Source organism: Hyperoodon ampullatus (genome assembly GCF_949752795.1).
Source record: "Hyperoodon ampullatus genome assembly, chromosome: 10".
Classification (NCBI taxonomy): domain Eukaryota; kingdom Metazoa; phylum Chordata; class Mammalia; order Artiodactyla; family Ziphiidae; genus Hyperoodon; species Hyperoodon ampullatus.
The window spans coordinates 73431706-73503591 of NC_136923.1; the positions used below are offsets into that span (position 1 = coordinate 73431706).

The following is a 71886-nucleotide window of genomic DNA, read 5'->3' on the forward strand; positions in this document are numbered from 1 at the left end:
GGAATTCAGAATTGACTTTAGGTAAAGTCAAAAGAGGTTTTATTTACACACACACACACACACACGGATAAGCATACCTGGAAGACTAGAGAGATAATTAACAAATAGTTGCTGAGCACCTGTTGTAAATTGCTGTGAATATGTGGGTGATGGTGAGATGGTTCAGTAATAAAGCATGACCTTTGCTCTTCCCAGTGATGGAACTGGATCTGTTCCCAGGCCCCTATATGTTTTTTCTAAGTATTAAATTCCTTGGCAGGCAGGCAGGAATGATGTCACAGTCATCTTTAGCTACTCAACTGCCCCGTGTATAATACAGCGTGGAATAGTGCCTGGTACATGAGTAATGAATGAGACTAAAACAGCAGGATAAAGCCTTCAGATTGGACACCTGAGCCCCTGGAAGAAGAATTTAAATTTCCAACGCTGGCTAAATGCAGTGTTTGTAAAGAAAGAGCTATCTTCTTTGGCACATGACTAACAATGCCCAAATTAAAAGTATAAAACTCCAAAAGAACGAAGATCAAGGTCTTGAACAGGTATGCCCTACTTAAATCAAATTCTGTATGAAATCCAGAATTTCAGATTTCTCCTGAACTTTGCTGTTGACCATTAAAAAGTAAACACACTTTGTAGAATTTGGAAATCCAGATTAGCAATGCCTATAAACCAGGGTGGACTGGATTTTGTTGCTGGTTCCCTGTGAGATAACCCGTGTGTAATACTGAGCTCCCCCAAACTGCACTGTGAGTAGTACAAGTTAGAGGCCATCAACCCTTCAAGGGGCTCATCCACAGCTTGAGAAGCAGAAATATTCATCTTGGCCTCCAGGGTAGGGGTGGGGGCATTATATGAGCATTAAATCTGATCAGCATGGGCTTCCCTGGTGGCGCACTGGTTAAGAATCTGCCTGCCAGTTCAGGGGACACAGGTTCGAGCCCTGGACTGGGAAGATCCCACATGCCACTGAACAACTAAGCCTGTGTGCCACAACTACTGAGCCTGCGCTCTAGAGCCCGTGCACCACAACTACTGAAGCCCGCGCACCTAGAGCCTGTGCTCTGCAGCAAGAGAAGCCGCCGCAATGAGAAGCCCGTGCAACGCAACGAAGAGTAGCCCCCTCCTCGCCGCAACTAGAGAAAGCCCGCGCACAGCAATGAAGACCCAATGCAGCCAAAAATAAACAAATAAAATAAATAAATTTATATATATATAAAAATCTAATCAGCAGCCCTCTAAACCGGTCTCCAGAAACAAACTAACAGTAAATTAGCATTGAGAAGTCATTTCAGCAGCTAGAAAGAAGGAATGTTTAAGCCAAGTGAAACTCAAAAAGATAACATTTTATTTTCAGAGCAGCTGATGCAATATTGAATCAGGTTTTCACAAATTAATATGACAGTGTCTACTTGGTTACATCTCTGTTTGATGAATGCCTATCTGTAAGAACTGTAATAAATTTCTGAGGAAGCTAATGACCGGAACCTTTTAAGTAAAATTCTCCTGGCTTGCTTTCTGAAAAAAAAGTATTGCAGCAATTAAAATAAAATGCTCATCGCTCAGGGGGAAAACCAACCTAGAATGCCCCAGTTGTTTTTGTTTTTAAGGAATGCACCTTTTGAGGACAAGTCTATAAAACATCTTTATTTATTTGTTACATATGATGTTTAAATATAACTTTGCTTTCAAGCTTCAAACTTTTTTTTTTAACCCCTGGGAAAATAAGACTTTTGGTTCACCTTAACAAAAACTGACCTAGGAAGAAACACTTTTAGCAAAATGTATTATAAAATTCACTAGAAAATACTGTCCTCTTTTTGCCAAAATGTTACATAAAATCCTTATTAAAAATACACACGTTACAAAAGAAAAAAGTATGAATATGCTATACATAGTGCTTTTGATATGGACCAAGGGACCTGCATTCTGGGGAAAATACAGTGAAGCACATTAGATATTATGATGTCAACTTAAAATAGTGCAAACCAGAATAAATTACATCCTAAAATGGGAAGGCATGCAAGTCATTTCCTATGAATAGAACACAATGAAGCCAGAACAGGAAGCAATCACAACCACTATTTTAAAAGGTTTTCCTTTTTATTACATTAATTTTTTTCAAAAATACTTTTCTTTACAATAGAACTCCTAGAAAATATTTACAACCTTCCTCTAATAAAATAGAACAGCAGTTAAATATATTTGAAAATAAGATGGGTTTTTCCATAAAATATATCTTTTAACTTTTTATATACAAGCTTTCTCAAAGAGGTCTAAATTCACTAATGAAAAACTATCTGAGAGTAAACAGTAACTGTGTTGAAGACAAACCATTGGGAAGAAAAGTTCTTTAGGGTGGGGAGAGATGGGGGGTTGAGGAGCTAAAACACAACACATACATGCAGGCAGAATCACTTCAGGAAAAAAATAAGTGCAATATTTTACTATGAAGTCAATTCTTTAAGTTGATATTGTGAAGAAAAATACTAATTCAGGAAAGTGAACTGTCCCATCAAGGAGGAGTTCTTTGGTTATTTCAAGTCAAAAATGCAAATGCTATACTGCATGGAAAATCAAAATTAAATTGTGCATTATATTTTTGCCTTGGCAACTCAGTTTATTTTAATGTTTTCAACTGGAACAGTTGGGCAAGTCTCCAAACAGAATGAGTACATTTGCTTTATAAACATTTTTCCGGGTGTTTGCTCCTTTGCTAGATAAGGTTTCATAGACCCAATAGCAGAACCATTCCAGAATCCCTCTCAGACACCCACAAATGGAGGGAAGTAGTCACTGGGACAGATGGGATCAGCCGATATTACAGTTGGAATGGTTCTGGAATAGTTCTGCCACAAAGCTGATGCCCTCTCCTGGCAGTTCTGAACTCAGAACATAGAATAATTTGTCAGAAATGGCAGCAAATGAAACACTTTTTTTTCCCCTAAAAAAAGATATAGGAAATCTTCAAGACCTCTTTTTCTGAAAACCGAATGGTGGCAATGAAAAGAACCTTTGTACTGATCTTCTGTCCATGGCTTTCCTGAGATTCAGAGGACACTGCCTGCGTGGGGCTGCTGTGGGTCTTCAGTGTGTCCTAGAAGCTTTTGCTGAGACAACTTAAAGATGCTCCAGTCCTATCCTCATGCTTCCGCTGACATCTTCTTTAACATCAAACTATTACTGTGCCAGCAAAGTGCCCTGGTAGGATTGCCACACCTGCAGGAGCTGGGGCATCAGAAGCGTCAGCTCTGTGCTGGGGCCGCATCCCAGCCTGAAGGCGCGCGCACTCATTTGCCCTGACGGAGGCCATGGAGGAGTCTGACTCAGCTCAAAAGCCTGAGCTCGATGCCATTTTTGAAGGATTACAGGTTTATTACCTTCAAGTACAAACAGCAACCCTGCCGGCAGGGACAGGAGGAGACAGAGCAGGGGTATGTAGCTTGGAGAATTCTAGAAGGGCTTTGGTAAATGACTTTAATGAATACATTCATTGTTTGAATGCAAACACTGTAGCTGAAGTGGTATCTGAAACCATTTTTGTTGGCCTTTAATGCTATTTCCCTTGTATTTGTCATCAGATTTGTTAGACAACCCTTTTCCTCAGAGTTTGCGTCAAGGTAAACTTTGGTCCAGCACAGGCGAATGACAGCAGAATCCTAGTGAATGAGGTTTCACAGTACTTCCACGTGGCACAGAGTAATTTCAGAACTCCACTGACCATTAACAGTGTGGCAAAAAAGAATCAGCTCTTCTGATCTAGTTTTTGGGCCTCTTGGCATTCCAGGGAATTTAATCTGTGCTCCTCCACCATCCTCCCTGAAAACAGGCCTGGCAACTTAATAGTTGGGGTTATTTTCCTCCAGACGGATTTCTAGTCGGCTCAGGCCAACTGGAAAAGAAGCATGTGAAATTTAGAAGATCTGAGTTCTTGGAAATCCAAGGGATCCTGCTAACCCATGAATTGGAGTCAACCGGTCTTCACGGAACTGGGAAGAGGACGCACTTGCTCCATGAATCACCTTCTTAGTAAAGCACGGCCAGGGAGGAAAAGCCTGAAATGACACAGCACTCAGTTTTCAGAAACAGGCCGAGTGACAGGCAGGGCAGGGAGAAAAATGACTTTCACATTTGGTCAACTCTTCAAATGACGTGTGTGCTAGAAGAAAGCTGTGGAACACAGGGCGGCCTTTGCTCACTGGAAAGCTACTTCCTAGCATGGTCTCCCGGCAAAGACGCCAAGTTCACTGCAAACTGCGGAATGAGGTCAGCACAAAAATGACTCTTGGTGGGAAAGGATGGCCCAAGACCCCAGCACAAAGAAAGTAGCCTGCTTTACACACACACACACACACACACACACACACACACACACACTCTCACTCACACACTCATGCAAGCTTTGGGATAAAAGGCAACCAGGATGGTTGGCATCTGAAAGCAAAAGAACATGAACGTGACGTTCATTCCCAACCAGGAATGAGTTCATGGGAATGTAGCCCAGATGAAACACATCTTAAAGTAGGATTGTGCCAATTATTTATTCCCCCCCAACCTCCCACAAAACAATTGTTTTTAAATAAAAGGAAAAAACCCCGATTTTTTCTAAACCTGAAAAAAATGACCACTTTTTAAACAGGTAGTTTAAAATGGTTACAAAACAAGCACGCAGTCCAGCTTTCCTGATGAATGATGATGGAGAGAGTGGGTTTTCGCCGTCTCCAAGCGACACACAGGGCTTTAGAGTTCCGTGTCACCCTGAAGCAAAACTGAATCTTGATCATCTAAGAGGAGACCGGTGTCCACGACCTCGGCCTCTTCCATGACGCCTCCTAACTGCTGGACGACGTCGTCGTCGAGGATGTCCACGTCCTTGATGGGTTTGATCAGACTCAGCTGGTCCAGGGGCAGCAGCCCCGGCGGCCCCACCGGCCCCGTAGTCCTCTCAATCGTGGCTGCCATTTCGGCCGCAAAAGCCGCCTTCTGGGCTTTTTGCCTCTGCTGTTCCTCCTGCTGTCTGTGAGTTTTCATGTGTGCATTTCGGCTTTTAATCTTGAAGAAGACTCTATAAAAATGAAGAAAAAGAAGCATGTGAAATTTAGAAGATATGAGTTCTTGGAAATCCAAGGGATCCTATAGGTAATAGCAGGTGCATGGTCTGCTGTCTGGTTTGGGGTGGCTCTGACAGAGTTCCCATCTCCTTAGCTCCCAAGACCTCCTCCCCTGGTGACCTGTTAGCTCTCTTCTTTCCAAGCGTTCCAAGGAAAGGGGATGGGGACAGGAACATATTTATGGTGTGTTGGGCTTTCTCTCTGTGACGACGGAGGATGAATCCTCAAAGCTTTCCTGTCCATCTGTGGCCTGGGGCACAAGCGTTTTTTTTTTTTTTTTTTTTTTTTTTTTTTTTTTTTTTTGCGTTATGTGGGCCTCTCACTGTTGTGGCCTCTCCCGTTGCGGAGCACAGGCTCCGGACGCACAGGCCCAGCGGCCATGGCTCACGGGCCCAGCCGCTCCACGGCATGTGGGATCTTCCCAGACCGGGGCACGAACCCGTGTCCCCTGCATCGGCAGGCGGACTCTCAACCACTGCGCCACCAGGGAAGCCCCACAAGCGTTTTTTTCCTCCTTATCTGCCCCCTTTCTCTCTCCATCACTGACCAAGCCCTCTCGACCAACCTGAGAATCCCCAAATCATGCTGCCAAGCTCTGTTGGTTCCCAACATAAAACAACCCATCCTTTGCCTCTGGCCTCCTGTCCCTGTCATTCCCGTCAAAATTCTAGAGGGTCTGCCTGCACACACGTACAGTGCCTCTTTCCGCCACACTCTCCAACTGGACTGTCGTCCCCTCCACTTCAGTCCAAGTGCTTGAGATCGCTAGTGACCGTGTGACCAAATCCAACAGCCCCTCTTCTGTCTTCATTGTACTGGACTTCTGAGCTGCACTGACCATTCCTCTTCGCCCAAGATCCCGTCTCGTTTTGGCCATCATATATCATAGTTCCCTCCTGTTTGCTTTAGAATGAAATAGTGGTTCTCAGCTAGGGGGGATTCTGCCTCCACAGGGAATATCTGGCAACGTCTGGAGACATTTTTTTTTTTTTTTTTGCTATATAACAAATTCAATCAGTTATACATATACATATGTTCCCATATCCCCTCCCTTTTGCGTCTCCCTCCCACCCTCCCTATCCCACCCCTCCAGGCGGTCACAAAGCACCGAGCTGATCTCCCTGTGCTCTGCGGCTGCTTCCCACTAGCTATCTACCTTACGTTTGGTAGTGTATATGTGTCCATGCTGCTCTTTCACTTTGTCACAGCTTACCCTTCCCCCTCCAAATATCCTCAAGTCCATTCTCTAGTAGGTCTGTGTCTTTATTCCTGTCTTACCCCTATGTTCTTCATGACATTTTTTTTCTTAAATTCCATATATATGTGTCAGCATACAGTACTTGTCTTTCTCTTTCTGACTTACTTCACTCTGTATGACAGACTCTAGGTCCATCCACCTCATTACAAATAGCTCAATTTCATTTCTTTTTATGGCTGAGTAATATTCCATTGTATATATGTGCCACATCTTCTTTACCCATTCATCCGATGATGGACACTTAGGTTGTTTCCATCTCCGGGCTATTGTAAATAGGGCTGCTATGAACATTTTGGTACATGTCTCTTTTTGAATTATGGTTTTCTCAGGGTATATGCCCAGTAGTGGGATTGCTGGGTCATATGGTAGTTCTATTTGTAGTTTTTTAAGGAACCTCCATACCGTTCTCCATAGTGGCTGTACCAATTCACATTCCCACCAGCAGTGCAAGAGTGTTCCCTTTTTTCCACACCCTCTCCAGCATTTATTGTTTCTAGATTTTTTGATGATGGCCATTCTGACTGGTGTGAGATGATATCTCATTGTAGTTTTGATTTGCATTTCTCTAATGAGTAAAGATGTTGAGCATCCTTTCATGTGTTTGTTGGCAGTCTGTGTACCTTCTGTGGAGAAATGTCTATTTAGATCTTCTGCCCATTTTTGGATTGGGTTGATTTTTTGTTATTGAGCTGCATGAGCTGCTTGTAAATTTTGGAGATTAATCCTTTGTCAGTTGCTTCATTTGCAAATATTTTCTCCCATTCTGAGGGTTGTCTTTTGGTCTTGTTTATGGTTTCCTTTGCTGTGCAAAAGCTTTTAAGTTTCATTAGGTCCCATGTGTTTATTTTTGTCTTTATTTCCATTTCTCTAGGAGGTGGGTCAAAAAGGATCTTGCTGTGATTTATGTCATAGAGTGTTCTGCCTATGTTTTCCTCTAAGAGTTTGATAGTGTCTGGCCTTACATTTAGGTCTTTAATCCATTTTGAGCTTATTTTTGTGTATGGTGTTAGGGAGTGATCTAATCTCATACTTTTACATGTCCCTATCCAGTTTTCCCAGCACCACTTATTGAAGAGGCTGTCCTTTCTCCACTGTACATTCCTGCCTCCTTTATCAAAGATAAGGTGACCATATGTCCGTGGGTTTATCTCTGGGCTTTCTATCCTGTTCCATTGATCTATCTTTCTGTTTTTGTGCCAGTACCATACTGTCTTGATTACTGTAGCTTTGTAGTATAGTCTGAAGTCAGGGAGCCTGATTCCTCCAGCTCTGTTTTTCGTTCTCAAGATTGCTTTGGCTATTCAGGGTCTTTTGTGTTTCCATACAAATTGTGAAATTTTTTGTTCTAGTTCTGTGAAAAATGCCAGTGGTAGTTTGATAGGCATTGCATTGAATCTGTAGATTGCTTTGGGTAGTAGAGTCATTTTCACAATGTTGATTCTTCCAATCCAAGAACATGGTACATCTCTCCATCTATTTGTATCATCTTTAATTTCTTTCATCAGTGTCTTATAATTTTCTGCATACAGGTCTTTTGTCTCCTTAGGTAGGTTTATTCCTAGATATTTTATTCTTTTTGTTGCAATGGTAAATGGGAGTGTTTCCTTGATTTCACTTTCAGATTTTTCATCATTAGTATATAGGAATGCCAGAGATTTCTGTGCATTAATTTTGTATCCTGCAACTTTACCAAATTCATTGATTAGCTCTAGTAGTTTTCTGGTAGCATCTTTAGGATTCTCTATGTATAGTATCATGTCATCTGCAAACAGTGACAGCTTTACTTCTTCTTTTCCAATTTGGATTCCTTTTATTTCCTTTTCTTCTCTGATTGCTGTGGCTAAAACTTCCAAAACTATGTTGAATAAGAGTGGTGAGAGTGGGCAACCTTGTCTTATTCCTGATCTTAGTGGAAATGGTTTCAGTTTTTCACCATTGAGGACGATGCTGGCTGTGGGTTTGTCATATATGGCCTTTATTATGTTGAGGAAAGTTCCCTCTATGCCTACTTTCTGCAGGGTTTTTATCATAAATGGGTGTTGAATTTTGTCGAAAGCTTTCTCTGCATCTATTGAGATGATCATATGGTTTTTCTCCTTCAATTTGTTAATATGGTGTATCACGTTGATTGATTTGCGTATATTGAAGAATCCTTGCATTCCTGGAATAAACCCCACTTGATCATGGTGTATGATCCTTTTAATGTGCTGTTGGATTCTGTTTGCTAGTATTTTGTTGAAGATTTTTGCATCTATGTTCATCAGTGATATTGGCCTGTAGTTTTCTTTCTTTGTGACATCCTTGTCTGGTTTTGGTATCAAGGTGATGGTGGCCTCATAGAATGAGTTTGGGAGTGTTCCTCCCTCTGCTATACTTTGGAAGAGTTTGAGAAGGATAGGTGTTAGCTCTTCTCTAAATGCTTGATAGAATTCGCCTGTGAAGCCATCTGGTCCTGGGTTTTTGTTTGTTGGAAGATTTTTTATCATAGTTTCAATTTCAGTGCTTGTGATTGGTCTGTTCATATTTTCTATTTCTTCCTGATTCAGTCTTGGCAGGTTGTGCATTTCTAAGAATTTGTCCATTTCTTCCAGGTTGTCTATTTTATTGGCATAGAGTTGCTTATAGTAATCTCTCATGATCTTTTGTATTTCTGCAGTGTCAGTTGTTACTTCTCCTTTTTCATTTCTAATTCTATTGATTTGAGTCTTCTCCCTTTTTCTCTTGATGAGTCTGGCTAATGGCTTATCAATTTTGTTTATCTTCTCAAAGAACCAGCTTTTAGTTTTATTGATCTTTGCTATCGTTTCCTTCATTTCTTTTTCATTTATTTCTGATCTGATTTTTATGATTTCTTTCCTTCTGCTAACTTTGGGATGTTTTTGTTCTTCTTTCTCTAATTGCTTTAGGTGCAAGGTTAGGTTGTTTATTCGAGATGTTTCCTGTTTCTTAAGGTGGGATTGTATTGCTATAAACTTCCCTCTTAGAACTGCTTTTGCTGCATCCCATAGGTTTTGGGTCGTCGTGTCTCCATTGTCATTTGTTTCTAGGTATTTTTTAATTTCCTCTTTGATTTCTTCAGTGATCACTTCGTAATTAAGTAGTGTATTGTTTAGCCTCCATGTGTTTGTATTTTTTACAGCTCTTTTCCTGTAATTGATATCTAGTCTCATAGCATTGTGGTCGGAAAAGATACTTGATACAATTTCAATTTTCTTAAATTTACCAAGGCTTGATTTGTGACCGAATATATGATCTATCCTGGAGAATGTTCCATGAGCACTTGAGAAAAATGTGTATTCTGTTGTTTTTGGATGGAATGTCCTATAAATATCAATTAAGTCCATCTTGTTTAATGTATCATTTAAAGCTTGTGTTTCCTTATTTATTTTCATTTTGGATGATCTGTCCATTGGTGAAAGTGGGGTGTTAAAGTCCCCTACTATGATTGTGTTACTGTCGATTTCTCCTTTTATGGCTGTTAGTATTTGCCTTATGTATTGAGGTGCTCCTATGTTGGGTGCATAAATATTTACAATTGTTATATCTTCTTCTTGGATCGATCCCTTGATCATTATGTAGTGTCCTTCTTTGTCTCTTCTAGTAGTCTTTATTTTAAAGTCTATTTTGTCTGATAAGAGAATTGCTACTCCAGCTTTCTTTTGGTTTCCATTTGCATGGAATACCTTTTTCCATCCCCTTACTTTCAGTCTGTATGTGTCTCTAGGTCTGAAGTGGGTCTCTTGTAGACAGCATATATATGGGTCTTGTTTTTGTATCCATTCAGCCAATCTGTGTCTTTTGGTGGGAGCATTTAGTCCATTTACATTTAAGGTAATTATCGATATGTATGTTCCTATTCCCATTTTCTTAATTGTTTTGGGTTTGTTATTGTAGGTCTTTTCCTTCTGTTGTGTTTCTTGCCTAGAGAAGTTCCTTTAGCATTTGTTGTAAAGCTGGTTTGGTGGTGCTGAACTCTCTCGGCTTTTGCTTGTCTGTAAACGTTTTAATTTCTCCATCAAATCTGAATGAGATCCTTGCTGGGTAGAGTAATCTTGGTTGCAGGTTTTTCTCCTTCATCACTTTAATTATGTCCTGCCACTCCCTTCTGGCTTGTAGAGTTTCTGCTGAGAGATCAGCTGTTATCCTGATGGGGATTCCCTTGTGTGTTATTTGTTGTTTTTGCCTTGCTGCTTTTAATATGATTTCTTTGTGTTTAATTTTTGACAGTTTGATTAATATGTGTCTTGGCATATTTCTCCTTGGATTTATTCTGTATGGGACTCTCTGTGCCTCCTGGACTTGATTAACTATTTCCTTTCCCATATTAGGAAAGTTTTCAACTATAATCTCTTCAAATATTTTCTCAGTCCCTTTCTTTTTCTCTTCTTCTCCTGGAACCCCTATAATTCGAATGTTGGTGCGTTTAATGTTGTCCCAGAGGTCTCTGAGACCGTCCTCTGTTCTTTTCATTCTTTTTTCTTTATTTTGCTCTGCAGCAGTTATTTCCACTATTTTATCTTCCACCTCACTTATCCGTTCTTCTGCCTCAGTTATTCTGCTATTGATCCCATCTAGAGTATTTTTCATTTCATTTATTGTGTTTTTAATCGATGCTTGGATTCATCTTTAGTTCTTCTAGGTCCTTGTTAACTGTTTCTTGCATTTTGTCTATTCTATTTCCAAGATTTTGGATCTTGGAAATAGAATCTTGGATCATCTTTACCATCATTATTCTGAATTCTTTTTCAGGTAGACTGCCTATTTCCTCTTCATTTGTTAGGTCTGGTGGGTTTTTATCTTGCTCCTTCTCCTGCTGTGTGTTTTTCTGTCTTCTCATTTTGCTTATGTTACTGTGTCTGGGGTCTCCTTTTTGCAGGCTGCAGGTTCGTAGTTCCCGTTGTTTTTGGTGTCTGTCCCCAGTGGCTAAGGTTGGTTTAGTGGGTTGTGTAGGCTTCCTGGTGGAGGGGACTAGTGCCTGTGTTCTGGTGGATGAGGCTGGATCTTGTCTTTCTGGTGGGCAGGTCCACGTCTGGTGGTGTGTTTTGGGGTGTCTGTGGACTTTTTATGATTTTAGGCCACCTCTCTGCTAATGGGTGGCGTTGTGTTCCTGTCTTGCTAGTTGTTTGGCATAGGGTGTCCAGCACTGTAGCTTGCTGGTCGTTGAGTGAAGCTGGGTGCTGGTGTTGAGATGGAGATCTCTGGAAGATTTTCGCCGTTTGATATTATGTGGAGCTGGGAGGTCTCTTGTGGACCAGTGTCCTGAAGTTGGCTCTCCCACCTCAGAGGCACAGCACTGACTCCTGGCTCCTCAATTTGGGATGATTTGTTGTCTATTCATGTATTCCACAGATGCAGGGTACATCAAGTTGATTGTGGAGCTTTAATCCGCTGCTTCTGAGGCTGCTGGGAGAGGTTTCCCTTTCTCTTCTTTGTTCTCACAGCTCCTGGGTCTCAGCTTTGGATTTGGCCCCACCTCTGCGTGTAGGTCGCCGGAGGGCGTCTGTTCTTCGCTCAGACAGGACAGGGTTAAAGGAGCAGCCTCTTCGGGGACTCTGGCTCACTCAGGCCGGGCGGGAGGGAGGGGCACGGAGTGCGGGGCGAGCCTGCAGCGGCAGAGGTCGGCGTGACGTTGCACCAGCCCGAGGCGCGCCGTGCGTTCTCCCAGGGAAGCCGCCCCTGGATCCCGGGACCCCGGCAGTGGCGGGCTGCACAGGCTCCCGGAAGGGCGGTGTGGACAGTGACCTGCGCTCGCACACAGGCTTCTTGGCGGCGGCAGCAGCAGCCCCAGCGTCCCACGCCCGTCACTGGGCTCCGCGCTTTCAGTCGCGACTCGCGCCCGTCTGTGGAGCCCCTTTAAGCAGCGCTCTTAATCCCCTCTCCTCGCGCACCAGGAAACCAAGAGGGAAGAAAAAGTCTCTTGCCTCTTCGGCAGCTCCAGAGTTTTCCCGGACTCCCTCCCGGCTAGCTGTGGCACATTAGCCCCCTTCAGGCTGAGTTCTCGCCGCCAGCCCCAGTCCTCTCCCTGTGCTCTGACCGAAGCCCGAGTCTCAGCTTCCAGCGCCACCCGCCCCGGCGGGCGAGCAGACAAGCCTCTCGGGCTGGTGAGTGCCGCTCGGCACCGATCCTCTGTGCGGGGATCTCCCCGCTTTGCCCTACCCAGGTATGTGGGGAGTTTCTTGCCTTTTGGGAGGTCTGGGGTCTTCTGCCAGCGTTCAGTAGGTGTTCTGTAGGAGTTGTTCCACGTGTAGCTGTATTTCTGGTGTATCCGTGGGGAGGAAGGTGATCTCCGCGTCTTACTCTTCCGCCATCTTACCCGGAAGTCCTCTGGAGACATTTTTGATGGTCACAGCTGGGTGGTGGTAGTGATACTTCTGGCATCGAGTGGGTAGATGCTAGGGATGCTGCTGAACACCCTACAATATAGAGGGCAGGCCCTCTTCCCCAAATAAGGAATCATCAGACCCAAAATATCAGTGCCAAGGCTGAGAAATCCTGGGAAAAGGGGTCTGCCAACTATGGTCAGTGGGCCAAATCCTGCCCACTGCCTGCTTTTGTAAATAAAGTTTTACCAGAACGCAGCCATGTTTATTTATGTATCGTCCATGGCTGCTTTTGCACTAACATGGCACAGCTGAGTAGTTGTGTCAGAGACAGAATGACCTGCAAAGCCTAAAATATTCCTTTTTTTTTAAAGTTGAGAATTATGTTTTTGTTGTTGTTGTTTTGGCTGCGTTGGGCCTTCGTTGCTGCACGTGGGCTTTCTCTAGTTGCGGCGAGCGGGGGCTATTCTTCAATGCGGTGCACGGGCTTCTCATTGCAATGGCTTCTCTTGTGGCTTGCGGGCTCTAGCGTGCAGGCTCAGTAGTTGTGGCGCACGGGCTTAGTTGCTCTGCGGCATGTGGGATCTTCCCGGACCAGGGATCGAACCTGTGTCCCCTGCATTGGCAGGCAGATTCTTAACCACTGTGCCGCCAGGGAAACCCAGCCTAAAATATTTCTATCTGGACCTTTTTCAGAGCAAGTTTGTCCAGATGTGAGACGGCCTGTTTTTAGAGAGGGAGGGTGGCATAAATATTTATTCCTGAGCTCATAAAGGGAAAAAAACCCCTGATTTCTAAGACCTGTGTCTTAGAACAGAGTTGATGAATCACCACTGGACATACTGAAAACTGTCTAATGTAATGAACATAATTTCAGCAGCTAAAAAAAGGATTCTGCAAACATGTGCCTGATGTTATTCCTCATCCGGAAAACACAGAAAATATTTGTTTTCCATAAAAATCTTAACTGGAGTTATGGTAGAAAAAGGTCCCAAGCAACATAAAAACAAGACAAGAAAAACATTTAATGGACGTCACTGAAAGACAACCAAACCAGAGCTTGAAATAATTTCTGGTTGTTAAAATGTCCTTTGTCGCCACCTAGTGGAATAAGGAGTTGTCGCCTGTTGGAGGGGAGTGAGTGGAGGCAAGATGCTGGTTCCTCTGAGAACAAACTGGTTGAGACCCTCCTTCCCTGCCTCTCCTACCCCAGGGCAAGCAGGGGGGAGTCCGACTGAGGAGGTTTCACTATTTCAAGTAAGTAAGCCCGATGATCAATCCAGGGGCTCACTTATTCCTTGCTGACATGAAGATGATATCATGTCCTGTCTCTGAAGGACATTAGAGCCCAGAGGAGGGGACCCACGCCTAAGTCTGTCTCCGCATCTCTGCAGGAAGAGAGTTGCTAGTTCCAACCCACTTGGGCAGGTGCCACTGACATACGGCTAAGAGCACCTACCTCATCGGGCTTAAGATTAAATTAATCAATACACATAAACATCCTTTAAAACAGTGCCAGGCAAATACTGAGTAACTGATAAATGACAGAATTATTAAGATGCCTGAAATACACCTGAAATATTCCATGAGGATGAATATTATAAATAGAGGTCCCAGCTGGCCTCATTCATACAACTAGGGATGTTCCCTTGGTAGAGTTTCAGCAGCTACCTCGTGGGTATCTCTCCAGGTAACACTGCACGTTTGAGACATTGGAGGTTACAGGAAGAGAAACTCGGCAAGGCTCCTAAAAGAAGTCACTTATGACAACCCTTCTTGGAGGCAGACTCACTGAGAAGTAAACTGGAATTCTATACTAGATGCTGTGGGAGGGAACTGTGTGCATCTCACCATCAGTGATAAATAGATAAGCAAACAAAGCAAACCACTAGGCTGGAACAGTGGTCAGAAGCCCAGGCTCTGTATTTGAACACATAGGGGTTCAAATCTCAGTTCTGCACTTACTGGGGGTGTGACCTGGGGCAAGTAAATTTACCTAATGTTCAGTCCTTATTTGTAAAAACAAGGATAAAACAGTATCTGCGCCACATGGAGTTTCTGTGTGGGGATTAAATGATCTCATGCACATGAAGTACGTAACAAAACTAAGTGCTTAGTAAACATTATTTAATGCTGTTATTACCACCTACTGTCAGTTCCCCCTTTTCATTGTTTTAAATTACACTTAAAACGGCAGAGATGACAAATAGACTCTACCTCATGAGTCAACTCTGATCAGTTGGTTGTGCCAGCTTGAAGCATTAAGATTTAAAGGATTTGAAAGGATTTGAGTCTTATCTTAATGTGGTAGCAAAAAGTATAGCAACTGATTAGTGATGTCTGCCCTGGGTGCAGGAATGAGCAGTACTGGTAGGAAAGCCATCTCTGCCACAGAGAGTTCCTGATTAGATGTTTTAGAGCCATTCTCAAATCACTCGGCAGGGATGCAAAGAGAGCAGTCAGTACTAGTGAATATGGTTTGGGTGTGAAGGGAGAGGTGGGAATCAGAGTTCCATCCGTCATTTCTGGAAAAGAGTGAAGTTTTGTCACTAGAGATTTGCTCTCTGATGATGTCCGTCCTTATTAGGCTTTACGCCATCAGAATGACCGTATTCTGAGTCAGAGACAAGGTCCACTCGCCATGAGGCACCATGTAGACCCCAAGGATGAAATGAAGAAAAACTGGAGAGTCTGGGTTCTTTTTCTACCTGGAGACACCTCAGACCACCTTGGCCCAGCCCCTACAGAGGCATTATTCATCACACACTTAGATTCAGTCCCTGGCCCAATTCTACCTACTTGCCACACTCCTTGCAGGGGAAGATGGTGGTGGGGTCTGTCTCGCCGCTGGTGGTGCTGTGAGAGGGTGAGCTCTTCACTGAGCAGTACCCGCTCTGGGCACTGCCAGGCTTCTGCTTTCCAGAGGGAACAGCACCCCGAGCTTTGGTCACCTGGTTGGTGCCACCGTGGATGCGGGCGTGGCCGTTCAGTGCCTGTCGGGAGCTGAACACCTGGGGAAGAAAGGCAGTGACATGACATCTACAGTCCTGAAAAGGAAATTAGGGTTATTAGTTACTCATTGGTAGAACATGTGATACTCGAAACAGTGTCTAATGACAAGGCATAGGGGTTTTACATAAGCAAACTCTGGGCAAATGCCACAGAAAGTAGAGATCAAATACCACCACAACAAGCGCTGTGCCAGTAAAAAACCCATCACTGCTATAACCAAAGACGAGGGCTCAATCCAGTGCCTCCATCTCACAGGGAGGTCATTGGGCCATTTCCCCTCTGAACACCTTATTTTTTCCATCTGTAAAATGAGAGGGTTTGGACCAGCTTTCAAACTTTTTAACAGCCAGAAGCTACCTTCCACCCCTTTTTTCTTTTCTTTCTTTCTTCCTTTCCTTTCCTTTCTTTACTTAAAAAAATCAGGTCTTATTCAAAAGCTCAAAGCAGAGGTACTCTGGCTGAGACAGACAGCCCCCCAAAATTGAATCTATTTGCTCAGCTCTATCTCCCCCCTAGGAAGTCCTCGAACCCCAAGAGACACAGCATGGAAGACATTGACTAGCTGCTCTGATATATTCTATATGTTATTTCTAAGCCCCAGTCAGTAGCCCAGTGTTGAAGCAACGTTTCAGACCCCGACATTGTACTGCAGGATGAAAAAAAGGGGAACGACCTGGTCTTTTGAAGCTTGCCATAATGCACGGTTTCCCAACCTCAGTATTACTGACATTTGGGACTGGATGATTCTTTGCTGTGGGGCTGTCCTGGGCATCACAGGATCTTCAGCAGCAACCCTGGCCTCTCTACCCACCAGATGCCAGGAGCACCTCCCCAGATGTGATAAAAATGTCTCCGGACGTTGCCAAATGTTCACGGGGAACAAAATCATTCCCGGCAGAGATCCACTGCTGTAAAGGGATGTAATCCACACCCCTGAATTCCAAGAGCCCTAACTTCCAGATTGCTAAATGCATCAGCTAATGGGAGTACCCACTGAACTGTCCAGCCACAGATGGTCACTCTGTGTTAAGTTCATGAGTTCTGTTTATAGTCTTGCAGGAAAAAAAAAATCTTTCGCTGATTTAGCAACCAGAACCTCCATGGTTAGGCACCGAATAAAACCAACATGCTTTTTTCCCGGTTGTTTTTTAAAGTCATGAAAAAATATTCACCTTGCTGAGCATTTTTGATTGGGTAAAGTAAAAGATGATTTCCCTCTCAGGAAAGAATTTACTGTACACCCAAACTATGAATTGAGGAAGCATCCAATTTCTAAAGAAATTCACCAAGGATACTGTCATTTAAAGTCACATCTTATAGCTAGTGGGAAGCAGCCACATAACACAGGGAGATCAGCTCGGTGCTTTGTGACCACCTAGAGGGGTGGGATAGGGAGGGTGGGAGGGAGATGCAAGAGGGAGGAGATATGGGGATATATGTATATGTATAGCTGATTCACTTTGTTATAAAGCAGAAACTAGCACACCATTGTAAAGCACTCCAATAAAGATGTGTAAAAAATAAATAAATAAAGTCACATCTTAATCATCCCCCAACGGAAGTGCTCTATACAATAAGGCAAGGATGGAGTGAAGCGTCCAGCTCATTAAACATCAAAGATAGAAACAAGCTAGCAATTTCTTATGTTCTCTTCAAAGCTAATGCAAAATGTATGTGTCATTTAAAAGAAGTTTTTCATTTTATCTTAAATGTAAATCAAGTGAATTTCTGCTTTAGGATCTAAATATTTTAAAGACTGTTGCTTTCTTCATCTAAGTGACAGACTCAATAAGCAGCATTCAATGCACTCTGGAAAACAGTATTATCCTATATAACACACAAGCAAGGATAAACACTAACTTGGGGAAAACAGGGCTTCATATGAAAGGAGCAACATTCTAATTTTTTCCATAATACCTCTAGAGCTTGCCTGCACAGGTGTGCCCAGCTTTAAGAAACTTGATTTGGGAAAAGCTCGACAATTCAGATGAGTGGGGTACCGGGGGGACTGAGAGTCCAAAGTTAACAATTAAAAAAATATATCCATTAAAATACACAGGGAGCCTTAGATCAGGCCAGTACAGATTCTGTAAGGCCATCCTTTAGTGATCAAATGGTGAACTGGTTTTATTTTAGCTAAATGATGCTTCTAATGTACTTGAAAAGTACTAGGTTAGGTAATTACACAGACACCTTTTTAGCCTGTTTACATGAATAATTTGCTTAGTAAATCTTGTTTGCTTCCCCCAAAGAGTACAGAGATAAACTTTAGCTAAATCTTTGTAATTATGCCATAAAAGGACACTCCTTCTCTGTGGGCTCTCCCACTGCATTTAAATGCATGTCTCCAGGACATGACCTGTGTGACACAGCCCAGGAGGAGTGGGGAGGCACCAAGTAACGAGGAGTGTAAGTTATGGAGGCCAAGGTCCAGTGCAGAGCCTGAATCATATGCTCCCTGAGGGCAGGGATGGACCTGTGTCCTCCAAGCGCGTGGCACAGTGCTTAACAGAGAACACACACTCCAGAAACATCTACGGGCTGAAAGAATAAGTAAATGGATGAAAGACAGAAAAGCATGGCCACATGGACTTCCCTCTGCCAAACTTTCACTGCTGAAAGTACACCTTTTGCAAAGTGCATCATCTCTTAAAGCCAGGCACAGCTGTATGTACAGCTCTCAGGAGTCCCAGATCCCTGGAGGGCGCAGAGACACTTACAGCTCCACAGTTGGGCATTTCACAGATGAAGGAGCCTGAGGGCTGGCCCAGGGCTTGCAGGGGCGGCCCCTCTGCGGAAGCCAGGACCGGGCCTGGTGGTGGCTCTGGAGACTTGGGCAATTCACTCTCCTCTTCTCTTGTGGATTTCCTGTCTTCTTCTGGGTCTTCGTCCTCCTCCTGTACCTCTTCATCTTCTTCACTCGTCTGGTGTTACGGCAATAAAAGCAAAAGGGGTTAAATCCCCAAATGGCAAGTTTAGTGATGAACAGAACCCAGGGGCTAGGAGAGGAGAGAGGGGCTGGACGCTGGGGCTGCATCGGCTTCTTTGTGCATAAGGAAGGGTTGGCAGAGGCCTCTGGGGAGGGATACGGTTTCTACAAGGTTGGTCATTGGACACTTGGAATTCTGAGGGCAAGGAAGTCCCCCCAGCCCACTTTGGGTTCCCTTATCACTTATAAAAAAATATCATAAGGCAGAGGAGAGATTTCTGTATGTAGAGTTTCTCCCCCTTGTTTGAGACCCACAGACCTTGACACTGACTAAAACCCAGGCCGGATACCCCACTTGCAGCAGCTCTGCCTCCCCAGAGCAGTGAGGAGGGTTTTCAAGCAGTAATGACACTGTGGAGCCCCTCTGGACAGAGACTAAAGACCTATCAGGATTTGTTTTTAAAGGTCTTCTAACACACTTCCTTGCAAGATGCCCGAGATATTGATTTGACCTGTGGAAGGCACATGGCCCATGGCATTCTGATGCACTTCTTCTCTGTTCTTGTCAGAAAATAGGATCAGAGGCTGAACCACAGTGACTCTGAAAAGGAGCAGAAATGGAAAGGGATATTCCCTTTTATTTATCATGTGCTATTTTTTTTTTTTTTTTTTTTTTTGTCTCTGATCACCGTCTCTGATCATGGGCACTCTATGAAAAAGAATAAGAAAAATATTTCTATGAATAATTATCCTCTTTGTGACTGTGTCCCCTCCCTCTGCTTCAGAACAGCAACGAGGTGCAGAATTAAGCCCAAGGTCCTGACCTTCCTCAAGGTTAACAAGACAGTTAATGGAATAGCCTGGAGGAGGTACCTGGGCTGGGTGGGGATGGGGGCCAGGGATCTAGGAGGCCCTTTTATTGAACTAACTACCTTACTCTGCAATCTCAGTCCTCACGGGGGTGGGGTGGGGGGAGGGTGTGTGTGTAAGGGATGCTTGCTCCTCCGGGCCTAGAAGGACTGAGGACCAGGGATGGGAATTCTGTGTTACATCAACCTCATTTTAGCTTCTATTTTACAGCACTTTGCGGTGTACAAAGTGTGTTTGCTATGTCACTGAACAGGCTGTAAACAGTCCTCCTATTTTACAAATGAAGAAACAAAAGGGATGTCCGGCTGCCTTCCACCCTGATGGGTCATTTGTCTCTGCTGGGCTCTCTGCACACCCACTGCTTAAAGCATGTGGGCTGGGGGACTTCCCTGGTGGCACAGTGGTTAAGAGTCTGGCTGCCAATGCAGGGGACACGGGTTCGATCCCTGGTCTGGGAAGATCCCACATGCTGCAGAGTGGCAAAGCCCGTGCGTCACAACTACTGAGCCTGCGCTCTAGAGCCCACGAGCCACAATTAGAGCCCGTGTGCCACAACTACTGAAGCCCGCGTGCCTAGAGCCCGTGCTCCGCAACGAGAGAAGCCACCGCCATGAGGGGCCCATGCACCATGGCGAGGGGTGGCCCCTGCTCACCACAACTAAAGAAAGCCTGCGCAGCAACGAAGATCCCACGCAGCCAAAAAAAAAAAAAAAGCACATGGGCTGCAGTTTGGTTTACCCCAGACAGCGATGTAACTCTGGGTAAGTCTACAATTCTTAGAACCTGGAAGCCAGAATTTCCAAGAAGAATAAAGATTTCTGAGAGTATCAGTACCCTGGGATCCAGAAACCACCAGCTTTCTCTCTCCAGTTTGGATTGGGGATGGGAGAGAAAGATAATCCCAGTAAATACGGGCATTTAGCACACTCCTCACTGTTTCAGTATTATCCTTATTTAATATGGTATATATGCATATTTGAGACCATGTATTAATAGGGTATACTTAAGAAATGGTCCCAGTTTCCAGAGGGTAAATTAGGATTAATCCATAATGATTACATTTGCTGAAAGACTTCAATGAATACAGATGTAGGCTTAATACATTTTACAGAGTGATTTATGATATAAACTTACAGATCTCTTACTAGTATAGAATATACAGGTTGATATCACTTAAATGGCCTTATTCTCATATGAATCAACCACCTTCCAATCTCAGAGAATTTCAGGTAAAATCATGTTACATCTAACTCCACGGGTTCGCTCCATTCCTTTACAGAACTGGAACTCTGTGGTCTCAGGTATCAGGCTATTAAGCAGATGGGGGGCCTACAGCTCACCATTTAAAGTAAATTACATGGTAACTTTCAGTGACAATGGCACTTATTTCACAGCAGTTGTTATACAATTTTCAAGTTGTTATGCAAATCTATACAACTTTCTCACCATGCTATTATTTGAAAGCTCTTAAAAGTTCCATAGAGCCATTAAATTACAGATTAAATCATACTGTCCTGTGATTATATATGTCTCATGAACGTAGACAGGTTTGCTTCAAACGGCAATCTACGCATGTTCACAAAATGATTTATCATCAAGCGAAAGCGCTCACCAATGTGACTAGAGATGCAAAGACAAAGGACAAAACCCTAACATGTAGCACTCTGTATCAACAAGTTGGCCATTTCATGATGCATCATGAAAGGAAACATTTGGTATTATTCCAAAATTGGCAGAAAAGTGGGCAAGTGCAGAGCAGGGAGATGGTTATGTATTAGACAAAGTGCTCAAAACCCTGAGTCCAGATAAGAGTTTCTTGAGGAGATTTTTATTTCTCAGGCCTGCAAATGGCATTTGTATTATGAGAAATTTATAAATTAAAACACAAATGCTCAACAACCCAAATTTCTTCAATGACACAAATTTGAGTGTTACAGTCGCTGATGAATGAGGATGGTGATGACAACATATTGAAGGCCTGCTGTGAATCAGGGACTACACACACACACACACACACACACACACTGCTAGTTCTCACAAAAACCCTGAACAATATTTTTTTTTCATTTAGAAAATTTTATTTATTTATTTATTTAGGCCACACCATGCAGCTTGCTGCATCTTAGTTCCCCGGCCAGGGATTGAACTTGGGCCCTCAGAACCTCAGCAGTGCAAGCATGGAGTCCTAACCACTGGACCACCAGGGAATTCCCTACAAATTTTTATTTTTTAAACAAATGAGAAATTGGCCAGAGAACTAATTTTCCCCAGAGCACATAGCTGGTAAAGAAGTTGAATTGAGATTTAAAACCTGCACCATCTGATTCTATAGCCTCAGCCTTCGCTCCTTGCCTGCCTGCACATGTCCACAGATGCACACCTGTCCATCTGGACATGGCTTAGGTTTTCAGCTCAAACACAGAGCTAAACCTCTCAAAACCAATGAGAACCAGCTGCCTTTCCGTGTCAGAGGGAAGGAGAATGTTCCCCAGGCCCCTTGTCAGTGGATCGCACTGCAGGCAACTCAGGCCTGGGACCATGGGGAAGCTGTGCCCTCGGAGCCCTGACCGCTGTCTTCCAAAGTCAGGTAACTGCCTCAGCTGGTTTCTTTTTTTTTTTTTTGCAGTACGCGGGCCTCTCACTGTTGTGGCCTCTCCCGTTGCGGAGCACAGGCTCCGGACGTGCAGGCCCAGCGGCCATGGCTCACGGGCCCAGCCGCTCCGTGGCATGTGGGATCCTCCCAGACCGGGGCACGAACCCGTGTTCCCCGCATCGGTAGGCGGACTCTCAACCACTGCGCCACCAGGGAAGCCCTCAGCTGGTTTCTAGAACTGTGCTGAATTTTGCTCACAGCCAGACCCACAGGTTTGCCTTGAGTGGAAGCAGGAGCCTGGGCAGGGAACAGGAAGCTGTGGCCAGCACTTCTCTCTCGCCTCCTCAGTAGAGCCCACCTTGGCCTCCTCTTTGGCCTGCAAGGGTGGAAGGGCCTGTGACGGTCTCAGGCCAGAAGTCAGGTCACCTGCTGGATGAGCTTGTGCTATGCTGACCTCCTGGCCCCTAAAGAGCAGTCACTCCTCACCCTCCTTCCTTCCCCCCACCTCCCTTGAAAAGTCCCTGAGCTACCTGACTGTGCTCCATCTGGGGGGAATATACTCCCTTTAATAAAATATTGAGGAGAGCTACCCAAGTGTCCCAGGCAGGCCCAGAGGACAAAGAGCAGGACCCCCTCCTAGGACTGTGCCTCCTGCACCTTCCCCGTCCTTGCATGGTCTCAGTTTTTCATTTCCACTTGGCAAACTATCCTCAGAAGGTTGACTGTGTCTTCACAGTGTCCTAAAGGGAGTTGTGAGCTACCACGCTGGCCTTGAATCAAGATTTTCTTGTTTTTTGGGGGGCCTGAGTCATCTCTGCACATTAAGCTCACAGGTCACAAGGTGTGGCTGCACCTGACCCAGCCTAATACTGGCTCCTGGCAAATAAGCCCAAGGAGGTGTGGTGCCTGGGGTGACGTCTTAACCTTTCCTCTTCAGTCTGAGGCTACACACTGGCTCGGGCCTTTCCACCCACCTGCAAGGCACTGCTGGCCCAAGATGGCGCCTGTGCCTAACGTGGTCACACCTTCCTTCCGTAGCAGCCCTCCTCTGCTCAGAATCTCCTGGTTCACCCCCTCTCCTCCCAGGGAGTTCATAGAGGGATTGTTGCCATGACCAGAGCGACTCCTACCTGGGAAAAACGTTCACTCATTCATTCAACAAACGTTTACTGAGTGCTGATATTGTGTCAGGCACTGTCCTAGACACTTGGTAACACCCAAGTTGAAGAGACATCAACTTGCTTTGGCAAACCATATCCTCTGATTTTGCTCTCTTCCAAAACATGACTCTGACAGAGCCCAGAACATTCCAGAATTGGAAGGGACTTTCCAAATCATCTAAACCATCGGCCCCCTTTTACTGGTCAGTAAGCTTAGGGGCCAGGTCCTAGGTCTCCCAGGCCAGGATTCTTTGCGCTTCCTCATTTACTGTCTATTCTGCTCATTCAGAAAGCAATGCTCTGTGTGACCTTGGGTAAGCCCTTTCCCCTCGCTGGGCCTCAACCTTCTGCCTGAGGACTGGTGGAGCTGGATGAGAGAGAGTCCCCAAAGGCCATATCTAAGACTTTCTGGACCTCATCTCATACTACTTTTAAAGATTCTTGGGGTTCACGGTAAACTTTTTCCTTGTGTATGCTACATCTTCCCACCTATAATATATGCTCCTGGGGCAGGGGGCAGAGGCCAGTTAACAGCCCCAGGTCACCCACAGCACTGCAGACATAGTGGGAACTCAATTGTTTTTAGTTGATTGAACCAGAAGAGGCCACGTTGCTTTTTTTTTTTTTTTTTCCATGTTGCTTTTTTAAACATTAGCCACAGGTGAGAAAAGGGCTATTCAGATATAAGACATCACTACTTAAGGCAGTCAAACAAAACTCATCATAGGAAACCCTGAATATAGAATACTGCCATCTCTGATCAAAAGAATGGCAATACCATTCTATTCTACAGATGTCTATTTTTTTTTTTTATATTTGGGTCCAAAAATAAATTTATATATGTGTATATATTTCTTAGCTACGATCAATTCTTAGTTAGGAACTTAGGCTTTGAAGCATTAATGAGTCCAAGTGTTTTTACATTTCTCTAAGAGGACTTGCATTTGCTTGCTCTTAAGTGTTACACCAGGGAATCAGGCTCAGACAACACACGCACCAGCCTTTTGACCATGGCTAAGTTACCTAGGCCCTGTGCCTCAGTTTCCTACCTCATAGAATTGGTATGAGGAGTAAAAAAGTCAATATGTGTAAAGTGCCTCCTAGTACAGTGCCTGGAATGTATGAAGCACTATGTAAACGTCTGTGAAAGAGATTAACCCACATATGTGCTAGTAACACTTACATGGGGGACACAATTGGGAATGAAAGTATAATTACAAATATTCACGATATTTATGAATTCCAAACACATTCCCTGATGGTTGCAGACGAGAGTTTAGTAATCTGTTGTAAGACGTAATTTTTACACACACATACGTGTTTTCCACAACATGTGAGAAGATTTCCCTTTGGCTGTGGATGCAGAGAAGAGAGTTAACCGCAAGGACAAAAGTGGTAGTAATTTCCAAAGCCACACGTAAGGCGTTCAGAGAAGATTTCGATCTAGTGATATCTTTTAAAAAAACTTTTTCTTTTTTTTTTTTTTAAATTAATTAACATTTATTTTTGGCTGCGTTGGGTCTTCGTTGCTGCGTGGGCTTTCTCTAGTTGCGGCGAGCGGGGGCTACTCTTCGTTGCAGTGCAGGGGCTTCTCATTGCAGTGGCTTCTCTTGTTGCAGAGCACAGGCTCTAAGTGTGCGGGCTTCAGTAGCTGTGGCACACGGGCTCAGTAGTTGTGGCTCGGGGGCTCTAGAGCGCAGGCTCAGTAGTTGTGGCGCATGGGCGTAGTTGCTCCGCAGCATATGGGATCTTCCTGGACCAGGGCTCAAACCCATGTCCCCTGCACTGGCAGGCAGATTCTTAACCACTGTGACACCAGGGAAGTCCCTAGTGATGTCTTTAGTAGGTTCTTCATCTTAATACGCAGACAACTTTGGATTGTCTGCTAATGAAGGAAATCAGTACCCAGGATAAATGGTGATGTGAGGATCAGAATAATCTACACACTGCTAACCAGTTCTCCAATAACTGAGAGTTCCTGGCGCCATCTAGAGGCCAACGTTGCTCCTTGGGCATGCTTCACAGAAGCTGTGTAAAATCCGAGTGCGCTTAGGTCTTTCTAAGGCATGTTAGTTCTCTAGTCAGGAGCATCTGTGACTGTGGAAGGATCAGGAAGTGCTATCCCAGAATGTCGGGGTGCCTCTTATAAATCACCCACATCAAGGCTGGAACCACCACGGTTTAACTCCTTCGGTGCCTACCTGTCCTGGAATGCAAGCCAGCCCTCATCTCCTTAACTGATCACTGGGCTGTGGGTCAAACCCAAAACTGCCTTCCCTCTGCCTAGTTATCCCAGGAAATCAAGGCCTTAATCTCACCTGGGAACTGGCCTGTCAGCCACCAGTGCCAGCCACTTAGGGACCTGGGCATGGGGCAGGAGCAGGGACCGAATAAGCAGCACCCGGGCAGCTTCACTCACCACACAATCGTCGATGATTTCCGAGAGCCGTGTCCGGTGTTTCCTCCCTAGCCTCATGATTTTCTTCCACGTGTAGTAGTACTCCACACACTGAGCCACCGTCTTGGACTTCACCTGCCGGGAAAGGCACCTCAAGATCAGCTCCAGCAGTGGGCAGGGTGCAAAGCAGCAAGCTTTTGTGCAATTTTAAGTTTGTAATAGGTATTAGGTTTATGCAGTTGAATAAAAACATACACATGGTGAAAAATCTCCTCCCCACACCTGTTCTCCATCCATCCATCCATCTGTTCCCCCCCTACCCCTGCAACACAGCTGGCCCCTCTTATTCATATCTTGGGTGTCATTCCAGAATTTCTTTACATATATACCAACAAACAGGAAAATATATTCCTCCCCACCATTCTGCCTCACTCTATGTACTGCTTTGCATCTTGACTTTTTTCGCAAGATAGCTTGGAGATTTTCTTCACATTCGTCCATAGAGAGCTCGTTCCCCACCCCCCCCTTTTTTTTTTTTGCGGTACGCGGGCCTCTCACTGTTGTGGCCTCTCTCGTTGCGCAGCACAGGCTCCGGATGCGCAGGCTCAGCGGCCATGGCTCACGGACCCAGCTGCTCTGCGGCATGTGGGATCCTCCCGGACCAGGGCATGAACCCGCGTCCCCTGCATCGGCAGGCAGACTCTCAACCACTGCGCCACCAGGGAAGCCCTCGTTCTGTTTTTTAACCCATAAAGCAGCATGCTTTTTCAAATGCTTGAATGTATTTGGCTCTCCAACTTGTTGACCTTCAAAATCTATTTATGAAAAATGTTCCTTGGTAATCGAACAGAAATATAAGACAAAAGTTATGATGACAAGAGCTTAGTGTTTGCAGAAAACAAGGCTTGCCCTGTTCTCCCCCAAAGGGGCAAAGATAAATGTGTTTTAAAGAGAAAAAAATTCCTTTGTTTAGTTCACAGTGCTCTAAGCTCAAAGTGGGGTTCAATAATGTGGGTTTTCTGGAGGTAGATAAAAAGGCTGGCTGTCCCCTTGGGGGCAGGAACATGGCCACCTGCGTAGTGAGAATGAAAAGAGTACCTTCAGAAGTCTGGTCTCCTCAAAGGGAGCCCCTTCACGTCCACCTGATATCATGAATTTCTACATTAGAATCACCCAGGGAGGGAGGATAGAGTCCCAGAGAAGCCTTGTTTTAAATCCTGCGTTGCCTGGCGAGCACGACACATGAATCCATCATCGGTCAACAAGGTGCGGGGCCTTTAAGGAATGAGGCTGAGGACAGACCAGTCCCGGGGGAAGGTGATCCAAGAGAGATGGGAGCCTGGGAGCTGCTGGGATGGAGGGCAGCAAAGAGTCCAGTGGCCTCCAGGGCAGAGTAAGGTGGGTGCGAATTCAGATCTGAAGATGGAGGCAAGTTGGAGAAAAAGTCCACCTATTCTGATTCTCATCCAGTCAAGGCCGAGGATTAAGGACAGGAGACATGAACCTGGGACAACACTGAGGCCCAGCCCAGAGCCAGTGGCAGCTGTCACCTGGGACCCTGTTCTCTGTGGACCTGAGCATCTTAATAACTCAGTATGGCTCCATCATTCATCAGTTTGCTGAAACACTCGGAATCATTGTAACTTTTAGCTTAAACCATCTCTCAGCCAATTAAGGCCTATTACGTTTATTATGTGCTGGATAAAGTGCTATTTCATCTTTGTTAAAGAGCTCTACTTTGCTGTGAAATGCTATATATGTAACATGTTATTGTTGTTATTATTATTTTTATGTGGCTGCACCACACAGCTTTCGGGATCTTAGTTCCCTGACCAGGGATCGAACCTGTGCCCCCTGCAGTGGAAGCTGGGAGTCTTAACCACTGGACTGCCAGGGAAGTCCCTGTAACATATTATTTTTATTAACACTGTCCTTATGATCAGGGGCCCAACACCAGAAACTCTGCTAGGGGGATGGCTCATATTCTCCCTTCTCCAATCCCCCCTCCCCAAATTCTGTCAGAAACACTATAGATCTGTCAAATACACATGAAATAATTTATATAAATTGTGAACCAGAAGGCTCAGGTCTATTTATTCTGACAGAATGCGTGAATTACACATTTTAATTAAGATAAGAATACCCCTCCCCCCCCACTGCCACATCCAAATAATCTATATTCTCCTCCCCCCACATCCCTAACACCAGGGCCAAGCCATCCATAACAAATACCATCCTTTACCAGCAAGAGATGGAAGACATTCTTTTGGTGAGAGTCTTAAGTCAGTAACCAAATAATTCTATATATCTTTAGGTGTACAACTTCCCAAATTTGGTTTCAAGTGAGCAATAGGACAAAGAATACTTACCATCTTCTGTACAAAAATAAAGTCTTTGTTGTAAGTGGCTAGTGCTTTATTAAACAGTTTTCTTTCTAGGGAGGTCCACTTGTCCGAACCTACAACAAAACACACATTTCATAAAAAAACAGCTCAGTTCTCCTCACTTGTGGTTGCTGGTTCACTTAGTTAAGTTACAAACTACAACTGTTCAGCATGTGATGGAATACATATCACACTCCTTTCTGAACAGGAAGTGCAGTGTAATGGTTAGGAGCCCTGACACCTGGGTTCAGATCTCAGCCGTGGCCTTGACCTTGGCAAGTTATTGAGCCTAAGACTCAATAACTTGTAGGTTTTATTACCTACAAATGGGAATAATTCTGATTGTCTCCACCTCTTAAGATTTCTGTGAAGGTTAAAGAAGGTAATGCCCAAAAAGTGTCTAGCTTAGTAACTGGAAAATCATGAATGCTTAATGGAGTTTAGCTACAGTTTTTATGTAATTAGGATGAGGGCAAGCATTCACGTAGCAAGTGATCCTCACATGTGCTGGATTCAGCAGTCTTCACCCTCAAGATATTCACAATCTAGTGGGGAGAAAACCAGGAGGCCCTGCATTCAAGGTGATGATTGCGAGGATGAAGGGAGGGGTCGGGTGCCGATGGGGCACAAAAGACGAACACCACACTCAGGTTAGGGCAGCCGGGAAGGCTTCCAGGTGGAGAGAACACCTGAGCGGGGTTTAAAAAGACACAGAAGCAAGTCAGGCAAGAAGGAGATGGAAGGGAGTTCTGGGGAGAGAAAGTGGCATGTGCAAAGTCAGAAGCAAGCAGTGAGAGGACATGTCATTCATTCATTCATCCATTCGGCAGATACTTATTAGGTGTTTACTACATGCAAGACACAAGGGGAAAAAAACCTAATACTTATAAGTGCTTACTATGTGCCAGGCTCTAAAGTACTTTACAGATAGTAGTCATTTGGTTCGACAGACAATCTGTAAGATTGGTATTACTGCTACCCATTTTACAGATGAGGAAATGGAGGTGTCCAAGAAATAAGCAGTAATCCAGTACGGCTCAACTACAGGGTTCCAGCAGAGGGAAAGCAGATGAGGCTGGGAGGTGAGAGGGACTGGTTCCTGACAAATCTGCAGACCAATGAAGAAGAGGCCCTGCAGTGCCGGGCTGGTCCATCTTGCCTTGCTGGCTGAACTTGACATTCATGTCAAAGCAGGATATGCAGATGTTTACAGAGAATGGTACTGGCCTCTTTCCAAGGCAAGTCCTACTTCTGGGGGCTCAATCACTGTGGCTGGTTTGCAGAAACTCAGCCTCATTCTAATTTTTTGAATTCCCTGTATCTCTGATTCTTTGAATGGTACATGGCTGGGCTTTTGATAAGCCTCTACTTTTCAGAGCTGTAATCCCCCAAACTATAGCATTTTTCCTTCCAACCAGAACAAGCCCAAGATTTCCATTCTGCTATGCTTGACGGAGGGGCTAAAGTAAGAAAACCTGAATTGCTTCTTCCCTCAAAAGGCTGAGCCCAAATCATTCAAACAAGTGAAACCACGCCTGGCAGGCAGGCAGGAGGCAGACAGCCTTGGGTCCTTGAGAAAATATGTGACTCAGTGATGTCAGCTCAGATTTCTGAAATAAACACCTTCTCTGTGTGACTCCCTGATGGGTCCTTAAGCCAAGAGCTCTGGCTCCAGATGCAGGATATGCTCTCCACAGCTGGGCTGCTTCAGGCCTCTATAAAAGTAGGGCGACCACCTGATTTCTTTGGTTTGTGAGTTTCTCTCTTTACTTCTAGAAGGAAAGCAGCTTTCTGATTAACCCTCGGAAGAAGGAAGCCTCTTCCACAGGTTCTGGAGACCAGGACATCTCTGGTTGCGCAAACCATCGTAACAGGGAGAAGTGGGGCCACAGGTTTGGAGAGGCTTTGCTAGAGTGGATGTGAGCAGAGCAGGTCGGTGGGGTTTGGAGCTCTGGAGCACTTGCATCACCATTCCTCAACTTCTGTCCAACACTCAAGGGCTTTGGGTCCCAGTTCCCATTTGCTCCCATTGCCCAGAGGCAGAGACAGAAAGAGCAAAACAGAAAGGCTGAACCAACAACTGAAAGACCAAAGAAGAGTCATGGCTCCTTTTAGGTATCCATTAAAACAGCAAAGAGAGATCAGAGAGGCAATGGTGTAAGAGGACCATGATGGGGACATGTCACACTAGCTGAGCCCCTGGACCAGCATATAGGGAGGTTGCTGTGCTGCCCTGATGCAGGTCCAGTCTGTGCAGCTCTGGGTTGCAGCTCACATAAGAAGTCAGGGAATATTTTGCTGATGAAAACCCCCAATTAGATGAATGAGAATCCTTTCCACCCTCAGCCAGATCCTACGTTTCCCAAGTCAGAGTGCAGCTCTAAGCCTCCATGAGACACTCACAGGGCCACACAGCCTTCTCAGGCCAGCACCCAGCCTCTATGGTGGACACACTTTCTTCCACCCCATGCCAAGCTTGTCATCTGATTACTGCCCAAACCGCAGTGTTAAGTCCCCAGGTCTGTTTACTTGTGAGAGGTATGTCCCTACACGTCCCCAAATGGCCTTCCAGCTGTAACCCCAAAGAAGGTGAAGTGACCTCCTGGACCATCTGATATGGGGGATCCTCAAGCCTCATGGGGGAAGGAGGCCTTCTCCCCATCAACTCTTTGGTGGTTTTTAGGGCTGCTGCTATGTGATGGGGTCTTCAGTCTTCCAAATCCCAGAGTGTCCACCCCACACCACCAGTCCTGGATTGGAAGTGGGCTGCACCCTCGCAATTTCCTCTCTGTGCTGCCCCCCACCTGAGGGCTGCGGTGGGGAGCATGTGCTCAGACGGCGAGAGATGGCTCCCCTACGTAATCCTAGGGTCTGCGCTTTAGCACACGTGACTGTGCTGTGCGTGCATGTCTGTCCAACAAGGGTGTCCACAAACTGAGAGGCAGAGGCGGGGCCAGACAAGCCCATCGGTTCTCACGCTCCATCTTCACCGCACCCTGATCATGGGATTGCCCGCAGGGCTGAGAATCCACTCCTGGGCTCTTGGGCTGAATTCCCAGGCTGAAGCCGGGTATATAGACATAATATCTGGATGCGCTTGCCCCAAATAATAAAGTCACTGTGCTGTGATAAAAGGGGTGACTTTAATCAGGAGACCACAGGCTGCGAACCTGGTTCTGCCCCTCACTCCTTCTGGGGCCCCTGCAAGTTTACTTCTCTGAGTCTCAGTTTCCTCTTTTGTGACTTGGGGATCCTGACAGTCATGCTGTGACTGGCAGCGTTTAGTCCGAAGTATGTGCACAGATAATGTTTTAGATCTGGCCACTCGGACGGCAGATTCCAAATCAGCCGGCAGCCGTGGGACACACGCTGTCCCCTGCTGACATCTGTGGGCACTCATGAAGCCCGCCGGTCCCTGCAGCGTTCCCTGTTGTGTGTGTGCTCACCCACAGCCTTACTCTGGGCTACCTGTAACTTGCAGCCTTCTCCTCCCTGCCCCGAAATCCTCCTGTAATCCCGACAAGGCTCAGCGTCTCTCCTCCTGGGGTCTGTCTGGCAGGAGCATTTTCCTCATTCTTGGACAAGGTTTTCTAAGCCAGCCCTTCTTGGATTCTATTTCTTGAACAAAGTCCAGGATAAAATGCAAAACCGAGGCAGGGGGCTGCCCCAACTCCTCACCTGCCCTCCCCCTTTGAGATCCCTGCTGTCCACTCAGCATGTCCCTGGGGTTGATGGGCTGATGACACACCCTTCCCCCCACCCCAATCCATTCTCCCTGGGGATTCCTGGCTAGTGGGCTATTACCAGCAGGGGTCCCTAACAAGACGATTAAGGCTAATTACAAACAGCCTAATTAACTGGAGGAAACTGGTGCTGGAACAGTATCCAGAGGAAAAACGTTCTGAGCTTCGGTTGCTGGGAAACAGGCTCTGGATGGTGGCGAAATTTGGGGCAATCTATAGCGAATGCAGGCAATTAAAAAGAGACATGGAGGGGTGAGAGAAAGTTTGGGCACAGTATGTCTTAAAGAGAGCCTTTCTGTCTTCCTTTCAAGCTTTTAAAAACTGTTCTTGATGCTGTTGTTATAGCAGTTACATAAGAAAGACACGTTCATTGTAGAAAAAGGAGGCCCTGTTTTTACACCAGATCTTCATTTCCGTGAAAGGTTTTCCATGATGGGTGAAGACTGAGTAATTTTTTTAGGGGTGCAGGTGAACCAGGTAATACCAAAGTTCCCTCTGAAGGCCAAAGGCAGGGAGGCCTTGATCTGAATCCAGAACCCGAGCTTGTCCACTAGCCTCTTTTCCACAAGTGCCACATCAGGCAAAGCAGCAGAGTGAGTATTAACTCCGTTCCTGCCCTTCTGGGGATCACTCTCCAGCTAGCGACATGGGCTAAGAATGCCTGTGAGATGACTTTACAGCTGCGCTTCTTGAGAAATATTCTCTGGAGAACGTAATTTTGTCTCTTCACCAAACTGGGGCAGCTTCCAAGACAGAGACCAGGCCTCCCCCCGACTGGACGGGTATATTCCCTCCAGGTCTCTCCCATCTCCGGAGTCAGGTCAGGGCTCAGGACCCAGTGAGTGCTTGGGCTGTGGTGGGGGCCCATAGTAGCCTCTGCTGAACCCTTGCCAAGACTCCCAGGGCCAGGTCTGACACCCCTCCACTCCGTGCCCATCTGCAGGAATGACCAGCTCAATGGAAAAACCAAGGACGCCAGAAGCTCTCTAATCACAACCAGGCATCCTTGTCACCCTGACAGACCCACACTCAAGCCTTCCCCACCCAACCCAACCGCTGACTGGGAGCCACTGCAAACAACCGCTGCCACTTATGGGCGGAGGGTGCGGAGAGAGGTCTGGACCGGGCACCTTGGTGTGAATTAGAGAGACTGGGGGCCACTGCGACAGCCCCCTTCCTCTGAGGATCTTAACAGGGCTCTTCCGGGATTGCCAAGCTGCCCCAGATCTGGGCAAGCTGCCCACCTACACTGATGTCTCTCCTGGGCCCCAGCACTGGTCTCTCTTTCCTTTTCTTACTGAACTGCTTGGGATGGGATGGGGTGGGGTGGAAGGGCAGGTCAGGAGGGAAGTGATTTTCACAGGCTCCTGTCTCTGTCTCCCCCCAATTCACAGTCTGCACCCCTGAACCCAGCCTTGCCACCTTCCCTCCAGGGCACAGGCCGGGGAGGTCTGACCTCTCTCTAGACAACTGGAAGCCTGGGGTGCAATGCCAGGGCCGGAGTCGGGCGGGAGTGACACTGGCCACAGCCACAGAGCTGGAAGCAAAGGAGATTTCAGAAGACAGTGTCCCGGCGAGGCTGGACCTGAGCTGACAGTCCTGCTGGAGAGCAACCCAACAGGGCTTGGCACGAAGGCCAAGGCAGGACGGGGCCACGGGGGTGGGATTCACTGATGCCCGGAACCAATCAGAGGGTGGGGCGGTGAAAAGGGCGGAAGGCGGTGGCGGCTGGTAGCTGGGGCACGTGACGGGGGTAGACTCTGTGGCCTCCTCTGTGGTCTGGAAGGGAACCGCCAAGGGGATGGAGTCAGGCCAGACTTCAGAGATCTGTGACCTTTGTCCTTTATGCTCATAATTCTAGAAGATTCTCTGGGGCCCAGTCTGTGGTCACTTCCTGGAGAAGAGAGATTACTGGCAGACCTAGGCGAGCACCCTTTTCTTGGGGACACACAGCTAATGGGACACCAACCCTTCACACCGGACAGCTCCACCTCTCTTGTCTCCAAGGGTCAAAAGGATTCTGGAAGCAACAAGAGTGCTTCCTGGTCTGCTTATAGGGGAAGGGTGCAAGGGATGGGCAAAGGATTTCCCAGGAACCCCCAACCCCCGAAGATCACTGAATTTTAGCAGAGTTTAGGGCCTTCTAGTTTCAAAGCTTTTAGTACTATTTTAAGGTTGTTTGGGGTGGAGGTGGTTTCTAGCCCATAGCTTTCCCGTCTCTTTTATGTCATGACACACACTAAAAAGATCACAATACCTGCTTGGCATGCTGGGAAGAACTGGAGGGGATTTGGGGCCCAGACAAGGCTACTCACAGCTGGAGATGAGCAGCCCAGAGGCGCCGGCCACCCCAGTCACCCCGGGGGCCAAGGGCAGCCACAGCAGATGCTAGGGAAGTCTCTCTGCTAAGCAGAGAAGCCTGACCCAGGCTCCAGGAGGCTGGACGGCCCATCAGGGTTTAATGGGCAGCAGATGACGGTGGGAATTAAGAGGACTGAATTGCTTCCTTGGCAGATTAGAGAGAACTCCCACATCTTCTACCCACACGTGGGGCAGACACCAAGCAGGAAACGATGGAGACAATATTAAGAAACTGGCTCCTTGAGGCCACGGGGTTACGTGATGGATTTCTTATCCAATGTGTCCATTCTGTGCTCGCCTAGTGCCAGCAGCAGCCTGTGCGCCGGGAGCGATCCACAGGCAGGCATCCCGGGCTTGCTGTGCTCAGGTGAGTGGCTTCTGAGGCCTTTCCACCCTGTGATGACAGGCAAGAGGGCCAACTCGGGAGAGGAGCCCGTTCTGCAAGGCAGATGGTGGGGGGGCGGGTCACAGGGAGCCCCCTGAGAACACGCCGGAATCTGCAGAACAGCCCTCACCTGAGGCCACATCTGGCCGCCTGGACCAAGGACTGGAAAAGGTATTTACTGGGTCCCCAAGGCCACTGAAGTACTTAGCACCCCATCTACGCACGGTCCCCCCAGGCACCAGAGACACCTTCAAATGATTAACAACCAAGGGGCATTGGAGGATCCAGCCCTCTCTGAAGCAGAGAACCCAGGCAGGCTCATGGAGACCCCCAGAATGGACAGGGCTACTAGTTAACGGAAATACAAATGTTGACTTCAACTTCATTGTCACCGCAGGTTCCCCAGCCTGTTTCACTCTCTCTTCACGATTCTCACTATATTCAACTCTCCAAGGTGTGTCCTCTTTCCCTCGTAATGGTGATGCCATCGTTAATCCACCCCCTCCTAAGAGAGACTTGTATGTATATGTACGTGTATGTGTACGTGTACATATATCTGTGTATGCACATGTATACTTGTGCATGTACACGTCTTTCTCCCGCCATTGGTGATCTGTCATTTAATAACTGCCAACCCCTCAGACTCCAAACTGCACAGGACAGGACTCTGTCTACATCTGTCACCATCACTTCCGTCTCTTAGTGCTCAGCACAGTTTCCTGTACGTAGGAAGTGCTCATTAATTGTTCAACCAATGAATAATAAAGCTACTAGACTGTGCCAGGCAGTGGGCTCCATATACTCTCTCAAATCTTCACAAAATCCTGCAAGGGATGGAGTATGAGCCCCACTTTACAGGTGAGGAAACCAAGGCTGCAGAAGGCCACGGGGTGCAGGCAAGATGTGAACCCACGTCTACTGATCCCAAAGTCCAGGGGCCGCTGTGTGCTGTTGCCTCTGTGGTCTACCCTCTGTGGCTCTTCCTCCGGGTGCACTGATCTCACTGCTGCACATGCGGGCCTTGTCCCGTGTCGCCCAGCTCTTGGCACACCCATGAGGGGCAGGAGCCCAGACAGACAAATGCCCGACAGCGACCAGCCAGCGGATACAGCTGCCCCACCATCTACGCCCCAGAGGCCTTGAGAGCACAAGCGGCCTTGAGGACAGAATGGGTGCTATCTGTTATTAAAAGGGGACACAACCAACACGCAGACAGCCCGCTCTCGGGAAGCAAGGGGGCACAGGGCTCCGGGCAACCTACCGGCATAGTGGTAATTTGCTAAAGGGTGACATTTTAACCTGACTGGCTTCCGCAGCAGCAGCATTTCCAGAGCAGCCTGCAGACCCATGGGAGAGAAAAGGCGAGAGTCAGTCACGGGGCTTGTGTCCTCAGAAGACCATCTGCCTAACAGGGAAAACGAGCCAGCATTGCAGGGCCCGGGGTTGGGGGGCTGGAAGGAAAAACAGAGGAGACTCCCCGATTTGAGGTCTTCCTTCTGGTCAGCACCCAACAGGACTCATCATCCTAATACCTCCTCCACCCATGCCTGCAGCCAGCTGGTCTTGTCACAAAAACACAGGTGGCAGCCAAAACCCCACTCCTTCCTTGGTGAGGGCCCCAGCTTCAGAGATATGGTGGAGCCTCCTCTGTTTGGAGGCTGAGTCTCTGAGGAAATGAGTGGGTGATTTGGAACTGTTTTTGCAGAAAAATCACATGTTTCATTACAACTGAACATCAACAGCTATATTAGTAATAACTGTACTACACTGTCCTTCCAGGGAGCCTTGCTAAATAACCCTTTCAAATCTACGTCCTTCAGCCTCACTGACTTTGTTTAAAAAGTGGTGCAGGTGGAGTTGAGCTGTGGATGGTTTGGGGATCTCAAATCTTGCTACTCCAAGTGTGGTCCATGGACCAGCAGCACGGGTATCCCCTGGGAGCAGGTTAGAAATGCAGCACCTTGGGCCCCACCTCCAGAATTGCTGAATAAGAGCCTGCATTTTAACAAGACTCCCTAGGTGATGTGCATGTATGTTAACAGTTTGAGAAGCGTGGCTCTGCAGCACTGATCTTAAAAGGTCAAGGAGAGTTCTCCAACGTTCTAGAGAACCCTTGAAGGGTATCAGTAATCTCATGAGAAGGTAGTATTGGGACATTTGTTTACTTTCACATTTTCATAAAATCAAAAAGGGCAGGAGGTTAGCTCTGGTATAAGAATCATGTATTTACTAAAGGGGAAGCTGAGGCTGGTGACGAAGTGCTCCAGCCAGGGGTCCAGGTTGAGCAGGCAAATGGTCAGCTCTGATTCTGGGAAAAGGGCACCAAAGTTCTGGTTTGGGGATGCCAGAGAACTGTGCCAAAAGTGGAAGAATGACACCAGATGGTGCACAGCGAACATTTCACTTTGGTTAGGGGAGCAAACGGTTCTAAGAACGTCAAACTCTGGCTGATTTCCAGGTAGGGAGGAGTGACGAGCAGAGTATGACAGGCTATTTTGGGCCAAGCCTTGCTTCAGGAAGGCCTTCTACTTCCATCACTGCAGACCTGTTCCCCGATGTGAATTACAAGACTGCTGAAAAGAAATTCTAGTTTCCCAAAACAGATGTGTAAACAGAAATCCAACTGGAGGTTTTCTGCAGGCTTTCAAATCCTGGCCTACTCACTGAGATAAGGAAGATGGGAGGCACACCGACTGGTCATCATCCTAAGAGTTGGTTGGGGGGGGCATGAAACAACACAGAAACTTGGTAAAATACTTTTCAGAATTCCAACATGAAGCATATGAACTGGGAAGCCTCCTTTTCACAGTTCCTTACCATCACATCACCTTTGGCCTCGAAGAGAGAGTGCAAAGCAAATTCAGAATTGGTCCCTCCACCTGGCAACGCACTTGAACAGCACAAATTCAGGAGATGCTCCACTGTTGGGAACAAAGAGAGGCCACTGCATCAGAAAGAGCTCAGGGTCACCAGAAAGACAAACCGATCCTGGAGCCAGAGGCCCCCGGGAGAGAATCCAGCCCTTCCTGCCCAGTTCTTCCCATGCTGCCAATACCTCTTTGCTGGAAGTCGTGGTTTTCCAGCTCTGGCCAGGGCTTCCAAACCAGTGTGGCCTTGTGTGTGTCCTGGGCCAGGGCAGAGACATCCTGGAGTTCTGGGATCTCCGCTTGGAATCTCACTCCAATGTTGATGCGTCTTTAATCGCAAGAAGAAAAACAACAGTGTGGTCTTCAATTTGAGACCAAGGGCAACTGTCAGGGACTTGAAAAAGAAGGAAACCAGTTCCTTCTGCAAGAAGAATGCAGGCGCATTTCCTCACAGTGTGATCTGAAGATTCCAGGCATGGCCTTTCTACTGGGATAAGGAACAGCTTTGAGATTGGGGAGAGATGCTGTGGGGAGCAAGGGAGAAGCCTGCCTGGGGCTTCAAAGCTCCCTATAACTGGGAGAGGGAAGGTCCTAATTCCAAGGGAACAGCTGCCAGAGCACGGCCGAGGGTACCACTTAACCCAATGGGACAAATACAAAGTGCTTATTCCATTTTTTAGCCCTTTCAGACCACTTTCACATAAATATCCCATCTGAACCTCACCAAGACCTGTGATGTAAGCAAGGCAGTGATAATTATTCCTACTCAATAGATGAGTTAACTAAAGCTTAGAAAGGTTAACTGGATCAAGATCAAATAACAAAACGGTGCTGGAACCAGGTTTCCTGATTCCTGACTCAATCTACTCACCACTCTACCATCTGGCCTCTTCTGTACTTATCCATGAAAATAACCAGCTTTCTCTTCCATTATACCCCCCAACTCAATTACTCAACAAGGCCACTTGGAGGATCAGCCAAGAATCTTAGGGAGGGGCTGGGGGATCAAGGGCATTTGGATGGAGCCTCGTGGAGAGCTAGGCAGAGCTAGACAGATGTCTCAGTGTCACTGGGGATGTGAAGGCATGTGGCCCCAACCAAACTAGCTCACGGAGCCACAGATGGGGACGCCTGGTTCTCCAAACACAAGGCTCCCTGCTTTTAATGTTTAGTCTTTAGAAAAGGCCTTGAAATACTGGCAGTTACAGGGAAACAACAGTACTTGAGAAATACCACGATCATACATTTTCTGCAACTTCTTGCCCAGTGGCCACCCTGATCCCAGAAGCACTAGCTACACTTCTCAAAGCTCCCCATCCCTTTTCTAGGCTGAGGCTTCTGTTCTAAAGAATAATTGGCTTTTCCTTACGGTTCGACATCAACGGTCTGCTCTCCAGGCCCTGGGGTGACTGTCACGTTGCTGCCATCGATGCTGTCTGAAGCACAAAAACCAGGGGTCACTGGTCAACAGGGAAGGGTACTGAAGAAACCAAATGAACAGTTACCTAAACAGTCATGACAGGACCCCTCTCCTACCCAACCCATGCCGGAGTTACCCCAGCAGTCTCCGAGGAGTTGGATGGAATGTGGAGCAACGTGGCTTAGCGTTTCCCCACTTCTCACACAGGGTAAGGAGTGGCCTGCTGCCCCACTCTGGTCTGCTAAGCTTTTTATTTATTTATTTTTAAAATTATTAAAAAATAATTTTTGGCTGTGTGCGCAGGGCCTGTGGGAGCCTAGTTCCTCGACCGGGGATTGAACCCAGGCCCTCTGCAGTGAAAGTGTGGAGTCCTAAGCGCTGGGCCACTAGGGAATTCCCCTGTTAATCTGTCTTATTTCTATGAAACTATTCTTGCTCCAGAAAGAGATCCTGGCTACAGGCCTCTCCTGCTTGATCTTTTTTTTTTTTTTTTTTTTAAATAAATTTATTTTTTATTTATTTTTAGTTGCATTGGATCTTCCCTGTGGTGCATGGGCTTTCTCTAGTTGCGGTGAGCGGGGGCCATTCTTCGATGAAGTGCACAGGCGGTGGCTTCTCTTGTTGTGGAGCACAGGCTCTAGGCCCGTGGGTTTCAGTAGTTGTGGCACACGGGCTCAGCAGTTGTGGTTTGCAGGCTCAGTAGTTGTAGTGCATGGGCTTAGGCGCTCCGCGGCATGTGGGACCTTCCCGGACCTCGGCTCGAACCCGTGTCCCCTGCATTGGCAGGCGGATTCTTAAGCACTGCGCCACCAGGAAAGCCCTCCTGCTTGATCTTTACACAGCATGCTAAAATGTGAAGGTGTGGTCTTGCATATAATCCCATTTGTACATCTACTTAGTACATTTATTTTGGGTGTCTTACACGGTTATCCACAGCACACTTCAACTGTTTTTCCTTATCCCAAAGAAACTCTGATTATCGCTCTACGCGTTAGTCTCCGCGGCTAGACTGCGTTTCCCCTGAGAAGAAGTATTCTAGTTATTTCTAGCACCTAGCATATTGCCTGGTACACAGAGTCGAGCCACTGCCAAGGTCTGTGGAAAACGAGACGATAGAAATGGGAGGCCTCCTGGGGCAGCACCCAGCACAGTCGGGGTGCCGCCCCCGAGGTCGCGGACGCGGGGACAGGGCCGACTCACTGGGGCGGCAGAGCAGCACGCGAGGCGTGGGCGTCAGGGGCGTGAGGGGCAGCTGCGGATGCGCGCCGGCGCCGTGGCCAGAGATGAGCACGTTGCTGAAGAGCCCCGAGCCCTGGCGCACCGGGCTGAGCATGGGCGGGGGCGTGTAGGGGGGCAGCTCGTGGGCGGGGTCGAGGAGCAGGTGGTCGCCCAGGACGCGCGGGGAGCGCAGCTGGCTCTGGTACAGGGTGGCGCCAGAGTGCGAGGCGGCGAGGTTGGGCGTGTAGGACGGCGGAGGCGGGATGAAGAGCGGCTCCGGCCGGTGCCGGAACTTCTTCTTCTCCGGCGCGGTCTTGAGGGCTTCCTCGGCTTTGGCCAAGCCTGGCTGATGCTTCTTGGGAATTTCCTACAACGGGAAGAATGACCCGATTCAAATACTCGGGCTTTTTCCACAGGCCCTTTCCACAGGTTGAGGGAAGGGGGGACTGCTGTCCTAACGGGGACCCCTCCTCCCTTCCACTTGTCTGACCGCAGCATCCTCCGCCTTCAGAAACGGCCACATCCACTTCAGACAAGGCGAGATCTGGTGGCTTGATTAGGGAGAAAACTTTGGTTTTGGAGGAAATCCCTCATGTCTGGAGAGGGATGGGGGTGGTAGGAATAGTGGGTGGGCAAGAAAGAATAAATTCACATTCTTTATTGCTTATCACTGCATTCCCATCTGGTGAGTGGAATCCAGCTGAGTGGGCCCTTTAATTCCCCACTGCTCCCCGGGGACAGACATCGGGGACAGATAACACATGTTCTGAGAAGGCGACAGAAGAATCTATTCAGGGAAGCTGGGCAGAGGCTGTGGGGCAGGAAGAGGGGGTCAGGCCTTGGCCAAGGCTCCCGGGGCCAGTGACCCACACTGGGCTCTTCTTCAAGGTAACCTTAGGGTTGAGGAGAGCCATCCCGGATCTTTGAGGCCCGTCTCATGTGCTCCCCTAGAAGTGCATCTGGTGAGCCTCCCCGCCTCACCACCCCTCATTACTGCTCCCAGCACTGGTGGCTTATCTGTGGCAAACCCTTCTCGTAGGTTGGTTTCCTGTCAGCAGTGTTAGTTTATTTTATTCCAGCAGAACCAAGCATCTTCTGGAAGGAAGATCTGCCACATGGATACAGATATACTAATAAGTAAACACACGCACGGAAAGAGATAAGCGGGGCATGCCAAAGCCAAACACAAACAGACTTGGTTGTGTGCCAGCATCAGCCCAGAAAAACCGAGAGCTGGGTGTGGCTGGAGAGGCAGCCATGCGGTTGGGAGGGGCTGTGAGGATACCTGCAGAAAAGTTCTGGGCAGTCTGTGGTCCCCTCCCAGGCCCTGCAGGCCAGTGCTCGTCACAGCTGTGGTCCCTGGCAATTCCTGTGCCCAGGGTGGCACCTGACTAGGAGGCAGCAGGGGGTGATGGGAAAAGTTGGCTATGGTCATGTGACCAGCCTCCTCCAGGCCATGTGACCTGCCCCAGTCACCCCTCAGCTCTGGGCTCCTCTCGCTCAGGGCCCCTTCTGCTGCCTTCAGCACTTCAGGCTGCCCCTCCTGTCTCTCCCTCAGCTTCATCGTCTTCTGGGCTGCCATCCCAGCCCCTAGGAGGGGAGTCTCAGGAAGCAGAAAGGTGAGGAAAGGGGAAGGGGCAGCGGGGACCCCCAGGCCCCCAGGGGGCTCTCCTTAGGTCAGAGAGCCCCAACCTGCTTCCTTTCCCCACCAGGGGGCTCCTCACCACCTGAGGCTGAGGTGGAGAGAGAGGGCTGAGGAATGGGAAGAAGGTGCACGTGCCCCCAACTTGGGGAGCAATCCTGACACCACACCTGGTTCCTGGGTAACTGATGGGGTCACCTGAGGACCCCGAGTGACTTCAACCCTGCACTGGAATCCAGACCTCTGACCACAGAGCCAAAGGCCCCTTTCGGGCTCTCTCTCTACTTGAGCCTCTGGGTTCTGTTACAACAGCTCTATTCTGGGACTTTCCAATCCTCCAGGCAAGGCTCTGAGACCCTGGGCCAGGGAAGGCCCCCGGAATATCAGACCTGGATGTCACTTGGGAGGAAGCATTTACAGAGTTCCAGCCAAGCTGGAGACAGGGCGAAGCGCTGAGAGGTTTTAAAAGCACCCCAGAGAGGTGACAGTCACTGAGGAGGCCAACACCACCCCCGTCCCCCAACCCCAGATCAGGGAGAAACTGAAGTTCTGAGGGGAAGGGTCTCAGCTGGCTGCATCCCAGATGGCTAGGAGCAGAGTGGGGATTAAAACACAGGGCTCCTACTTGGACATTTTGATTTCTTTATATTAAGTGTCAGGACCTTGCTCACACTTACTCAAGTCCTACCAACACGCTTCCATTTCGGCTTATCTCCTCACAGTATCTCTCTCACCCTTCCCACAAAACCAAGTTCACCTCTGCCTTCAGAACCCTACTTCAGAACCCTACTTCAGAACCCTACTTGGAACTCTCGTGAGTTCTAAGCAAACTCACCTCAAACTTCCCTTGCCTCATCCCAGTCCCTAATGACCTTAGCTCCCCAGGTATATTCCCCACCAGCCACACGCAGGGCATTGCTGCCTTGCTTTGTCTTGAACTGGGGCAGGGCTGCTGCCTGGGGCTCTGACCCGTGTGACTATGAACGTTACTTTCTCCAGCTTCAGGCTGAGAGTTTCCAAAGGGTAGAAACAGCATCCCTCCCACCAAATGAGGAACTTGCCTGGGCAAAGAGGGGGCTTGGCTGTGTCGTTTAATCTCTCTGCCTGTTGCTGGCCCCCAAGACCTGCCAGCTGATGAGAATCCTCACCTCCAGAGGTTCTCCATCTGTCTTTCCTCTTCTGAGCCCTGATATTACATAGAAAACCAAAAAGGCTCTTTCTGGATTTTTCTAGTTCTCTTAATTATCCTCCTTATCCCTATTCTGGCCCAACACCACTCGTGTCTCCTGGAATCCCAGCAGCTACCTATCCTGTGAGGACAAATGTGACTCAGCACACTACCCTGTACAGGGGAGGGGACAAATCTGATGTAGTGAATCACATGGGTTACAGACTCCCCAGGGGAGGGGTGGAGGGAGGGAGAGAGGGGGAGAGGGACAGAGAGGGACAGAGAGAGAGAGAGAGAGAGGGACAGAGAGAGAGAGAGAGAGAGAAAGAGAGAGAGAGAGAGAGAGAGAGAGAGAGGGAAGGAGAGTGAGAGAGATCTCTGTCTCAGAGCCAAGCTAAGCTGCTTGGGTGATGCGCTCAGAACTTGAGAAAGAGAACAGTGAATAAGAAACACAAATCTCTTTGCTTTCTTGAGAGTGGGGGGTGGGTGTCTCAGGGGAATTACTTTGGGAATCTTAATGAATCTGGTCCTCTGAGGGTATTTATTTACACAGGGGTGATACTGAAAATATTAAGCATGTGGTAAGGCTGACTGACCATCAGAATGGATGCCAGCTCTACTGCCTGGAGGACCTGCTGTGCCAGGGGTTGCCTCTTTTTTTTGTTTTTTTTTGCGGTACGCGGGCCTCTCACTGTTGTGGTCTCTCCCGTTGTGGAGCACAGGCTCTGGACGCGCAGGCTCAGCGGCCATGGCTCACGGGCCCAGCTGCTCTGTGGCATGTGGGATCTTCCCAGACCGGGGCACGAACCCATGTCCCCTGCATCGGCAGGCGGATTCTCAACCACTGCGCCACCAGGGAAGCCCAGGGTTGCCTCTTTGGTTGCTAGATTTGGGGAGGTCTGGAGATCCTGGGGGAGGGGCCAGGACCCTGGGCAGTAGCTATTTATTATCTGGGACAGTACTTCCATATTTTAATAACTGTGATCACCAGCTGAGTTATCACCTCTGTTTAATCTAGGAACATCTTCGGGTCTCTCAGAATCTAACCCAGACCATTAGCCTGGTAGAGTGCCAGGTGTTTACTGGGTGGCACGCAGTGCAGACACGGATGGGATTCCCAAGGTGGCCGTGGGGGGCTCAGCCCGGAGAGGCCAAGCCACGTCTGAGCTCAGGCCAGTGGCCCTGGCAGAGCTGTCCCCATCTCCAAGAAAGCAAAGGGATGTCCCCACCCCAGGCAGGCAGGGCAGAGCAGCAACTCACAGCAGGCGGGTGGGGGGCAGCCCCTTGGGGTGAGTGTGGGGGAGAGAGGGTCATCCTCACGAGCACGGGCATCTCGTCGTCCGACATCGAGCTGGCTGGCTTGTCTCTGGCTGAGGGGGCGGCAGCGACGCTGTTGGCGAAGCCCTGAGAGCTCGGCTTGGGCGGGAGAAGCTTGACAGGGACAGACACGGGCATGACCATAGGCGTGAGGCTTTCCGCCTCGGGTGGGAGCTGCGGTGGCGGCGGAGGCGGAGGCGGCAGTGGCGGCTGAGGCGGAGGCGCCGGGGCCTTCTCTCCTTCCTCCTACACAGACAATAAAGGCTTTGATCCTGGGCTGAGAGCAGCTTTCATTGGGGGGGGATGCACTTTGCTCTTCCTGAAACGTTCCTGGACATCACGCGTGGGTGACAGAGAACTGCTGCAGGGTGGTTTCCTTCCTGCCAGCCTGAGTCCCTCGGCTCCAGTGATACCCGTCGGCAATGGACAAGGCACTTGATTTTCTACATTAAAAAATCCTGACCGTGTATCACTTGTATATTAAAACAAATAGTGAAGAAAAATTTTTGTGTGGCTGTCATTGCTTTTAAAGAAAAGGACATGGACTTAGAATCAGACCAAAAAAAAAACAAAAACACATAAGCTCTTGTGCAGGAACTTTTAATTCTATGGGCCTCAGTTTACTCATCTGTCAAATGGAGGAAAAGCTCTTTTAACTGGCATGGTCGGGAGACGGAGTGACCTGCGTCACATCAAAGTTTCTGGTGAACAGAGTTAATCCCATAGACTTAAATTAAGATTAACAGCATTCAAAGAATTGAGAAAGTTCTTTGAATTTTATTTTATTTTATTATTATTATTTTTGCGGTACACGGGCCTCTCACTGTTGTGGCCTCTCCCGTTGGCGGAGCACAGGCTCCGGACGCGCAGGCTCAGCGGCCATGGCTCACGGGCCCAGCCGCTCCGTGGCATGCGGGATCTTCCCGGACTGGGGCACGAACCCGTGTCCCCTGCATCGGCAGGCGGACTCTAAGCCACTGCACCACCAGGGAAGCCCTCTTTGAATTTTAATCTAACTCTAAAACTGCATGGGTAGTTCACCACAAGGCTATCCTACCTGGATAATCCTAAGGGCATTTAAAGGTCTTTGGACGCTAGAGTCTACCACTAGTGCCCTGGTGAACAGAAAATGCTGGCTGGGAGCCTGATGGTCACACTAGCTTTCCCTGGCCATTGACTATGGATCTGGAAGGCCCAAGGGACCCTGGTCTTGAGTACTTCAAGCAGCAGAAGTTGAAAACAATATTGCATCAACATGTTTTCTTTGCTGTCTTCTCCAGGAGCTGGAGAGGCTGGGATCCCCTGAAAGGATTTCTACCACCTCAGTTCTGGACTCTTGTTCATGAAGCCAGTGGAAGCGGAGACTGTGTGACCTGGCTGGCTCCCAGCGTCAAAGCTTGAGTACTTTCGTTAGGGAAGGACTATGCCTCCTCAGGTTCCCCGAGTGGGGCTCACATCACTCTCTGATGGTAGCAAAGCAAAGCAAGCAGCACATGGCCTGGGAAGGACTGGGGGCTGACTCCTGCTCACCTGTTTGAGGCTGGGGGAGGCCCTCATCCCCCCGTGGGACCGCATGTGGCCGTTCAGGGCAGGCAGACTCTTGAACTCCTTCAGGCAGATGGAGCATGTCAGCTTGGTCTTGGCATCAAACTGCTCCCCAAACACTCCTTTTGGTTGGCCACTGCTCAAGGGTAGGACCAAGTGGAGAGGACACACACATTGATGAAGGGAAACAGTGACTCATCACAAGACCTCACAGCCTACAATGAACCCATTTCATTCATCCAGAGCTCCCATGGCCATGGCCCTACTTGTATCACCCCAATTCCCTTCAGAGAACTAAGCCCAATTTGCAGATGGAAAACTGAGGCTCAAGAGTAGGAAAGGGCGTGCTCAAGATCGTGCAAGAGTTGAACCAAACGTCTTTCTTCATTCCAGGCCTTCAGGTGCTGGGTTTTTTCCCACCTCTGGCTTATGACCCTTCTAGAATCAGCTTCGGCTCTCCTCTTCCAGATGTCTTCCCTTAGACACATGGGTCTCAGTCTTCTGGTTCAGCCTCCAGGTTGCATGTCTTAGTTTGTAAGGCTCTGGCTAAGTCTTTATTTACCAAACCCATGAGGGGAGGAAACAAGACTGTACTATTCACTGGGGCATCCTCATAGCTTAGTTCCATGCCTAGCACACAGTAGGTACTAAATAAATACTCACTGAATGGACAGAGGGCAGAACATGGGCTTTGGAGTCCATCCCAGCATCCCTACTTTCTTTTTTTTTTTTTTTAACGTTTTTTTAAAAAAATTTTATTTATATATTTATATTTATTTGGTTGCACTGGGTCTTAGTTGCAGCAGGTGGGCTCCCTTAGTTGCAGCTCACAGACTCCTTAGTTGCAGCTCACCGGGTCCTCAGTTGCAGCACCTGGGCTCCTTAGTTGCAGCTCCAGGGCCCCTTAATTGCAGCAGGCAGGCTCCTTAGTTGTGGCTCGTGGGCTCCTTAGTTGTGGCCTGCATGTGGGATCTAGTTCCCTGACCAGGGATCGAACCCGGGCCCCCTGCATTGGGACCGTCATCCCTACTTTCTTGATGTGCAACCTTAAGCCCTCTGAGCCTCAGTTTTCTCATTTGTAAAATAATAATGATAATAATAGTTAACAATGGTTGAGTGCTTACTATGTGCTAGGCACATGGTAATCACACCAACCCTCATGGAGCTACTTTTATTACATATGATATAGAGTAATAATAAGCACTCAAAAACAGTAGCTGCTATTATTATTCTTATAAATTTCTTTGAGGAATTGACTTTGAATTTGGAAATGAATCATGAGACAATTTAGGGAAACCTTCCAGTCTCCCAAAATGCCAACAAGCCTCCATGCATCCATCCTACCTTGAGTCAGGGGACCCTGGCTGGGCTCTGCCATCAGGTAGGTGCATCTATTTTGAGCCATGCAGGACACCAGAAGAAAGAAGAAAAAAAACAAATGTGTTTCTGATGGGAGGAGTCCTTGAGCGGCGGGAACCCCAGGGCCTGCACACTTCTTTCCGCTCTCTGCCTCACGCTGACCGGGCTCGCAGATACGCACGCCCTTGCCCTTCTACACCTGAAGCTTCCAGACTTCTTTCCCCTGATGTTCCCTGGCTTGGGGCCACGCCCCCTCACGGAGCCCCACCAGCCACAAGCCCACCGGGACTCAATCCCCCACCTCCTTCCTTCCTGTTCTCCCTGTCCACCTACTCTGTACACAGACAGGCTCCATTCCCGAATGGAGGGCTGGACGACACAGCCTCACGCTGGGAGACCTCAGCTTTGGCCATGTCATCTTATTCTTATAGTCACAAAGTCTCTCAGTTACTATAGGCCTGAGTCTTAAACAAAACAGGGTCAAGGGAACTTTATGCCTGGTCTTCAACCTTCATCGGAGCCCTCTCTCCATCTACCCCAGTCCATTCAAGGTGCCCTCCTCCCCCGACCCTGTTGTCACTTGAGTGTAGCACTTGGGACACGCCAAGGCCTGAACGGTGTCCAGGACACAGTAGGCAGTTTCGTGATCAAATACATTTTGGAAATAATCAAGGGTTAATAACCGTCACCCTCAGGCTGAATCTGGCCTGCAGACATGGTTTGCTTGGCTGGACTGTTTTAAAAAATCCTAAGAATGTCATTAGATGGGACATCTGCTCTCTAGTCCACACAGTCCTTATTATCTCATACCAAGCTGTTTTGCTTTTTTTTTTTTTTTTTTTTGCGGTACGCAGGTCTCTCACTGTTGTGGCCTCTCCCATTGTGGAGCACAGGCTCCGGATGCGCAGGCTCAGTGGCCATGGCTCACGGGCCTAGCCGCTCCGCGGCATGTGGGATCTTCCCGGACCGGGGCATGAACCTGTGTCCCCTGCATCGGCAGGCGGACTCTCAACCACTGCGCCACCAGGGAAGCCCCGTTTTGCTTATTGACTTTACCTGCCTGGATCCTGTGGGCAGCTAAGGTTTTCACCTCTGCAACTACACAAGGTATCCCCTTGGGGAGATTTGCAGTGCACACGAGCATATTAAAGGCTCTGAGAAGTCCAGCAGCACTGCAACCTGTTTCACTTTAAGAAACCCCAAATTTGTTTATCCAGAGAACCCATTCCCCTCCTCCCAGCAATATCCATTCAACATTCTACACAACTCCTATTCTGGGCATTAGACTTTGAGAAATGCTATCATAATGTGGTCTCCCTCCCAAAGGGGGAACAATTTCATAGGAAATTCCCTAAGGATACAGACTTAAGGGGCAGCAGACACTGTGGTGGTCCCTGGGCACCTGATCAGGCCTTGACCATTACATGCATCATTCAGGACCTGATATGGTGAATTGGCCATCTCCTTAGTGAGATTGTAAACTCTATGGGCAAAGAACTGAGTCAAAATTGCTTTTGTATTCCACAGCGTCTGGTTAACGTTTGTGGAATAAATAAAGAACAGAAGTGTTGGAGGGGTTTGGAGAGCGGACTGGGCACTGCATAGACTCAGCTCTGGCTGGCCCATGGGCACACTGAGACACCAGGAGAAACAGCCACTGTGAGAATACCTGGGGCCACACGGCACTGGGAGATGGCTGCTGGTGCTGAGGCCCCATGTTGTTGAGGTGGATGCCACTGGGGGACAGGAGCGGCCGGTGGGGGAGTGCACTGCTGACCCGGTTCAGGTCCAAGCTTGCCGGGTCACCCATTCCTGTATCTGGAGGCCCCAGGTCCCCGTGGGAGCTCAGCATGGCCTGGGCCTGCCTGTCACTTGTATAAGTCTTGGGCTGACCGTCCTCAGGCTGCTGGTGCTGGGGCAGGTGGCTCTGCTGGTACATGGGGTGGCCATAGGGCTGCTGGGGCTCCTGGTAGTAGTACTGGGGCATGGAGCCCAGCTGAATCAGCTGGACAGCGTGCGCCTGCTCCGGGGTGTACTGGTGGGGGTCCCTGTGATAAGAAGGGGGCTGCAGGTGCATCTGTGACTGCCGCGACTCTGGCAAATGCTGCATCATGGGTGAGGACTGGTAATACTGAGGTATCTGCATCGAACCCTGCCGCTGCTGCAGCTGCTGGGGCTGCGCTGGGCAAATCTGCTGCTGCTGCTGCGGCTGCATTTCTTGCACTGACATCCGCGGCTGCCCGGCTTGCTGCTGTTGCTGCTGCGGGTAATACTGGTGCTGCTGCAGCTGCTGCATGTGCTGGGACAGCATCTGGGGGGCCTGCAGTGACTGTCCTCCCTGCACTGGCATCTGGGCCAGTGGCTGCTGGTAGTCATAATACGGATGCCCTTGGCTTGGGTGCGGCGCAACCTGAAGAGCTGGTTTGGACAGCCCGCCAGTGAAACCAGGGTGAGGCTGCTGGGGCACCTGCTGGTAGCGGGAAGAGAGAGCCGGTGCTGAGGGCTCCATGGGCTTCTGGGACAGCAACTGGCGGAGGGCGCTTTCAGGGGCTCCGTCCATCACCGCTGATTGGGTGTGCAGCACCTGGGCCATATTGTTGACCTGAATTCGCAGGTTTTGGTTGGCAAACACCTGGGTGAAAGAGTCTAGCTTGTGTAGGACACCGCTGGTGAGCTTCTGGGTCCGGATCTCGCTAGCCTGGGAATAGGTGTACTGGTAGCCATCGGTAGGCTCCGCCTGGGCTGGAGACCCCCACATCATGTTCGAGTTGGTCAGGTTGCCACGTAGCTGGACATGGTTTCCAGGCCCTGCATGGCCTGCCCACCCTCCCTGCCTTGAGGTGTCCACTTGGCCAAGCGTTTTGGAGCCAACAGGCAAGCCCAGACCATCCCGAGTGTCTTGAGGGAAGTGGGGGGAGATGGGTGATGCCTGAGGGGCATCCATTCCAGCCCCGGGGACTGTATTCCCATAGTTGTGGTTCAGCCCACCGTGGACGCCAAGTGGTGGCTGTTGGTAGAAAAGGTTCTCACCACCATGGGCCACGTGATTGGTCTTGTACAGTTGCTGATCCCCCATGGTGCCTGCCTTGATCGTGAATGTCCAGCCACAAAACCATAAAAAAAGATCGATGACACAAACCCGAAAGGACTGAAACCCTGAGAAGCAGAGAGAAAGTGTCCACACTACTCCACGGCTGACATGTCCATGACTGTGGCTGGAGCCAGGTGTTCCTGTTGGCCTCTACCACGCATATGCAGAGTGGGGGGTTTTACATCCTCACCCGGGCTGAGGTACGGACCAAACACCACCGTGGTGAAGAGATGCTGCTCACACCTGCAAGACAAGATGCAAAGGACAGGAAAGGATTTACTTGGATGTTTTGTAATGAGCAACTGTATCTACCACAGCCCATTATGGAAATAAACACAAAACAAGAGCCTGGATTAGAAATAGCCAGTTTCATACATGTCACTCCTTTACACTGATTCTGCAGATCCTGACCCCCATGTGAGATATGAACTCTCTTACTTTCAAGCCATTGCTCAATGGCTCATTAGTTCATTGATTCGTTAATTCATTGTTTTGCTCACTGATTAATTTATCCATTCTTCTGGAACCCTGCTATTGAAAGCCCAGCACTATTCTAGGTCCTGTAGGGGATATAAAGAAGCTTAAGACATTCATTAATCAATTCATCTGGTCAAAAAATACTTACTAGACATAGACATCTACTAAGTGTAAGGCACAAGGCTAGGAAATCATTAAGACATGGGCCATCTCTCAAGGAGCTTACAGTTAGAAAAGGCAGTTGGCCACATGAATAACTACAGTACAAGGAGGAAAGAGATGCATGTAATAAAAAGGTAAAAAATAGGGCTTCCCTGGTGTCGCAGTGGTTGAGAGTCTGCCTGCCAATGAAGGGGACATGGGTTCGTGCCCCGGTCTGGGAGGATCCCACATGCCGCGGAGCGGCTGGGCCCATGAGCCATGGCCACTGAGCCTGCGCATCCGGAGCCTTGTGCTCCGCAATGGGAGAGGCCACAACAGTGAGAGGCCCGCGTACCGCAAAAAAAAAAAAAGGTAAAAAATAACAGATAAGGAACTCATAGTCTGGAGAGCATATTTCTAGCAGAAGAACAGAAAAGGAGACAGTTTCAAGGAAAAGCAGCACACGTGTCAGTACACAGCTACCTGCCTCCTTGGGGTCCCTGCTCAGGGAAACATCTGTGCACAGTGCTGACCACCTGGTCGGAAGCCTATGATGTGGCCTGACTCAAAAAAATAGGCTGGGCCAATCAGATTCCCTCTCTTAGAAACATGAACTAGGAAATTTTGAGTGACTGGTCTAGTCTGATTTGAAGCCACACAGGTTCCTCTGTGAACTTCAAACTGGGATATGTCAACCCCTGGGAGTACACGAACTTTCCAAGCACTATACACACACATTCAAAGCTTTAAGAGAATCAATGTCCAGATCCTCAACTTCCATAAAAATCCTTTTCTAGAACTGATGGGTGACAGAATTGCAGGACCTTTGGTCCTGTCCAAAACATCCATAAGACATTGGGTCTGTAAGATATCTGGTCCACGTCAAAAGGTCCCTGAAATTTGGTCTTATCCAAAATGTCCATAAAGCATATTTGGTCCATGCCAAATGGTTTTGGACAGGACCAGATGTCTGCTAACCAGTGACAGAGGTGCAAGTTGTCCTTTTACACCTACTCTTTCACAACAGCCCTCCTCCTTTACAAAAGAAAGACAAACTTCTTACTCATTCCATCCCAAATCTTAACTGGGCTTATGCCCCAGGGATGACTCCCCCAGCCGCCACACGAGAGGGCACAGAACACTGAAAGTGAGCAACACTAATAAATAAGTAGTAAATCTTCTTTGCAAGCTGGATGGTTTCCAATTCTTTTTTTCATTAGGAAGCCCGAATAGAAGTAATTAAAATATAATTGTTAGTGATAGATCACTATGTGATTTTTTTGGTACATAACTCAGAAGCAGATCAAGAACTGAGTTGACCCTGCTTTAATAAAACTTGTATTTTTATCTATTAGTTTATGTGAATGAGGGTTTTTCAGTGTTTACATCTATATAAATGAAAAATGGAAATATAATCGATGCTGATCCTTGTCTCATATCTCATGCAACAAATAGTATTCTTCCGTGGATAAATAAAAAAAAACAGAAGAGATAACCCGGCACCAGCAAGATTCTATCTCTGGACCTGGGTGATAACTGCACGGGTGTGCTCACTCTGTATAATAACCTGAGCTGTACACTCAGACCTCATCACATACATGCACGTATGTTATACGTCAATAAAAAAATTACTTAGCCAAAACATGGAAACAAACTAAATGCCCATCAACAGAGGAATGGATAAAGAAGATGTGGTACACATATACAATGGAATACTACTCAGCCATAAAAAGCACAACATAATGCCATTTGCAGCAACATGGATACAACTAGAGATTATCATACTTAGTGAAGGAAGTCAGAAAGAGAAAGACAAACACCATATGATATCCCTTATATGTGGAATCTAAATATGGCACAAATGAACCTATCTACAAAACAGAAACAGACTCACAGACATAGAGATCAGACTTGTGGTTGCCAAGGGGGGAGGCGGGGAGAGAGAGGGATGGACTGGGAATTTGGGGTTGGTAGATCCAAACTATTACATTGAGAGTGGATAAACAGCAAGGTCCTACTGTATAGCCCAGGGAACTATATCCAATCTCCTGGGATAAACCATAATGGAAAAGAATATTTTTAAAAGAATGTATATGTGTTTAAAACAGTCACTGCTGTACAGCAGAGATTGGCAAAACACTGTAAATCAACTATACTTCAAACAAACAAACAAACAACCCAAAAAACTCCAAAAAGCAAACAAAAGAACAATGTATTTACATGAAAAAGAATTACTTTGAAAAGTCTCCAGCATCACCACCTAATGTACATTTTCAATGTAATTTTAGTTTTTATGTTTATTAATTATTTATCCAAATTAGAATATATTTTATGTTGTTTTGATTGCCTGCATACTATTAATAATCATAATTATACCTCAAACACGAAGAAAATTTTAGCATTTAGAACCTTCTGATTTCAGGAAATTTAAAAAGTTTGAACTTCATATGAAATTGTTACAGAGAAATGTGACAGGGAAACAAACGACAGAGTTTTAAGCACAAAAACATATTACACATATTACATTAGGGTAAAATTCAACAGGGGAAGTGAAACAGAGTAAAATTTCAAGGAGAAAAAGGAACACTGACTATTAACGAAGAGCGTGTTCATGCATTTTTAAAATGGATGATGGTGGGTGTCAAATTCCTATGGTGTTTAGATTCCACTGGATACATTTAAAACAGTGATGTAATCGTTTTACTTAAAAATCTCAATGTTTACAATGTCCTGGAAATTGCATCTTTGGCAGACATATAATAAAAAATGTAGATGTAAACTTAAAAATGTGTGAGAGGGTAAATGGTTTTACAAAATCCTTTTATGGGGGATTTTAAGCAGAAAGTTTGAAGACCACTGCAGTAGGCCCCCTCCAGCTGGGAGCAAGCCTGAGTACGTCTCTGTCCCTTTCAGAATGACAAGAGAAGGAGATGGACAAATTCAAGGTGGGGGGTTTGGTTTGGTGGAATGAATGCTGGAAGCAGTGGGATGGGACAAAGGTTGGCCAAAGATGGCTGGAGCAGATCCTGAAGGTGAAGTGATGCGGTGAGCCTTGAGGACTCCCAGTGACCACTCCCAGCTCAGAGGGTCTGAGCTCCTGATCAGCTGCCTACTCCACAGCTCCACTTTCAGGTTCAAAGCAAACTCATTATCATATCCCCCCAAATGAATGCTCCTCCAAAGTCTCGCCCTTGACTCTTCTCCCTCTCTTAACCAACCACCACAACCCAGCAATTTACTTCCTAACATTTTCTTAACTCCACCCATTTTTCTCTGGTTCCACTACTATCACCCTAGTCCAAGACACCATATCTACCTTCTGCACTCTTCCAACAGCCTTCTGATTGGTCTCCCTGATTTCAGTCTTGTTCATTCTCTAGACAGCAGCACCAGAATAAACTTTTCCAAACATAACTCTGCCCCCATCAACCCACTGTTTAAAACGCTTTCATGGCATCTTAGCAACCTTAGGTTAAAGACCAAAATCATTAACAAGGCCGACAGGGCTCCATGGGGTTTGTTCCCAGCCTCACGATGTACCCCTCTTCTCCTTGTTCTCCAACACCTCCCCATCCCCACCCCCAGCCACCGTGGTCTCTCAGTTCCTTGAACCTGCCAAGCTGCCTCCTACAACAGGACCTTTGCACATGCTGGTCCCCCAATTTGGAGAGCGTTCCCCTTCCCCACTCCAACTCCTCATCCAGCCAAGTCTTGGGCAACCTTCAGCTCTCAGCCCAAACTATACTTTCTTGGAACGTCTATCCTGACACCCACCCCCAAGGCTACATCAGGGTCATTTCTTTTATGTTCTCATAAAACCATATTTCTTTCCTTCAGACTACTCTTCCCAGCCTGTAATTGTATTTCCACCAGTGCAATTATTTGATTAACGATCTTTCTCTCATTAGGGCAGGGACCAAGTCTGTTTTGACCTATGATTCTATTCTCCAAATCTATCATAATTCCCAGTATATGGTAGGCCCTTTGATAAGAATTTGTTGGTGGAGTGGTAATATTGTTGAATGAAAGAATCGGTAAATGAAAAAAATAATAACGATCAAGTGTCCCAATGAATTGATATACAGAAAAAGATATTAAGTGTAGGTTGAGCAGATATTAAATTCTCATGAAGAATAGTTTGATTTTACCTGGATCCTGATGGACAAATAAGGTTTACAGAGGTGAGGGGACCAGGAAGGGTATTTCAGCTGAGGGAACAGCATGCACTAAGGCATGGAGTCAGGTGCAGGGGTCCATGCTGGGGACCATGTCCTTGTCAGGAGCTCACTGATGATCAGGCTGAATTTGTATGGTCAGGGATAATTGTGAGGCCTTAAAATGATGTCCAGCAGTGTTATCCTGTGGGTATTAGGCCAGGCTGCCTGGCTTAAACCTCGCCACTTAACCTTCCTCGAAAGCTTTGCACCAAGTCACTTCCCCCAGGAAGAATTACTTGCTGAAACTCATCAAACTCTGACCATGATCTGATTCTGTGCTCCTCCATCATGCCCCTGTGGGGGGAATGGAAGCTAGATGACTTTACTTCTGTTGACCTGTCTGCTTTGTTGTGTTCCCAAACTGCAGGGTAAGAGGGATTACTTTGTGTTCTGAGCTACAGGAATCTATTCTTTATTTGTTCATATTTTCAGAACTGGGAATGTAGTTTAGTTATAAAGAACCCTAGAAAGTAGGGAACCCTAGGAAGTCAGAGGGGAGCTCCCAAAGTATGGTTCCCAGGCCAGCAGCATATAACATCACCTGGGAACTTGTTGTAAATGCTGATTCTCGAGGCTCACCTAAACCCACTGAATCTTGGGGGTGGGGACCAGCAGTCTGTGTTTTAATGAGCCCTCCTGTTGAGTTTGATGCCCTCTCAAGTTGAAGGCTGCCTTAGAGGTCAACTCCCCACATTCAGAGGAACAAGTTGAGGCCCAGAGCTGTAACTACTGGACCTAGAACAGTACCTGACTCACAGTAGTAGGCAATCAAGAGTCATATACTCCTGCTCTGCCACAGAGAACGGACTTGAGGACACGGCGGGAGAGTGGGACGCCGGGACAAAGTGAGAGCAGCATCGATATACACTACCGAATGTAAAACAGCTAGTGGGAAGCAGCAGCACAGCACGGGGAGATCAGCTCGGTGCTTTGTGACCACCTAGAGGGGTGGGATAGGGAGGGTGGGAGGGAGGCTCAACAGGGAGGGGATATGGGGATATATGTATGCATATGGCTGATTCACTTTGTTGTACAACAGAAACTAACACAGTATTGTGAAGCAATTATACTCCAATAAAGATCTATTAAAAAAAAAAAGAATCATATACTGAATGAAAGAGAGGAAAAACGACCTCCCTAGGAAGATGTAAGAAGGTAATAGCAAGACCATGTGCTACTTATTTTACATTAAATTTATGTATTTTTTGAATAGGTACTTTATTCACATGGTTCAAAATTCAAAAGGTATAAAAGAGCATACAAAAGGCTGAAAATCATCCTAAATAAATACTTGAAAATAAAGTGAAAAGTTAGAGCAAAAAATTTAAAACGGGTATCTGCCCAAAGTCTTCCTCTCAGCCTTGCCCCTAGATACCCAGCCCCTCTCCTGGGACAGTCGCTCAGGTTCCTGTATATTCTAGAGATATTTTATGCTACTACAAGAATGCTTGTACACACCCCCACCCCTACTCCCTTTACACAGGCAGTAGCACACAGTTCAGCATCTTGTCAAAAGGCTGTTTTAAACATATGATTTAAAACCTGGAAACTGTTCTTCTTGGTGGATTAGTCAATCCCACAGGACTGTTATAATACCAACTCAAGATTCAAGTCTTTGTTATTTTTCTAATAAGGTAACTGCTTTGCTCATTATGTACAATACTTCCCATTGGGTAATTGGCACCAGAAGCTTTTTCATTCATGAACAAATTAACAGAACTACTGCTTTCACATTTCTTTGGTCAAGTCCTTCCTTATTAGAGCAAGGCTCCCAGGATTCTGGATTCAGTTCGACAAAAAAATTGTCTGCTCAGAATCTGAGATGCTCTCTCTGATCCCCCTGAAGCATTATAGTCAAACGACCTGCTTGGGAGCCCATCTCCCCACTGTCTGTCCAGTCATTCCAAGGCAGGGACAGCATCCTACCCATCTTGGGTCCCCAGTGATTGAGACACAGTAGATGCTCAATAAACACTCATTGAACTGAAATGCCAAGCCAGACAAATGAGACCCAAAGCACTTCACCCCTAGATTTCCATGCTTCTGACATGGACCAAGGGCCAGAATTTACTATTTTCACAGGGCCCTACAGTGCCAGGTTCATGGAATGATGTACATAATAATAAGGCTCTACAAAGATGTTTTAGCAAGGGGCTTTTCTGTACAGGGCCAGCTAGTAAATATTTTCAGCTTTGCAGACTAGCTAGTAAATATTTTCAGCTTTGCAGGCCATACGATGTCTGTCATAACTCTGCAGTTGCAGCGCGAAAGCAGCCATAAACAATATATAAATGAATGGGTGTGGTCGTGTCCTAATACAACTTTATTTATGGACACTGAACTTTGAATTTTATATAATTTTCACATGTCAAGAAATAGTGTTCTTTGTCTGATTTTTCTTTAACCATTTAAAGATGTAAAAAACCTTTCTGGGCTCACAGGCTGTATAAGGACAGTCGGGGGCTGGATTTGGTCCCAGCCATAGTATGTTGACCCCTGTTCTAGTGCATCAAAGTTCCTCTCCCCTCCCCCCGCACCCCCAGGAGCACCAGGAGACAGGGCACAGTCTGCAAGGAAGATATGTCTAAAAGGACCATCCTTTGAACCAGAGAGAGAGACGGGTGGGGAGAAGAGAGGAAGTTGACTTTGGCCAACGGCTCGGCAAGACTTGTTTGCTTATAATTCAGAAGGGTTAACACCCTGCTCCCGCCAGACCACCACTGCTTGTTTGAGGAAGAAAAACCAAAAAGATTTTCCTTTTTCTGACACCGGGTCGTCCTTCAGAGACTATATACACAATTCCCCAAGTGACTTGGCTTCGGTTTTTGTCAAGACTTCCTCTCAGGTCTGTCAAAGGAGCTTAACTTGGATTCTCCTGGGATTCCAAGACATGGGTTCACGGTTCATGGTCTCCTTTATAGCAACGTTGTTGTTCTAAATGTTTTCTGATTAGTCTTCTAAATAAAGCCAGTGGGTGCTTTATAATCCAGTAACCCAATTACCGTGGATCAGTTCTGCCAATGCCGGCGATTAGCGCCGAAATCTTCCTCCATGTAGAGTGACTGGCGCATCCTTGTTCCTTCCTGCCCCACTGCTCCCTGCCCCGGGTCTCATGCTGACTCTCAGCCCCGGGCGGATTCCCACGGCTTCCTTTGGACACCAAGAGACATTTATTTCTCCATCTTTCAGTAGCACCCTGTAGCATCAATTGCTTCCTCCGAGCCCCAGGAACCAGGAAGAAGCCTGACTCACAAATGGAGAGTTTGGACTTTGCTTCCTGGGGACAGCTCTCCACCAGGACATGGAGATGGGAGCTATTTCACTTTCTGGTGTGCGGACCCTCACTGTCAGTGCTCTCTCCTCTGGGCCAGCAGTAGTTCTCTACCAGGGAATTAATTAACATCGTCTTCCCCCCGTGACTGCCACACACCGCTTCCCTCCCGCCCTAGCTGGCATGGAGCAGTGTGAATGATGCTGAGGACACAGGGAGAAAAGTAGGGGACTCAGGAGTCTAGGGTGGCTTCCTGGAGGAATGGTCTGAGTGGGCCCTATTGATATATTCCTGGATACAGTTTTTCAAACCACCTGCCTTGACAAATGGCTAGGCCTGGGTGGGGAGATTAAGAATATGGGAGTAGCCAGAGGTTGACAAGAGGTCTGCAGAAAGAAGGGAGGACTACGGAGGCACCTGAAGAAGTCACACGTGAGTCCCTGGGTGACCCGAACGCTGACTACTTCATAATCACAAGTTTCTCCTACGGAGTTGCTGCCAGGAGAATTTCAGGAGCAATGTGACCATATTCTGAAGACCTACTTTGTGCCAGGAGATCTGACTAGGTCATGACGTCTGGCCTCAAAGCCCAGAGACTGGCATCTGTACCCGACCTTATCCTCTGTATTCTTTCCTGCAAACTCACAAGGAGGACCTACTGTGCCAAGACTCTGCTAGGGGAGATGAAGACCCGCAAACCTGTGTCTTGAGGCCTACGGTCTTGGGGGGCAGGTGCCAGGCTTCCTAAAGATCCATGAAATTTCACAAAGAGGAGGCAGAAGAAGGCCTGGCAGGGGGGTGAGGTCACACCAGCCAGGACTCAGGAGGCACCGTGGGCAAATCCTTGAGGCTGGGGCCTCAGGGAGGGTCTCAGCGGGGTGGCCAGCTGGAGTGGTTTGGGCCAGGGTTGCAGGGAGGATCCTCCACTCCTGCCCCCAAGGACTTGAGGCTCAGGCCTTGTGAATCAGCACTTGGAACTACAACCAAGGAAAGGATTGCCCTCCCTACAGCTGTCCTGGGCAGGGTAGGGCAGGGCAGCGCTGGGAGATTGGGAGGCTTCCCTCTGACACAGCCCCAGGGAGTGTGGGGTGAAGACGGAGGGGAAGGGGGTGGTTGGCGGGTAGATCTGGCATGAGGCTCCAGCCCCAGCATCAGGGCAAATTATAAACCTAAGAAAATACAAGTCAAGCACCTGAGGGCTCTGCTCCTATCACTCAAGCCCCACACCCAGCACCCTGGGCTGAGCTACGGGGAGGGCCTCCAGCAGGTCAGCATCACAGACTGGCTTCCTCTGCAGGGGATGGGAGCGGGGCGGCCAGCACTGTGCCCCGGGACCGCATCCCCAGTGCTGCCCAGGATTGCAGCTAGGCTGTGCGCTTAGAGGATCAATTCCCAAATGGAGCAGCTGGCTTGGCTTTGGTCTGTGACCTTGAAGACATTAGACTGTACAAAAAACAAATGCCCCTTCTTTCTGGAAAGCAGCTCACAGTTCACTGGGTAACAAAGTCTGTGATGCTCCCTTGTGTGTGAAATAACTGCATGAAGGTTCTCGTGCTCGGCTGTCTGTCAGTCTCTCTCGGCCCTTCTGTCTGCGGTTCAGATGGGAGGTACCCCGGGTTATGACGTCAGTGCCACACTTGGGCATCCTGTCAACACAGGGCCCCATCCTGGGGCGATGCCATGGCCCTTCTGGCTCAGGGTTCTAAGACTCTGGGGGGAATTCTGGGAGTCAAGAAACAAGCCAGAAAAAGGAGGACCTCCGATGTCTGGGGCTGGAGGCCTTCCCACCGGCACTTCTTGAGTCACTCCCTCCTCCAGGCCCCTGTGGACCAGGTTCTGGAGGATCATCCTCACCCTGCCCCCACCTTCCCAGCAGGGGTGAACTCTCCAAGGGCAGCTGGAGGCCCCTCTGGCTCATCTCTGGGACCCAGCCTGTGCCTCACATCTGGCACTACGCTAAGCAAGCGTTTGCTTGAGGGAGCCAGACAGAGGACCTCACAGCTCCCCTCACATCCCCCGTCGCCCTGGAGCCCCTGGACTGAGGTTTGACTCAGTGACTTGGCTGCCCCTGGCGATGTCTCCTTTGTCCTTGGGCCAAGTGAGGGAGGCCGGCCTTCTCAATCAGATGAGAGGGGCACCCTGAGTGAGCTCCCAGGGCCTGTGGGAAGTTGCTGAGGGAGGGGAAGCAAAGGGTGAACAGACCCAGGGATCGAATTGGGAAGACATCCTGCAGGAGACAAGCTGATGGGAGCTGCCGAGACCAGTTTTGTCAGGAGGGTCTTGTTCCAAATGATAGCAAGCACCAAGATTGAGGAAAAATGCCTGCTTTAATTTACGGATGCTTCTGGGAATTCAAGTATTATTACAGAAAAAAGTTGGAAGTGAACATTCACCTGAGATTCCCGCTGTTGAAGTTCTGTGTGCAATGGTGGGAGGACCACAGAGCTTGGCTTCCGTCTACTCAACAGCTACTGAGAAGCCTCAGGGAGTCAAGAGGGTGTCTTGCCCTTTTCTGGGTTTGCTTCCTCCTCTGGTGATCCTTTATATCCCTCCTGGGAAGCCCCCAAGCCTGTCTGGACTCGCTCAAGACAGATATCCCATTGGTCATTGGCTCTCATCATCTCACTGCCTCAATTTCTTGCCAAAATAGCCTCCCTTGGCTGCTATAAGACCAGAGGGCTGAAGTGATGCATACACCAGGGGCCCCGGCAGCTGAAGTGAGCGGGCAGACATGGGGCCCCTGGAGCCTGGGGGCCTTGGGGAAAGTGAGGACCAAGCCCTGGATGAAGGATCTGCAGGCCCAGACACGCGTCCTTCTGTTTGTGTGAAACGTCATTCCTCCAAGGCCAGTCCTCAGACCAGAACCAGACCAGAACCTTGGGTGTTCTATTTTTCAACCAATGCTAGATTTTAAGTTCTTTAGGAGCAGGACTGTCTTCATACCTCTGCTTTTACATCTCTCTCTCCCTTCTCCACTGTGCCATGAGCAGTGTTTCACTCAAAGCACACCCACTCAGTGTTTATGGAATGCAGCCAACAAGTTTGTCAAAATTCTCTTTCTCTTTTGCATTCACAGGTCACATCTAATTAACTGATATATCTACAGTAACAAGGACAACGGGCACAAGCAGGTTTGGAAACGTAGCTGATGCTCGCTCAGCCCCCAACCTCATTTGGGGGAGTGGGTGCTATGTGTGTGGGTGTCTGGGAGAAGGTGGTGAGGTAGGAGTTAGTTAAAGACCCCTGTGTCTGCATGTGAATGTGCCTTGGGAGCTTTAATACACTACAAAAAAGCATGATGTCAAAAAATCTAAAAACAACAAATGCTGGAGAGGGTGTGGAGAAAAGGAAACCCTCCTGCACTGTTGGTGGGAATGTAAAATGATACAGCCACTATGGAGAAGAGTATGGAGGTTCCTTAAAAAACTAAAAATAGAACTACCATACAACCCAGCAATCCCACTACTGGGCATGTACCCAGAGAAAACCATAATTCAAAAAGAGTCATGTACCACAATGTTCATTGCAGCTCTATTTACAATAGCCAGGACATGGACGCAACCTAAGTGTCCATCGACAGATGAATGGATAAAGAAGATGTGGTACATATATACAATGGAATATTACTCAGCCCTAAAAAGGAACGAAATTGAACCATTTGATGAGATGTGGATGGATCTAGAGACTGTCATACAGAGTGAAGTAAGTCAGAAAGAGAAAAACAAATATCGTATATTAACGCATGTATGTGGAACCTAGAATAATGGTACAGATGAACTGGTTTGCAGGGCAGAAGCTGAGACACAGATGTAGAGAACAAACGTATAGACACCAAGGAGGGAAAACTGCGGTGGGGTGGGGATGGTGGTGTGCTGAATTGGGCGATTGGGATTGACATGTATACACTGAAGTGTATAAAATTGATGACTAATAAGAACCTGCAGTACAAACAAACAAACAAACAAACAAAACAACTAATACTGAACTTTCTTTGGGTTATTTTTATGGAAATATGTTAATATAAATGTTTCAGACATTACATGAAATTTCTAAAAATCTTATATGTTCTCGTATAATGTTATAAGTCATAATTCTAGTTATTACTTTAAAATGTATATCTCAGAAATAAGTAAATTTCCTTGTCAATTGCATTATTATGAACTTTCATCAAATCTTTAACCGTGGTCATTTTTAAGTCTTCTGTCATTTACAGACAGTTCTGGGTGTACTCTGATGCTTTTGCAAAAATGTTCCTATAAAAGGGTTTTATCTTCAAGGAATTCATGGAAAAGACTCTGACAAGTACAGGTTTCTGGTAACTGACCATACTGCTGAACTGAACGAACAAGCATTTTCAGAACTCTAATGGAAAACTGATGAATTCATAAAAGTGCTAACAAAAGATCAAGAGGAAAAAAAATTAATTACATGGGACTGAGTGAACTGATGAGGATGATTATAATTTTTGTGACTTTCTGTTTGAAGTAAAAAAAAAAAAATCCCACAAGGACTCAGAGGCAAAAAATATACAAATCAATTTTCACTGCAAAGTAAAGGAGCTGTTACAGTGGAGGATTACTGGACTGAATGTCAATATTATGACATAGTATGAGTGTGTTTCATGTTCGGTAATTGCAATCGTTGCTTTTGTTGTGGTCATCCATTTACAATGCTTGGTGTCAGTTTATTTATCTCTTGTAAAAATAAAATACAGTGTGTGTGTGTGAAAAAAAGAAAAAGAAGATGTGGCACATATATACAATGGAATATTACTCAGCCATAAAAAGAAACGAAATTGAGTTATTTGTAGTGAGGTGGATGGACCTAGAGTCTGTCATACAGAGTGAAGTAAGTCAGAAAGAAAAACAAATACCATATGCTAACACATATATATGGAATCTAAAAAAAAAAATTGTTATGAAGAACCTAGGGGCAGGATGGGAATAAAGACACAGACCTACTAGAGAATGGACTTGAGGACACGGAGACGGGGAAGGGTAAGCTGGGACAAAGTGAGAGAGTGGCATGGACATATATACACTACCAAATGTAAAATCGATAGCTAGTGGGAAGCAGCCGCATAGCACAGGGAGATCAGCTCAGTGCTTTGTGACCACCTAGAGGGGTGGGATAGGGAGGGTGGGAGGGAGGGAGATGCAAGAGGGAAGAGATATAGGGATATATGTATATGTATAGCTGATTCACTTTGTTATACAGCAGAAACTAACACACCATTGTAAAGCAATTATACTCCAATAAAGATGTTAAAAAAAAAAGAAAACAAAAGGCTTGATGTCGCTGAATGACACCTTCCTGCACTGTTCTCTGTGCATTTCTGCTTTTTTTTTTTTTTTCTGGCTGCGCCACATCGCTTGCGGGATCTTACTTCCCCGAACAGGGATTGAACCCGGGCCCAAAGAAGGGAAAGCACTGAGTCCTAACCACTGGACCGCCAGGGAATTCCGTCTCTGTGCATTTCATGTGTTAGTTATGTGTCTTCAGGTCAGGCCCAGACCCTATGGGGGCCAAGAGCTGGATTCCCCATGGTGCTCAGAGCAGAGCTGGGTGGTGTAGGGCCTCGGTGAACATTTTCGGACATGAGTGGAACTCTTTCTTCCAAAGGCTTTCGAGGTAGGATTTCTGACAAAGCTGACATCTAGACATCACATTTTAGGAAAAGAATGAGGAAAGGCAGGTCTCTAAGATCTCCTTTAAGTGCCTGTTTAAGCCCCGGAGGAGCTGTTTGGGATAGAAACCGCCAGCCTGAGCCCCCAGCTGCTCCTGGATGAGCTGAACCCCCCAACGGTTTAGGGGGCATGTAGCACCCATTGCTTGCAAACAGGGGAAGAAGTCAAAGCCTATGACTTGAACCCAAAAACCCTCTGTCTCAGCAGATAACTCTAATCTCCTTCATAGAGAACACCGGGGGACTATAGGTATTTACCACTTCCACTTCCTGACCCTCAAACAAACGTCCATCCCTCCACCTGTGCTCTAACTCTTCTCTCTTCACTCATCTTAAGTACTGGAGAAACACGGGACCCCCAAGAGCTCACCTCCCCCACTTCCAGGAGGCTATCAATTCCTGTTGCCCCCTCCTCTATAGCATTCCCTGACCATCTCCTCTCATCCCCACTGCCCGATCCATGGAAGAGTCCTTTATAGCTGGTCCTGTCCCCTCCAGTCTACCGTCCACTCAGCAGCTCTGCCCACGCCACCCTTCTGCTTCAAACCACCCACGTGCCCTCTGCCCACAGGAGAAGCATCCAAAGAGCTCAGGCTGGCACAGGGGGCCCCTCATGATTTGGCCTCACCTCCCTTTCCAGTGATGTACCCAACCATTCACCCATATACAGCCCGAGCGCCCCCCCTCCCACCCATGGAGCCACACAGAATCTCCAGAATACTGGTCCCTCTGCCTAAAACCCCCTTTTTCCCATTCTCCATCTTCTCAACCTACTAGTTCCTGTTCAAACTTATCTTTTATGAAGGTTTCCTTGATTCTCAGCCATTCAATGTAACGAGGTATTTACTGAGTGCCCACTATGTACCAGGGGACACCATGAGGGGGTTGTATGACATGGTGTCAGCTCTCATGGTGTCAGGGGCTTGCCGTCTGGGGTGTGGGGAGTGTCAGACAATGACAAATCTATGACTGCGATGAGTGGTTATAATAGAGGGCTCAGCAGAAAGGTCAGGGAAAGATCCTCTGCGGAAGTCATGGTGATACTGCAATCTGCAGGATGAGAAGCACTTAAATAGGGAAAATAGAGTGTGGAAAGCTGCCTCCCAGATAAAGTCAAGGATAGCACAGGCAAAGGCCCTGTGGCAGGTGGGAACACGGTGGACATAGGAACTAAGAGAAGGCCAGAGTGGCCAGGATAGGAGCATGGCAATGAAAATGGAGAGGGGGCAGGGGCCAGACCACCCCAGGTTTGTGAAGGTAAGGAGTTTTATCTTTATACCAAGAGCAATGGGGAACGATTAAAGTGTTTGGATGTGTGTATGTGATGTATGATGTATGTATGTGTGTGAGTGTGCATGTACAAGCATGTGTGACTGATCAGATTTCCATTTTGAAAAGGCCACAGGATATACCAGAGGTCAGCAAACGTTTTCTGTGAAGGGCCAGAAAGTATATATTGCAGGGTTCACAGCCAGGAAGCAAAATCGAGGCTATGATGTAGATGCTTATATAGTAAGAGAAAAAACAAATTTCTACACTTTTTGAGGAAACTCAAAATATAATAGTAATCGAGTACAATTTAATGTAAATAGATCTACTAATGAGAAGAATGGACTTTTTTTTAGAGGGATAACATTTTGCTTAATTGGGTTCAAAGTCAGTGCCCCGTATCATCAAATGTTTACATGCACAAACGGTTTTTAGTTCACGGGCTGTACAAATTAGGCAGTGGCTGGATTTGGCCCATGGACCATAGTTTGTGGACTCCTGGTCAGAACAGACTGGAGGAGGGTGAATGAGGATATGGGGAGCGGGACTCAACTTAGCGATGGTCCAGGCCAGGCAGCTTGGATGTGGGTGGTGATGGAGGGGCATGTGGGGGTGAAGCTGATAGGACTTAGTGATGAGATGGCCAGGGGGGTGTGGGAGGGAGGAGTGTCAAGATGATGCCTAGATTCGCATCTGTGAAGACGGAGCACCAGGAAAGCTGTTTCACTTTGAGACCTACAGCAGGAGTTGTCACAGAGGCAGCTGGACCGAGGGCTCCAAGGCTCAAGAGAGGTTGGTGAGTCCCCTGACACAGGCAGTAAGTGAAGGCAGGGATGGGAGGAAGAATGCCTGGAGGGCAAGTGAGAATGGCAGGACTCAGGCTTCGTGTCTTTATTACACCACTTAGAGCACTGGTCCCAGCTGCTTTATCTGCATCCACAATCAAACTGGGACCTCTTCTAAGAAGTGCCTCATCAACTCTGTCTACTGCGGTCAGCATAATACAGGGCACCCACTGGGTGCTAAGGACACAAAAGAGGGAGAGAAAGAGAGAGGAAGGGGAGACCTTTTGCTTCCACAGGCTCACATGGAGAAGAACCCCCCTCAGTTCACAATGGAAGCCCACTTCCCATTCCTACCCTAAGGGTTGACCATCTCCCTGGCTAACCTTCCACAGGAGCTGCTTCCCATAGGGGTCATGGGACCTTCCCCAAACACTTAAAATCATTCAGGTGTGTGTGCGCACACACACGTACACACAAATCTCCTCTCCACCAACCCTTGCCACATGATTTGTGGTGATGATGTATTGACAACATGCCCATCAGCTGTCAGTTCAACATGTCTAAATATTATGTTCCCTCACCCAGAACATCATTTTTTTTTTAAATTATAAAAAAGTTAAGTGGCAATTCCACTCATAACAAGGAGGGGAGAAAGGGAAAAAAAGCCACAGGTTAAATAAAGAAAATCAATTTTTCTTTTTTTCCCCCTTTCTTTTTTTTCTCTTTCCTTTTCCTGAGCAGAAGAGTGAGAAGTTCATGGCTCCTTCTCTCCAACAGTGCTGGCACGAGGAGGTCAGTGCTGACATGGAGAGTGACCCGCCCTGGCGGCCGTGGGTGTGTTTGCCTGATGTCAGTGGAGCTCAGAGCAGACCCGTCCCCCGGGGCCACAGCCACGAATCCTCTGGCCCACGTGGAGTCTCTGGTAGGGACATTGAGGAGTTCATGGGAGGGGGGGTGCTTGTCCTCATGGCCAACAGTACCATTCTGGAAAGTACTGGACAAAGCCCCGACACCCACTATCTTACTCTGTCCCCACAACAAGCCGGTGAGGTCAGAATTGTTTTCTCCATTTGAAAGATGAGGAAATTCACATGCAGGGGACGATGCACTCAAGGCCACACAATCGTGACAAAGGGTTAAACCTCCAGGCCTCTGATGGCAGGATGAGGCTTCTCTGATACCGTGTGGTGTCCTTCACTCACCCATCGCAGATCTGAGAAGCATGAAGCTACTTCCCCCTAGTTGGACCCCTGCAGCGCTCTCCACATTCTGAAGGGTCAAGGAGAGCTGTCTATACCCTGGTATAGACACGTCCTGGCCATCAGCTGCAGGCAGCCTTCAGCCCTCTAGCATATAGCTGTGAACTTGGAAGTATGAGAAAGACTCTGATGCACTTTACACCAAAAACCCTTTCTCTTTCCAGGTTTAAAGGGCTAGCCTCAGCTCTCTGGAATTTTTTTTTTTTTTAAACTCATCAGGAACTTTTCTCACTGGAGAGAAACACATGGATTATGTGGCAGGCGTTTTCCTCACAGAAACACCCAAAGTACTGGGCTCTGGAGTCAGAAGACCAGAGTTCAAATCAAATCATAATGTTCCACCAGTGAGAACCGGGAAGGCTGATCTAATCTTTTTTGGGCTTTTTGGAGCCTCGGTATTGACATCTGTCAAAGAGGAATAACAACACCTAATTATTCCAGGTTTTTGGTGAAGATTAAACGGGAGAATGTTCAGGACATGCGTGGTGCCCAGGGAGAACTCACAGAGTCTCACCACCTGGGTGGGGTTTCTGTTGGTTTGTTTTGACTTGAGTACAGTTGACAGCAAGGCTCAATGACTCAGTCATGATTGAATACATTTGGTTATTTGTTTCCTGGGCAACCTTCAGCCCTCCCTTTGTTTCAGTGAGCAGCACGGCGCTCAGGGGCAGAAATGGCTAGAAGTGGACACAGGAAGGAAGAGAGAAAACCCACAGTCCTGTGGGCCCTCTGGTGTAGGGACAGGTAACCTCACTCACCTTGACACCCTCCTGAAAGCACCACTGCATCAGAGGACATTCCCCTTTATCCCTGAAGATCCAGCGTCACCGTGGAAAGGCTAATGTGCGTTTAGCATACTGTTCACCAGGCAGAGAAAGAAGGAGGATACAGATGCCCATGTGACTTGCTCATGGGGCAGACTTGCTTTCTGGGGCAGGTGGGTCCCTGCGAGAGAGGCCTGTGGATCTCCATGGGTCAGTGAGACTTGGAGGTGCCTAAGAGGGACTCAGTGTGGCCGTGAGTCAGGCCAAGCTCTGTAGTGTGGTTACCGGTGACGAAGGGGGTGTTCTGCTCTCCGGGGTCTGGCTCTCAAGCTGCTCAAGACCCCAGGAGAGGGAAAGAGATGTAATTCTTGAGTGGCCACCTAAAGTTTAGGAATATGTGTGGTTATCGTTAAAGCGAGAAGTTGAAAGGTGCTGCCCCAGTTACCCGGAAAGAGACATTTCATTCCCTCCATGATACCAGATAAGGAAATAATCTACTTCCCTTCCTGTTTCAAGGGGGCCCCCAGCTCCCAGACTCCAGGAAATTGGCAGTAACTCTGTCTATATCTGCCGTTTCCTTACTTTCAGTTACAGCCTCCTGGCCTGCTTAAACAACGGCCCCCTTTAAGGAACGTGGGACACACTGTCTGGCAAGGCTGTCCCAAAGCAGGCCTGGGGCGGCCTTGGTGCCCACATCTGCCACCTGATCTGACGGGCAAACGAGACCCTTCCTGGTGGAAGCTCCGAATCACTCAGTGTCCGTGCCAGCCTCCCAGAAGTTAGGGAGAAAATGAAGCCAACCCTTAACATCTGGGGGGCACCCTCATACCCACGGTCTTTCTGTGAGGCAGCCCAGCAGGAGGCTGTACTCCCATTTTGAGCTCAGCTATGGACGCTCTGAGGGGGGAAGAGATTTCCAAAGGACCACACGTGCCAGGAAGAAGCCAACCTGAGGGAGACAAGAGCAGAGGTCTCCGGTCCCCCCAGAACCACAAAGGACCACCACTAAAACAAGAGCCTCCACGCGACTTGAGTGTTCTCCAAAAACGCAAACAAGAAGGCAACAAGGAAATGCAAAGAAACAAACCTCTATTTATTTCTATCTCACCTATAAAAACGTCACGGCCTCTCTGAATTGCTCTCATTTGGCTCCTCCTGCCCCCCTCCACTCTCCGTCTTCTGGACCTAAACCAAGCCTCCCCCTCTCCTCTGGATCATGTGCACACAGATCATCTCCCTCTTCATGGGACACTCACAGGAAATTTAAACATTCTCAGACGGGGTTCTTCTAAGCCCACTTCCCCTGCCCTCCACCCCCTACCCAGTTGCTGCGTATTCAGGAAATGCAAACCCAATATAAAGATAACCCGGGCCAAACAGAAAAGGAGACTGGCCCTGTGACCTTGTTGGGCAAATGACTTCCTCTCCCTGCATCTCAGACTCAGCTTCTGCAGAATGAGGAGGCTGGACCTGACGAACTGCAAGGAGGTCCCGCTGGCTCTGACCAGCGAGGGTTTAGCTGGGTGAACCTCCCAGACCCTGCCTGTCTCAGGGACACCCAGCAACCTTGAGGCAGGATATTGAGGCAGTACGGTTTTCCACCACTGACAGCCGATCCCTAAGGACCCTGGCCCCCTGGGGGGAAAGAACACCGGGAATCAGGACACCTGGATGTCCATCTCGGTTCTGCGGTATTTTGGAAAAGGAACTGAGTGAGTGGGGGAGGTTATCAGGGCAGACTTAAGCTCAGTTAGAGTTTTTAATTTTTTTTTTTTTTGCTGTATGCGGGCCTCTCACTGTTGTGGCCTCTCCCGTTGCGGAGCACAGGCTCCAGGCGTGCAGGCTCAGCAGCCATGGCTCACGGGCCCAGACGCTCCGCGGCACGCGGGATCCTCCCAGACCGGGGCACGAACCCGTGTCCCCCGCACCAGCAGGCGGACTCTCAACCACTGCGCCACCAGGGAAGCCCGAGTGTTTTAATTTTTAAAAAATAGAATAATCTCTATGACTAGTGTAATAAAGATTATGAAAATGCTTTTAGACCAAGACCACCTAACAGCAAGAAGGAACAGATAGTCAGTCTCCAGAGAAGTACCTAAAGACTCAGCTTAGAACCTATTTCTGTTGGCTTTTATGAGGCCATGGCAGTATATGAGTCCCGTGCCTGGGGCACCTCCTTGTTTCTCTGTTCACAGTAACCCCGGCTCCCCAAACTCCACACGTATTCCCGAACATGATGCGTCCCAACTCCCTAGTTCTGGAAACCATCTCCACATCTGCATCTGGGACAACCCCTTGTTTCACTGCGCAGGACTCAGCTGACAAGGAGAACTCAAGCTGGGGTGTTGCCCATGAAGAATATTTAATCTAGCAGTTGAGCTCCCCATGGGTGAGGCCAGTTGGATGGTGTCAGTAATCAATCTTGGCTCACAGCTCTGAGTAACTAGAAAGGAGGAGAGACAGGAAGCATGAATCATTATCTGGAGAGAGGCCGTTAATAGACTTTGAGGTTTGCAGGCAGGGTGGGGATGGGGCGGGGTTGGGCCTGGCCCCTCAGCTAGGTCGAGAATGTCGGTGGACATCGTCTTGGGAGTCAGGTCCCTCCCTAGTGCAGCGGCATCCATCTTCAGGCTCCTGCAAACCCCCACCCTTCTAAGTATTTGAGCCACCCTTGGAAAAGGAAGACAAGTGGTTGACGCGTCTTTGAAAATTATTTGGAAATAATTTTTTGATCCTCACAGACTGAATTTTTAAAGAAAGTTGTCAATCCCTGTTTTACAAAAGTGAGTTGGTAGCATTTGCAGAGAGATAAAAAGGCAAATGCAAATCCATTCAAGACCACCATGTTCATTGGCCATGCATGATCAGACACAGTTGGGAAACTGGTGAAGCACAGTCAAACATTGATTGCAGGACTTGTCAGGGCACTTGATATGCTAGTGGAGGTGGCTCTCTAAGAGACGCCACAGAGGCCGTCTGTGGGGCTAGAAGCACTGCACTGGGTCTCACTAGCTCAAGAGAATGCCCATCTCTAAACCTCAGTTCACACCACTTCAACACCCCTAATGTACAAGGTTCCTTTTCCAGCCACCTCACCCTACCTGCCCCACGGGGCCAGCCCCAATCTTCTTCCTAGCCTTCCCCAGGAAGTCTTCCCTGAGCACTCGAAGGCACAGTGCTGTCCCCGCTGGAAACCTATTCTGAATACCTGGCACTTAATCTTATGAAGACGTTTTATCCTTTATGCATTTTTTGGTCATAAAGTCTTTTTAAATGAATAGAGTATTTTTCAGAGTAGTTTTAGGGTCATAGCAACTCTATGTATTTTTCATAACACTTGCCCACTGTACAAAGCCCAGAGCCACTACAAATAGCAGGTGCTAAAAAAGTTGTTGCCTGATAGATATCAAATCAGGAAGTGACACAAATCTGAGTGTAATATAAAGTCACTTACTTATGAGCAGGGAGTGTGTGTTTATAAGCAGTCATGTCAGCTTTAAGAATGGAAGTCAAACGAACAGTGGAGACCACCCATCCTGCCCCTTCTGGACATGTGTCCAGCAGAGTCGGTGTGCCATCCACTGACCGGGGTGTGGGCACCACAGGGACAACTCCCCAGCGAGTGGTGTCATGAGGTTCCAGAGCTCTCATGGTTCTAAGACAGAAGGAACAGCTTGGAGGGAGGGCTGAGATGCTGAGATGCCCCCTCTCTAGAGATGAACATTTCTAGAACCCATGGTTTATAGCCTGTGCAAACACTGGCCAGACCAGTGTGTTCTGCTTTCCCTCCGATTATTTTTAAAAACACCCCAGCGGGGCTGGGAATCCCACATTGACCCTAGACTCCTGCCTCCATTTCCATCACATTT

The 71886-nt window shown here is 47.7% G+C and overlaps 1 protein-coding gene across 6 annotated transcripts; it reads right to left on the reverse strand.

Moving 5' to 3' along the window:
* Positions 1-4534: 4534 nt before the first annotated feature.
* Positions 4535-50133, reverse strand: TRERF1 (transcriptional regulating factor 1; the record flags this gene model as incomplete). Of its 6 annotated transcripts, none has more annotated exons than XM_079712943.1 (14): positions 4535-5062; positions 15486-15697; positions 18419-18622; positions 25670-25783; positions 28018-28106; positions 35783-35858; positions 37339-37442; positions 37577-37716; positions 38758-38824; positions 40009-40393; positions 44157-44399; positions 45684-45834; positions 47043-47089; positions 48727-50133. In XM_079712943.1, 14 exons carry the CDS (start codon positions 50131-50133, stop codon positions 4738-4740), a joined length of 3564 nt encoding a protein of 1187 aa, XP_079569069.1. In that variant the 3' UTR covers positions 4535-4737. The 6 variants fall into 6 exon arrangements, with proteins under 6 accessions (XP_079569069.1, XP_079569067.1, XP_079569066.1 ...); XM_079712941.1 differs by having other exon boundaries at positions 15486-15733; XM_079712940.1 differs by having other exon boundaries at positions 44097-44399.
* Between the last annotated feature and the right edge of the window lie 21753 nt (positions 50134-71886).